This window comes from Poecilia formosa, unplaced genomic scaffold (assembly GCF_000485575.1).
Source record: "Poecilia formosa unplaced genomic scaffold, Poecilia_formosa-5.1.2 Scaffold37, whole genome shotgun sequence".
In the NCBI taxonomy this organism is placed as follows: Eukaryota; Metazoa; Chordata; class Actinopteri; order Cyprinodontiformes; family Poeciliidae; genus Poecilia; species Poecilia formosa.
This window is the reverse complement of record NW_006799976.1, coordinates 1,598,773-1,670,079: the sequence shown is the minus strand read 5'-3', so window position 1 is coordinate 1,670,079 and position 71,307 is coordinate 1,598,773. Positions and strand designations below refer to the sequence as shown.

The window sequence follows — 71,307 nt, the reverse complement described above, 5'->3', positions numbered from 1 at the left end:
CTCAGAGTGAGAATATTCCAAACAAAACTCTCTGTTTCCTTCTGGTTGGAACAGCACAATACTTCAAGGTCTACTAAATGCACTAGGCAGAGACCCAGGCTTAGACTCTAACCACAGAAAGCATTTTTGCCCTTATTTAAGGGTGTAAGGCTGGGTTTGCCCTGGACATGTCGCCAGTCTGTCACAGGGCAACTCAGAGACAAACAACCGCATTGACACGTCAGGGCAATTTAGAAAGAGCAATTAATTTAAAAGTGGCTGTGTTTCCATTACAAATGTGCAAAAATCTTTGCCTATATTCTGATAATGTCAAAAAAATTTTTTTTCCTATTGCGGTATTTCCATTAAATAAGATTCTGGTGTGAATTTGTTTTTTCACACGATAAGTCCTTAAAAATCATGGCAGTGACTGATGTAAACATGATGTTATGTTCGTAACTCAGACGTAGCGTTAGCTTTCTTCATCTATCAGCCAATCAGAGGAGACGTCGGCGTATTATTCAGGTGTTTGAGCGTCAAGCCCCTTGTGGCTGGAAGCGACTTCGTATGCAGCGCTTTGGGGAAATTGCAGCCTGTGATTTTACACAAGAGCTATGGATTCAACACGTTTGAATGACAGAGAACTTTTTCTGAACTGAGCGGTGCTGCGAAAGCTCTGGTGGAGCCAGCTGCACATTGTTAAAAAAAACAAACAACAAATCACAAATTAGACTACTTCCTGCTGTCATTTCTGTTGTTTGTGTCAGTAGTAACACCCAACTGTTGATCACGTGATCATGTGATGCGAGAAACGTGTTCCTATTGCAGTTTTGCGAAATACATCTATCATACTAACCCAACTACCTTTTATAGAAAAACCTGAGTTTTTTCAATATTTCCATTAAGCAAATAATTATTATTTTTTTTTCCCAATTTGCACAATTTTATGGTGAGTGGAAATGCAGCTGGTCATGTTTCTGGTCTTTGGGAGAAACCCAGAGCGCCCAATGTGAACCCAGGTGCAAGTCGCCCTCTTTGCATTGACGTTAAATAAAAATGTAATCCTGACAGAAATGCGCAAAAATCAACTTTCCCTGTAACAGAAATCACTCCCTGGAGAAGGAGCATCGACTTATTTTAAAGGTTATATATAAGATTGATTGACCTATGAATATTAAAACAGCTGAATGCAGCTGAACTCTAACACACTTACTATGCGAAGGTCTCTGCAGTACAGTTTGGTGAACCAGGTGTTATATGCCATGGATGCAACAATCACCGCCAAATCCCTGGAAAAGACGAAAACGGCGTAAACGGAGCGTCGTACTTTTAGAGTCTAAAGCTCTCGGTCATCTTTTGTCACCGACCTGCTCTCCAAGTGGCTGAAGTCCAGCAGGTTAAACTCTCGGCTGTCCTGGGAGTGATAGATAGTGTCCACATCCTAGGAGCAATTTTACCCGTGAGCCTCTTTTTCTGCAATGTATGACCACTCATTTTGCGCTCGGCGCCATACAGTATGTAATACTAAAAGCACTCACAGTGGCACCGACACAGTCCCACAGCTCTTACCCACTGCACTTCCTCCTTGCAGCTGATGCCATTATAGTCGCACAGAGCAGCGTAGGTCTCTGAGAAGCCTCCTGAGGGAGGCAGGCGGGAGGAAAACAAACAAGAGAGAGCAGCAAAAGAAAAAAGAATGAGGAATGATGTGAACAGCTGCTTCTTTCAGCCATAAAGGAGAAAATGCACACGCAAACATTCGTCCCAATTATCAATCTTTCATTTAGGCAGCGGCTTTAAAGAGAACATCTGGGAGAGCGTTGCTGAAGCATGCGTCTGCCAGCTTCCTCTCGAGCCTGCCAAACACGTGCTCGCGTCGCCGTGTGTGCGGCTCCACGGGTTTTTTTGCCTGTGTGCAAATTCTGCCGCTTGATGATAATGTCTCTATTTACCACAGGCCCTCTGGGTTTCCACTGAAGTCTCCGAGCTGGGCGAATACTTCCTGCTGCCCTCCGAAAGGTCGCTGTCTGAGTGACAGATGGACGGGCTGCCGGCACACAAAGAAACACAGATACTGTATGGGCTCGTCTATCTTTTTGATAATTGTGCAAATAAAGGTCATGCGTCTTCAGTGCTCTGATATATCAAACGATGCGCAGACGTGTGGTGACTAGGCATGGGCTGGTATTGAGACATACTCCGGTTTTGAAAAGTCACAGTTTCAAAACTGCCAATATCTCCCAGCCCCAACGATTAGAGATGCACCAATTCAGGTGTATATACATTTTTGTTCTTTAATCTGAGCGGTTATTCTCTGATTTGTGTTATTATTTTTCCTTGATTAGTCTATGGGTCACACATATTTTGGGTAGAAGTATCAGTGACCACAGTTTCTCATTCTGTGGGAGTCTCTGTCCAACCCACGTCTGGTGACGACTAGCTCAGATTTTCTCTTTCAGGACGGGAGCACTTACGCAAAGATGGAGTTGTTGAATATTCGGGACAGGGCGAAATTAATATGGCTGACCACATGATTGAGGTGTTCGCGGGACTCGAACCTCAGGGTGTAACCGGTCTTGTCTGTGTCTATAATAACCTGCACAAAAAAAAAGAAAAAAAAAATGCGGGAAAAACAGAAATGCAGTGAACATAATTAAAAAGAACAGTTTTTTTTAATTAAATTTTTTGGTTTCAGGTCTGGATTTGTTTCAGGTTTTTTTTTTTTTTTTTTTCCAACAATCCCAAATCTCGAGCCACGTCCAGCTGTGAGAATCCGTGTACGATTTGTAAGCTCTTCCTTGTCTTTCACTCAGCACCGACAAACCAGAACATTTTCATTACTTATTCTTTAGCAAGTTACAATGGAAATATTATAAACATTTTAACACTTTTCACACGACACTGCACACTGCGCTGCTTGCTGCCTGTCAAAACAGCTCTTTCACTCTTCGCCCCACCATCCCTCCTGAGTGGAGTCTAAAAATCAACCATCAAGCACTCAGCCTCAGGAATGAGCTGAGACTTTATGGAACGAGACGTTCCACTTTACATCATAAAAAACCCCGCAAAAAAATCACTAAATTTGGAAGCAAATGAAGAAATAATAATAAAAAAACCCCGTTTAATCACATTCCTCAGCAAAAAATACAAAGAAGTCTCTCCTTTCCAGGTAACTGACGTAGTTCTGCCTTGAAGGCCAGCGTGATGTAAGAGTGTGAACACAGACACAAACAGCAGTGGCAGTAATGTGAGGAGAGAGAGAGAGAAAAAAAGCAGAGAATGGTTCACTCACCTGGTGATCAGGGTGAGAATTCAAAGCTCGAATCTCCAAGAAGTTGAAAGTGGTTTCTACCTGTTGTCAGATACATTTCAGAAAGTAATGACTCCGGTTGGAAATGGAGCTAAAAAAAAAAAAAAAAAAAAAAAAGACCTCCCACTGAACATTTATTTGAGAAAACAGTAAGAAGCACCTTAGCTGGAATCTTTGGAGCCAGGAAATAGAGACGCCATGTTGCGAGGACCTTACAAAAACAAAAAACAAAAGAAGAAATATAGCAAATCAGATTGAATGAAGATTGTGGAAAGGTTCGCTGCACATTCACGCTCCCCACAGGGAGGAAACGGTCCGAGGAGTTTCCATGGTAATGATGGGAAGCATATGCTCTTGTATCGATCCAGCTAAAAGCCCTGCAATGTCAGTGACACTTGAACGTCTTGTGTTGCAGGCTGAGAAACGGCGAAGCCTTACAGTATTTTAGTTTTTACACACTGCTGCAAAGACCGGATGTGATTCTTTAAACTTTACGTTGATTTTGCTGCAGGCAACCAAAAAGTGGCACGTGAGTTTATTTTGAGAAAAGCCACCCCTGGTGGGAACAGTGACCAAATTTGATTTGTGTTTTTCTCCCCAGGGAAGAACTAAGAAAAAAAAAAATAAAAAATCAGAACTGAAAAAAACCCCCGTCTTCCTCCAACCGTCAAGTCAATGCATTTGTGCTAAAAATAGTAAATCTGATTATGCAGTGTCAGGATGCCAGATTACTGTTTTTAGATCAATGCAAATTTATAGAGTGTGTACGTGGAAGAACACAACTTGCTCCTCCATCTGTATGAATGACCGAAGCTCCTCTGTGCCTTGCAGAGGCATTCATGAGCTTCAGGATATACACTACATCGCCAAGCGTATTGTGCTGCTTGCCAATAAACAAACATATGAACTTTAATGACGGCTCATTCTTATTACAAAGACTTTAATTGGGTGTCTGGCTCACTGCTTGCTGCAGTAACAGCTGCAACTCCTCTTGGAAGACCTATAACCAGGTTTCGATACTAATCGATGTTAGATGAGACGGCTCGCAGTTTCCACTCCAATTCACCCCAAAAACGCCGGATCGGGTCGAGGTCAGGACTGCTGACCAGTCAGGTTCTTCACTGCAAACTCACTCATCCATGCCTTACTGGACCTTGGTTTGCGGACTGGTGCACAATCAGGCTGTCACCATCTTCTAACTATTTCCAAAGCATAAAGTGGTATAAGATGCCTTGGTTTGCTGAAGCATTAAGACGTCTTTTCACTGGAACCAAGAGTCCAAGAAACAGGATTATCCCTCCTGAACCAAACCTTTCACCTTGAGACAAGCAAGTCAGGCAAGAGTCGTTTTCACAGATTCAGACCCATCCCTTAGATTGCCAGACAGAGAGGCGTGATTGGTTATTTGTCCAGAGAACACATCTCCACTGCTCTGGAGTCCAGTGGCAGCAGGTTTACATCACCGCATCTGACGGTGACTGAAGCTGCTTGGCCATGGAAATAATGAGGCTTGGAGGTCTGCAGCTATTGACGGAAGACTTCTGCGAAACACATTTGCGTAATGAACCCTCCGGGCCAAATGCGATCAAGCCTCTGAGAGACGGAGCTTCTATATTTGCAAACACACCTTTCCAAAAGAATAAAGTCAGTGTGTCTCGCTTCATCAAGGCAAACAAAGGGGAGTGATTCTTTGGCATTTTGCTGCTCTCCGCCAGCCCCTGAGTCCTGCCCTCTGCTACGTCTCTTCTCCTCTTCTGCTCCGTCGCTCCCAATCATTTACTCTATTCTCTCGGATGGTCCCCCGCTTAAAACACCCTATCTACCCCCCCACTGGAGGACAAAGCATGCCGACCCACACCCAAATCGACCCCACGTTGTCTATCCCCGGCGAAGAGCGGTAATTAAGTTTAGTGTTCTCCTGCTCTGCTCTCTTGTTTTTTCGTTGAGAGGAGCTTGACACGGGTCTGTCTGAAGCGTGCACTGACAGCCCTTTTACACCCACACAGCAAAATGTGCCTGTGAGATGGAGAGAAGGAGCGCTGAGTGGGGTGAGGCTGGAGCGGCGGGAGGCGGGAGGGGAGGAATCTGCGGCTCGCTTCAAAGGCTGTCTGAAGGAGTTGATTAGAAAGACCAGATTGGATCACATTACGGTGATGAGTCTGGGTTACAGCGCGCTGTTAAGAGAGTGCGTACGAGTAAATAGAGGTAAATCATGCTGAGGCAGCAGGCGAGAGAGACTCTTATCTGAGCGTTTTGCATCAAAAGAGAGAGCGTACGTTCGTCATGCTTATGACGTTGTAAAACTCTGCTGCCGGACTGATATTCTAATCTTCTTCTTTTTTGGTCTGAATGTTCAGAGGAAGCTTGTGTCAGAAATGAATTAACGTGACTTGTGGTGATGGAGGGGAACCACTGATCCCATCCTGAAACACGCACCCACTCCACAAGCTGGCTAGTTGGCGTCCTACCTTCCTTAAAACTCCCTATCTTAATGAAATATAAACACATTTATCCTTCCTTTTCCTGTGCCAAATGCCAGGTCAGTGCATTTGATCAACCTCCAGTCTCTCTTTTTGTTTTTTCTTCTGTCTTCTGTGTGCGCCCAGCAGGAGTGAGAACTCTTCGCCTTCCAGTTTAGCTTTTGAGAGGAAACAGTAAATGAGACAGGGATTGGAAAGAGATTACGGGGAAAGATGTTTTTTTTTGTGTGTTTTTTTTTTGGCAGATACACAAATCAAAGAGTCTGAATATCAAAGGCTATGCACGCCAAAACTCTCCCAACTGCCCATTCTCGCCACACGATGATTCATTAAAGCGTCCGTTGAGTGAAGCTTTGAGCTGCCAAGACGAAGAAGCTCATTTGCTCAAGGAAGGATTGAAGAAGCAACATGAGTCCCCGATAAACAGGAGGGAAGCAGCTCTGATTGTGCCGCAGTAAAACGCCTCTGTGTGCCGTGTGTGTCTGCGCTATGCCCGCGGACGTCCTTCCACCTCGCCCTGCAAGGCGGAGGAGGAGGACCGCATCTCGCAAAAAAGGCGGCATTCATCCTCGGTCCGGTCCGAGTTCTGGTTCCGCGGTGTGAGAGGATAGCTGCCCCAGATTTTATTTGGATAGCTGGCTCAGCTTCCCCTCGCTCCAGCAGAGATTTCCTTCTCTGCCCCATATTCTCTGATGAAAGGACCCCAGAATCAAAGGCTGCTAAGCACCCCCACTGCTTCCACTTTGTGCCTCACAGACACAGAGGGGATCCATAGGCGCTTCCACAGACGCTGCAGATCCAATATTTATCCTGCCAGGCTGCCAACAGCGCCCGCTGATGTGGGACACCGGCCCTAATGCAGTTAGCATCTGACCGGAGAAGCAAGGCGCTTGCTCTGGCTGGTAAACTGCGAGGAGCTGCTATAATGCCGGCGTGGCTATCAGCACTTTGACAGAGACCCAGCAGGACCGGACTTCAAAGACGCAGAACATGCATGGTATATATGTGGTGGGGTAATGCTGCTCGGCTTCAGACAACAAGAGTTAAAAGAAAAGGCCCATTAAGTCGGTGCAGATGGGAGAAGAAAGGCAGCTTACCAGAATCCTGTCCTCTGTTTTGCCGTTTTTGGTGTCAAGCTTAATGCTACAAATGAACTTAATGGATGATTTGTCGATAATCTTCCGGATACTCTCTGTCAGTAAAACAAAGAAACAAACAAATATATTGTTAAAATTTTGACTCATTAGACAATTAGTGTGAGATAAACTCCATATTTGGTACATTTATACAGTTGCAATGACATTTTTTAAAGTATTTTAGCAGATGTCGGCCAACACGTACCTGTGGGGTGTGGTTGTTAAGTGTGGCATGCACTTTGTATTCAGCCCCTTTTAATCTGACTCCCCTAAATCAAATCAATGGTAACCAATTGGCTTTAGAAGTCACTAAATATGAGATCACAAGACTAAAATGGAATAAAACCAACACTCCACAGAGTCAGGAAAGCTGAGTTGGTTGGTGATAAATAAAGAGCAGTCCTGGAAGAAAAGCTGTTAGAGGCTGCAAAAGATTTGTGACTGGGGATAGACGTTCACCTTCCACCAATACAACACACACAGCTACATTTACAGTAGAAAGAGTTCAGACCAGAGCATCGCTGTGGATTAGAATGGCCCAGTCAAAGTCCAGACCTGTAAGGAGTTTACAATTTTTAGCAAAATTTGAAAATGACTGTTCACATATGATCTCCTTCCAGTCTGGTTGACTCACAGGCACTGGATACCAATGCATGCAAGACTTTCCAGATTTTAATTTGTAAAAAATTAAAACTATGCATAATGCCTCGCTATACATCGCCATTATACTTACTTTGTATTGGCCTATCAAATAAAACTCCATAACAACATACGGACGATTGTGGCCGAAACGTGACAAAATGTCTAAAACAGTTAAACCATGCGATCTTTCAATCTTTCCGATGCATACACAAATTATGTCTGCATTTATATTTGCTAAATCACCTCAGTGTCTAGTACTAACGCAGCGTCTACACTGTAAAGACACTTGCGTTTCCAACAGCAGCAGTATTATTTCTGATGAGCAGAAAATGAGACATAACGTTTACTGTGCAGGATTATTTGAAGACTCTGCTTTCTTCACTCGCTGGTTTTAATTCAGCCGGATTGCCCACAGGAATACTTGGCTAAAAACATTTAGAAAACTAAAAGCTTACACACTTAAGGCTAAAACATCTGGGCCAAATACAAATAAAGGGACAATGTGATGGTACAAGATGAAATTCAGAGTCGTTGTATATGTGACATTCTGTCTGGTGTTTTATGTTTGCGCGTAATATAGAGGACGTTTAAAATGGCCAACAATTCAAAATCTAGTCCATTCCCAGACAGAAAAAGCTTGAAAGATGCAGCACATAATAGACCTTCACACTAATAGATTTAGCTGAAATGTACTACATTCCTGTAATGTAATGTAATCTCTTCCTCCAAATGCATTTTCCTTTCTTGTAGCTTCTTACATCTCTGAGCCAGTCTTCTTCTCTCAGTAACAGCATCTACGCCGAAGAGTGTTTCTGTAACCTTGAACTAGCAGCCCCTAATGTGGTGCATTCACAGACTGGAGAAAGGTCGGATTTTGAGTTTACGACTTGGTCACAGTGAATGAGCCAGTTGTAGCTTCGCTAATATTTGGGTGGTCATTGACAAGCAAATCTGGATCAGAGTTCTGTGAAACTGTTGAACATTCACATCTCTACCATGACATATATATTGTTATTAATTTATTGTCCAGCCTAAGAGACAGCCAGCTGTTCTGGTGGCCCCAAGAATTGGCTTAGTTTGTTTATGCCTTGGACCGGCTCTGGCTTTTCTGCAAAACACAAAGTAGCTGCAAATTTTTGGGTAAAGATTAAATTTTCAAGATTCATGTCTGACTAAATAATAAGCATAATGCCACAGACATGGCGAAGGCCTAAGAGGATAGTGAGTTTCTTTTTTCTTTTTTTAAAAAAGAAAAACTTTCTGGATATGCATTAAATTTGTTTTCTCGGTCAAAGGGCAAACATGACACCTCAAGAAAGTCACCATTCATGATTCACAGGGAACCGATTCCGTCAGCCAGCGGCGCCACGGTCTGGATCGTACATACTCAGCTCACATGACCTGCCGCTCCAAGCCCGGCGTCTTTACTCACCGGGAGGGCGGGAGCGCACACAGCAGCCGCACGCTTTCACAGAAGCACACTTTCGCTGGAAGGAATTACATGATTCAGAGTCTCAATTACAGTAGCTGCTCAGCATCCCGACTGACGAGTTTATGAGGAAATCGATAGCAAAGCTGGAGGCTCTGGGATTTGGCTCTGAAGTCCATGCAGTCTGAGAAACAGCCAAGTCTTTCAGGCGCATAATGAGTCTTTGGGAAGAAAAGCATTGTTGATGTTTTGCATCAAGAACTTTATCCCATTTCCTGCAGAGTATACTGCACTCTGCGTTTTCCTACTCTGCTTTGTCATCTGCTTTATGTACGTATACACACTGATGCGGATGAATCTGTTGGCGTCCCTAGGAAAGATAACATAAATCTTAAGATGAGTACATCTTTTATTGCAGTAGAATAATCTTACCGGAAAAAATGCATACTTTAACTTGGGGTGATTTATTCAGTGGGTAAAAATGTCCCACCGCAAGAGGAACAATTGTTGCTACTGCGAACGATCTAATTGAAATAAATGTAGCTGAACCGACTATATATTGACTTCTAATTAGTAATTTACGAATTTCCCTGGAGGATAAATATGATATAACTCAGAGGCTCGTCTTTCAGCAACAGGCCACTGCGTTGGGTCAGGACATATCTTGCCATCACACAAAGTGAGCAGGATGCAAAATAAAATAAATAAATAAATAAATAAAAAACCTCACAGTGAGAAATCTGCAGCAAAGAGTGGCATCTTAGGGTCACTAAGTCTCCATGACAACCAGTAGATACACTCTACATTGGTCGTCTGGAAGGCATGTCAGAAAAATATGCTAAGTTTGCTAACCTCTGCAGGAGGTTGTAACAAAGATCAAACTTTGAGGCAACAAACACTCCTGAGAGGTTTGGTGTAAAATCAAGAAATAATGTGTGGGGAAAGTTTCCCATGCATGTCCAGTAAAAGTTTCTTTTTCAATGTCACTGAAAACCTCGTGAGAGTGCATGGCGCGGCAACCTTTTTTGAAATACCAGCCAAGTTTTTAAAATTCTCCTTGTTTCTTCCACTGGATCTTTCAGCAGGATTACGATCTGAAACATGTGGCCAAATCAATTTACAAATGGTTGATTTGGGTTATAAAATTGATCATTACAGCTGCTAAAGACGAAAACCTTGTGAGATAAGTGGAAGAGAACGAGCATGAGACAGGATCCAACATCCCTCTGTCTATGTACAGCAACTTTATACTCCATCCATCCATCCATCCATCCATCCATCCATCCATCCATCCATCCATCCATCCATCCNCATCCATCCATCCATCCATCCATCCATCCATCCATCCATCCATCCATCCATCCATCCATCCAATTCAGGACAGAGAAATATAAATTACACACTTACCTTTACTCTATAGAACTATTTAGAGATCAATCAAAGCGTCAGTGTAAAAAAAGTTGTTTTTAACATATTAGTTAAAATTGCCATAATAACGTGACAGAAAATCTGTGAAAAAAGATCAAGCTCCTCTGAGATCCTACTGCTATCTACAGAAATACACCACTCAGTCAGAAACAACCAATCAGAGCCAGGAGGAAGGCCTTAGAGCTATGAACCATCCTCATGTATGTGTTGCTCACACCCTCCCCCTTGCTACATGATTTGCTACAATCCGCCACAAATGCTCAGCTAATTTCAACTTGTGTAAACCATATAACTTCCCCTGATAAAAATAAATAAATAAATAAATAAATAAATAAATAAAGACATATCAATACAAGAATAATAAAAAACAACAACAAAAACATATTTTTATAACAATTACATACTGCAGCTCTTCAGGGTTCTTCATTTAAAACTAGTTCACTCAGTGTAAGACAATGTATTTAGATATATTCAGTTGAGGTACAATTAAAACTTTTAGTGAAAGCAATATTTAAACTGTTACTTTAAAGCATGTACACATAGAGTACAAAAAAAAAAAAGATCTCCCGTAATACACGCATTACTCTCTGTTCACGGCACCTCGGTACAAAGAGTCCATCCATATTTGTAACTTTAGCTGCTTCCCGGTGACCTTGTGCGGGTCCGCAGGCCACCAGGTGCCTCTCCTGACAGAGAGCGCAGGCGGGGCTGCAGGGGGCGGTGCAGCCCGGCAGGTGACTGAACGCGGGAGCGGGGATTCAACCGGATTAATCATCACAGAGCGCCTAATAGAGCCATTACGAGTAATTAACTCAGCAGCAGAGTCCCTGCCACCCGGAGCATGTGTGCAGGCTGCGCGCGCGAGAGTGCGCGTGTGCGCAATAGCACTGAAATCCGAGCGGAGCTGTGACTTTGACATATGTAAGCTGTTGCTGTTTGACGAGGACAGAAATAAATATTTGTGCATCCTGTGTGCCCCCGCTTGGTTTGTCCAGGGTATGCATTTTTATTTTTAAATATCCCTTTCTTCTTCTTCTTCTTGGTGAGGTACGGTGAACATCTGCTCTGTCAGGACCCTCTTTTCTGCACTTTGCGTGCAAGAAACAAACATAAACGAGTCGCAAAAATAGAAATAACGCCCATTACTACAGAGACATGCGGCTACAATGGAAAATCGCACTGGAAAAAATGCATCAGTAAAAACGTGCAGGGGAACAACATCCAGGAGTGCAAACCGTAATTTCCACAACGCCCCTTTTTTCCCCCCTCTCTGGCCTAAGGCTTGTTGTTTTATTATTATTATAATTTTTTTTCCTACTGCCTCATCCTGTAAGAAGGGCTCACTTAAAGAAAAGCATCATCTGTCTTATACGCTGTGAACGATTCGCCGTCACATCAATTATTACTTCCCCATGCCCTGATAATGAAACAGCCAGCCCCGGAAAGCTTCGGGACAAAACATGAAGGTGTAGCTCATGACGAGCATCCGATGCGTCGGCTCGGTTTCAGCCTCCGACAGCCGCGCGGAGGGGAGGAAAAAAGCATCCCGAGAACTGACAGCACGCGCGCCCCGGCCGCACGCGGGCATCATTTCAGGAGCTAAACAACGGAGAGGACCCACCTGTCATATCCTTGGTCACACTGACGAAACCAAAGGCTGAGATCTCTTTAGAAGCCATGTCTGCTCCTCTCTCCTACCGCCACCCCGCTTCCTCTCTCCTCCACCTCTTCCCCGCTGGACCTCTCTCTCTCTTTCTCTCCTGCCCTCCCTCCCTCCCTCTCTCTCTCTCTCTCTCTCTCTCTCTCTTTCAGCGGACAGTGAGGATGCTCTCTCTCCCAGGCATTCCAGCAGAGCATCCGACTGGCCGCTTCCTGGAAGAGAACCTGGGGAGACTGGGATGTAAGAGAAAGGGGAGGTGGTGGAGGGATGAATAATGGTGATGATGATGGTGGTGGTGGTGAGGAGGAGGAAGAGGAGGAGGCGGGGATCACTGAGCCATGAGGAAGCTGCTGTGGATACCTGTGAGAACAGACACTGGCCTGAAGTTGGGAATTTAATTGGAAAGGAGAAGGAATGAGAACAGGAAGAGGCAATTAAAAACAAAAAAAATATCTACATATGCATAAATTCACATTTTTGGTGGGGCGCCTCCATGAAGTTTTGGGAAGAAGTCACCAGAATTTTATATATAAAATCCACCTGCCAATTGTAACATTAAAAATGTTTAATTGTAACATTTTTAATTGTTAACAAAAATGTTACAATTAAAAACCTCTCAGGACAGACAAGACAAATAGGTTCCAGTGATATGTAATTAAATAGAGTCCATTTTCATCCAATGAAATCAATACCAGCTGCGAAAGCACCACCATTAACTCTATCCACAAAGGAAAAAAAAAAACAAAAAAAAACTTCTAAATATAGCAACAGGGGTACTTTCTATGGCAGAGCAAAAATTAAGATGATTGCAAATAGCGGAGAACAGGAGGAGACATCAGCAAGATGAACAATTTAAAATTTTGTCCTGATTTAGATGTATTTATTTCATTTAAACCTCTTGTTTCCTGTGCTAAACGTGTTAATTATCGTCTAGCAGAGCAAAATCTACTAATCTAAAGAAAATCCTTCACCTCTGAACTATTTGGGAAGCAGCTAACAGTGGGCCAGAGTTGACATCAGCTAGACTATGAATAACTTGTCTTATCTTTTTATTTTCGTCTCTGATCATGGTGGCTGTGTTATTTATAGCGTTAATTGAAGTAAAAGAGAAATAAAACACACCCAGTAACTAAGGCCAAAGCATCTGGAACCTACTGTTAGCTGCTAATATGCTAACGCTGACAGAAGACATTAATCAGACTGGGATGATGGTAGTTTAGGCGCTCCTCTTGTTTTCCTCGGCATGCTAACCCGATAAGTCTGCTACTAAATGTGCATCTCTTGCATGCAGCAGGTTAAAGGACGTGCTTCTGACATAAGACACGTCACACTGATGGCTTTATCTGTTGACGTAAAGGTTCTTAAATGCATGACTTATGGCGTCTCAGACATAGGTCAATTTTATGCTTCATTCGGACGTACCCGTGACGTTGATGGAGAGAGGCCCCAGTGTGTTCGCAGTAAATATTTGTCATTTGCTCGAGACCGAGTGGTACATCAAGAGATTTATAATCCAAATGCTTCAACATGGCACATTGCCATAAGAACCTGTGTTAAGGTTGAGATACAGACTAAATATTATGTTAAATAAACCTGCGGTGGAATAGAAGAAAATATAAAGCAAATACATTATTTGCTGCGGGCGGGAGGCATGATTTATAGTTCAGTGGTTGCTGTAATGTAATGGTGTGATGGGAAATCTTAATCCTGTCATGCACATGGATCTTACTTTGCCAGCTAAGCGTTTCTTTTCCTAAAAACGGTGCAAAGCGAATACCAGTGAGCTCCCTGTAGATTTTAGACACAAAGTTATCAAACGAATGCATGTAGCCAAGGTTGATTTTAACTTAAGACACTGAAACGTCCGTTTTTCAAAGAGTACAGCTTAAAAAGGGACCTCAAGAGGCATTTTTAACAAATGTTTTAAAATACCGTAGATCACAGAACCTGTTGGAAAGGACCTACAATTAAATAATGCACTTAAATAATGTAAAAAAAAGACAAAGCTTTTCAAGAATTTTACACACACCAAACACAGAAATGCTCTTGCAGGTGTGGCCTATGTGGTTCTGGTGGCTTTTGTTGGTGTGGCAATGAATGACAAGGAGCTGCTCAAGTTGGCATCCGTTGTTTCTTTAATTCTCCATCTGCATTTCACACAACGGGCATGGAGGTAAGGTCAGTCTCTGGCATAAAACAAGCTCCTCGTCGGTGATCCTCATGGCTCTGAAGATTACCCATAATACCCCGCTATTTCTAGGGTGAATGCAATACAACATTTTACCAGCAGATGGTGCATTTTAGCAGGATTTAACCTGAACCATTTTAACTATGTTACACACGCATACTAGTTGATACTAGCATGGTGTGCTACTAGCATACGATAAATCATAAACAATAGCAGCTTGTGGTTATAAACCATACTGGTTTATTGTTTGAAAGTTGCCAGTTTGTTTCTGTAAATGTGTATGTTAACATTTGATGGACTCATCAAAAATTATAATGAATATTTTCACCTTGAGTGTTGACATGGTCAGTACTCCAGTAAACCAGTACAGCTAGCTTGTGCCATGCACCTGTTCATAGACCCACTGAGCTGAGAAGTACAAGAAAGGATGTTTAAAATTTAGCAAAAAGCATCTGGGGAGAAATGCTCAACAAGAGGAAGATATTGGATTTGAAGGAAAATAAATCAAATAATATATGGTGCAGGATACATGTGTGAGGGGAAATAATGCTGTATCTAATGCAGCCCTATTGAAGTTCAAATCTTCGAGCTTTTCCTAGAGGAATAGGAAAAATCCTTTTGGCCTCGATCTCCAAAATAAAAGTGTCGGCCCTGATGAATGGCGTTGATGTTGTATCAATAAAATAACACTGCAATAAAGGTAAACATTCAGTCGTTTTTCTAATGCAACAAAGCAGACGGTTTCATACCGAAGTTATTGCAACAAGCAGACTTCTTGTCAGCTTCGGAAAATTGTTGCCTTTCATTTCACCTAGGTTTATTGTTCACTCAATGCCTTTTTCATGTGCATGAAAAAGGCATTGATGTCTGCTAACATTTTCAGCAGACATCTGTTTTATGGAAGGATCCAAAAGAAACAAAACAACAATTGACATCACAGGAACGGAGGCTTATTTTTATCTGAATACAATAACTCACAATGGTTTTTTATTTTTAATCATTTTGTCACATCATTGAATCTTAGTGGGATTTTATTTGGTATATAAATTTTTTTAAAATGACTGCTTTCAATTTATTGTGAAGTTTAATTCTCAAGTCATGTTATAGATTCTCATTTGGATTCACCTGTGGGCTCTTTCTGAGACACGAGTAAGCTCCGATTTAAACCGTTACATCGTAGCGCCGGCTGTATGTTTTGGGTCATTATCCAGTTAGATGGTGCACTTCTGCTTACTCCTCAGTCTTTTGCAGCCTCCAACAGCTTTTCCTCCAGAATCGCTCTCTAATTAACTCCACCTGTCTGCCCTATCAACTGGCCAATTTTAATTGTCCTTACTGAAGAAACACATCCCCAATATAACCAAACAGTCCACTAGTTCTTCGTATTATTATTCATCCAAGGTTAGCAGAGTTTTTGTTTCATTGTACTGACATTGTACTGGTTCCACTTCTTGAGTTGCAGCAGCAAGGCCGTATTCCCAACAGAGTCTGTCAATGTGCGACAATCGACTGGACCTGAGATGGTTCGTCGATCCATCTCCTGTCTGTATGTCAACTCGTCACCTTACCAGATCAGACTAATGACAGCGGTGTGTCATCTGCAAAATTCAAGAGTTTCACAGACAGGTCAGCTGAGACGCAATCATTTGTGTCCAGAGGGGAAAAAGAGTGGGATGAAAACACACCCCTGGGGAGCGCCGGTGCTGGGAGAAGACACACCCAGTGCACAATGTGTACGGTTATGTTCTTTTCGTGCAGATGTCTTACCTCATTCCTTCATTTGCAGCATTTCCAGGCTATAGATAAGCCAGCGAAAACAGTGAAAATGTCAAATTGCTGGATAATTGATGGCTGCTTGTGTTATGGCTCGAAATCTGAGCTCCCTGCCCCGTGGCTGTGCATGGTTCTCCTGTCACACGGCTGCGTTGCTAACTAGTTGACAGAGGAAGGAAACGTCTCCACCAAGATGACCATCTCAATCTGCGGTCTGCTGTGACAGTCCCTCCTCCACACAGATACAGTCAGGGTCTGTCTCACAGCTTCACGAATCGGGCAGGTTTACAGAACCCCCCCACCCCAAAAAAAAACAAACATAACGGCTGCTGGAAATTACTGCTCATTTCATATTTGTTATGTTTAGGTTTGTTCAACAAGGAAATGAGGCGCAAATCAAAGGTTGGAGATTTTAAGCTTGGTGGCAGAAACACCGTGGTGGATATCTTGCTGCTGGGTGAGTATCAAAAATGACCTTTCTTATCAATGCACACCTTTTAAAAAAAACTCTGCTGTGCAGAAATCTCCTTATGCTAGTCATTAAAAAAAAAGTTCTTGTGGATTCAGCTCTCTTTCTGTATGGCATGCAAATAGCAGTAGTCCGGTATTTAGGGTTATAAATTTAGCTAGGCTATTACCCCTGATGCACGGACTTTCGGGCAGTGCTAAATTAAAATGATGTGCCCCGGCCAGAATCTGGATGGGGCAAATGGAAACGATGTGGACGCGGCTGCCAAATCGTTGTGTCTGAACCTTGGCTACTGTGTGTCAAAACTTTGTGATCGCCCCAGCACTGTGCTACACTGCTGTACGACATGGGCGTCTTTAGCAGGAAAATACAGCAAATATGTGTACATTCCTTGTGCTCCCACGGGGAGGATAACAGTCTAAACAGCCTCATTAAGGAATGGGAAGCTGGGCTCGCCGACATGCCTGTGTAGTAGCGCTGTGACTCTGAGAGGAAGGTAAAAATGCAGCCTCCGTGGTCTTCAAAGTGCTGTCTTGGCAGAGCGAGGGATTGTTATGCTTTACAAATGAAGGCATCTTCCTCTTAGATCTGTTCGCCTCACCTTTAATTAAGAACTTTTAAAACGTTGCTTTTTGTTACGTAGCTCAAAATCAACCTTGTGAATCTGCTCTGGCTTTGACTGTGTGAAGGATCCGAGCTGCTGACTGTGATCTCGTGGAAAAAAAACCTGTTGTAGATTATGAAGAGATGCGTTTGTGTGAAACAGTTTCTGTATGTGTTTTAGGTGTCTCCGCGTTCTTCATTCTCCATGTTGCTGCACTTGAAGGTAAGAAATTCAGGTGAAGTATTGGCTGCACCCATCTGTCATGCACAAGCAAAAAAAAAAAAAAAAAGAGACCACAGCGATGTTTTTCTGTCCCTTAAGAAGAGCCCAGCGTGTGCCTGTGGCCGAACGGCTCAGAAATCAAAGTGGAGCAGAAAGGCAGCAACATCAGCATGGAGGGGTGTGTCACGCTCAACGGGTCAGGTGAGCAGCTAGCAGGTTAGCCATCATGTTTCTTCTTACCACACAACAACCGAAGGGATGTGGGAAAACTAGAGGCAAACATGTAGAAAAATGAGTTGTATGAGGTTCAGTCAGGTCAGCTGTTTGCCTTTTTTCTGTTGTTCAGTTTTTCATTAATGTATTTAGTCAATACTGATAAATAATGGCTTGTTTTTTTTAGATCTTCCAGGCAACTTTACATCAAAAGATGGGACAGAAGCCTCGACAAATGGTAACATCTTATGAAATATTGGCGTTATACCTGTCAACTGATAAGAAAACAAAATAAAACACAGGAGTTTGATGTATATAGAATGCGAAGTATTAAAAAGTGTTGAAGGCATTTGTTAGGTCAGATTCATTGTAGTTGCTGAAGTGAAAACTGTTTAAATGTCACAAGTGCAACATTTAAAAAAAAACATAAACCTGAGTTGTTCATTCATATAACTTAAGCTGCTAGATGTGTTTACTTTAAATTTAATATGCACTAAGAAGTACATAGTGCACTCAAAAAGATGTATGGTTAATGATTTCACATGAAAACATCTTATAAAAAAAAAATATATGAATGTTACCTGAATTAATGAGAAAAATAAAACCAGCTGCCCTGATGTTGGATCCTCTTCAAGCAATCGTCATGTTGGGGTGAGCAACTTTTCACCAGCACAGACAGAGCTTCTGCACTGTGCAGCATAAAATTAAGTAATGTTATTATTGAGTGACCTAAGCAGCACTTGTATAAATTTTGTCACAAAGGCATTGATCAGTGATATCCTGACTTAACTTGTGAACAGGTTATATTACATTTGTAAGCAGCCAATATTGGAGCATTACTTACCTGAAGCCTTTGTGTGCCACTGAAACAGGGCCGATCATATGGTGACAGTTGTATTATTACAGTATTGAACTGACTGACCTTGGTTTTCAGTCGAGTCTAGTCAAAGTCTAATAGTGTTTTTTTTTTCTAAAGCAACCATCCTGTAGAGTAGTTACAGTCCCAAAAGGCTACATCAGATTGATTTTTATTTTTTATTTTATAATATTTTGCAAGTAAAGTACAATTTACTTTATACAGTGTTTTCTAACAAAAGTAAAATTCCTGCTCTGTATCAGGTGCGTGGATATGGATTGTTGTGTCGTGCTGTGTTGTTCTTCTGCTCCTGATTCCTCTAATTTGGTTCATTCAACGCAACAGGTACAGTAACGTACTCCTCTGCCAACCCTACCTCCTGCAGCCTGTTGGTCGAATTCTTTTCTTTCTTCTTTTTCTCAAAGACGCCGGATGTTTTCCACTCGGAGCTGCTGGCCACTTTCTAAAGACAGCCTCCCAGCAGTGCCGCCGCCTGTGACCAAACAGGATGCGACGGAGGTGCAGTGGGACTTGTCCTGGATGGAGATGTCCAATCTGTTAGATAAGCAGCTTTATCCTGGCACATAGAAGGTCACCCAGAGGTCATGGACTGCTAGTTCATTTTGTGGGTCAATCAGTCGGAGCATCCACTCACTGACAAAAAAAAAATAATAATAATTGCACAGAAGAAATGGTTTAGTTAGTGGCAGATAGTACTCGTAAGTTGTTCAGCAGTTACTGGAGCACCTGACAGTAAGTCAGAATAATGGAGGAAGGTCTCTAGACACAAACAGCACATCATAAGTTATACGGACTTGACCTTGACTAATGTGGTTGAAACTGTGGGCTTTGAATGAGGCTGAGCGATCACATTGTACCTTTACATTATTCATAACCTCTAAATATGTGGGTTTAAAGTAATCTTCAGCGTCAAATTTAAAAGATTATTTTAATTTAACCAGCATGTGTCTTCAGAGTTGAAGTTGTTTCAGCTTGGCTCACACAAAGTCATGTTTGAATTTTGTTGAGGGTCTTTGGAGGGAGTTAAAGATTAAGGTGATGGCAAAGAGACCTTTCAACCTTAAAGGGTTGAAGCTCTTTGCCAAAGATAAATCCTCAAAATACCAGTGGAAAAACAGTAAAAAAAAAAGAAAAAAAGCTGGTCAGCAGTCATGACAGGGGTTTGGTTGTTTTAATACCATTAAATATGTTTCCACTGACAATTGAGAGGGGTATGAATAGTTTTCGAGACCTACTATATATTTTTTTAAATGTAAACAAATTCACTAAAATTCTGAATTGGTCTTCATTTTACGTTGAGAAGCATCTCTTGAGTGACGCCTGCCTTATTTCCTATTAGAAAATAAAACTTTCTTGGTTATATGAAAACAATTTTACATTGAAATCAACTAGCAGTTTTGAGCATAACTGTAGATACTTTAGGTAAAAGTCTCAGTGGTCAGATGTCGGACTGAGTGACCTCCTGTGGATATCCACAGACATCGTGAAGATTCAAGCGACGTCAAACAGACCTCGCCAAAGGGAGAACGCCATTCCATCGGCGCCTGCCATCTTACTGTGCACAATATATGACACTTTCTGGAGACTGATGTAAACCATCAGGCCTGGATTGATGAAGATCGACTTCCTATTGTTGGGTATTTCCACAGGGATCAGCCCTGACAGTGTTGCACCAAGACACGCTGACCTTATGCTCAGCATCTATGGCTTGAGGTCCCCTCTGACCCCTCTTACGGCTTTGCAGAGGTGTAATCAGAATAATCATGTCTTCAAGTTAACAGAAAGAAAAGTAAAAAGTCTTCAGGCAATTTCATAAATATTCAGTCTGACTACTTTGCATATTCAGTAACTTTCCAAGGAAAAAAAAAAAAAGAATAGCCCTCGGGTTTTAGGCAACTGAAAGTGTTCTGAACTGCTTTCTGAATATCTGATGTCCAAGATAAGCTGTGAGGAGGAAATTGGAATGATAAAGTCACAGTTGCATTGATAAGCTGACGGGAATACACAAGTGAGGGATCGTTGTCACTGCAGCGCTTCACGCTGCCACGTTAAACGAGAAAGAAAATATGCCTGAATATTTTTCACAAATGTCGGGTTGGGGATTTGAGGGATACTGATAGCGCCGTGACCAGACAGCTGCACGACGAATCCACTGCCTCGTTTCCAAATGTAATGCCCAGCCGTACGCGGCATAATGCGAGACGTTACCGTGGATATGAACTCTGACACCGTGGCGTACTGCCGGACCACCATCACTGTGCTTGCTTTACCAACTCTACTTCTTAACCGACCTGATTTTGTAGCCGTTGCATAAACGTGATAAGACCTTGAACACATCTGATTTTATTTCGTTAACTTTTTTTCTGTCAGTGAGTGAATTCTGCATATTTACAGACTTAAAAGCAGAGAGTGCTGCAGAACTTCAAGGGCATTATAGTCTTGTATTTTTTTTTAAAAAGTATTATATTATTATTCCTCTTATTTAATACAGTTCATTAAATGATGGACAGAAAAAAATATGTTTAATTAAAAGCAAACATGCATACATTGAGGTTTTAAAAAAAGGTTATTTTGAAACATGTTTATTTTTGCTTTAGCTTTCTTTTTCCTTTTCTTTTTGTGCTTGAAATGGACTAAGTTGTTTTAGACACATGATCAGTGTCAGCTCCCAAACCTCCTCTTGCGCCAGATTGATAAAAATATTGTTGAAATGTCCCTTTTTTTCAGGAACTTTATTACTACAGATAAACTACACACAGATGAATGTTTGAAAGCCAGTATTAATTTGATTATGATGATTCTCCACTTACAGCTGATGAAAACATGACATTGGAAACTGGATTATTATATCAGATCAGTAAAAACTATTTCTAAACCAGAGATGTGGGCTTAATGACGGGTATGTCTATAACCTGCTCAAAGGTTGTTATTTTCAAAATGTACTTTTAATCTGCCAAACGAGACTCATCGGGACAGATACTTTCATTTATTCAATATACACCAAGAGCCATTCAGCTCAGAACCATGAAAACTAAAATGAAGAATGAGCACAAACGGATTCGAATTTAACTTTTCAATATTTAAAATTTAATCCTCCATTCAAATTGCGATTGAACCGATTCTTAGGTTTGAACCTGTTTATTTTATTTGTAATATTCTTCAAAAATAGACCATGTAATAATTCCAGTACAAATGTGCCATAAATGAGTAATGTTGCAAATTCAGGCTAAAAACAATGCATGTCCTGATTTTTGAACTGCTGTCTGGATAAAAGAAAAACATTTGTTACTTTTCCTTAAGCATAAACTTGTTTATGTGCAAAGAATAAATGTTTGTCTGTTGGACATTTTGTTGTGTATTTTGACAATGTTTCAAGATTTGGCATTTGGTTAAGGTTTATGCTGGTGTCCTCTGATATAACAAGGTGAATAAATGGATGCTAATCTTTGAAAGAAAAAAACAAAACAAAAGAAGAAAACATCCAAAATGATAAAGAAAGTGACCTTTTTGTCATATAGATTTGATCTGGTGGCCTGAACTCATGTCTGATGTCACTTCACCGTGATATCAGACACGACTACCAGGAACATCTGTCCTTTCGCCACCAGTAGGTGTTTTTTTTTTTAAAGTTTGAACATATAATGACTGCAGTTGAAACCTGTTCAACTGCATTCATTTGTGCTCCCTACATTAGAGGTACTTTTGTTTTTGTTTTCTCATTGCATACAGAGACTGCACAGGTCTGACAGCAAAATATCCCCAGATACATTTTACTATTTCTAGCTCTTTAATATTTCTACTGTGACCAGTGCAGTGTAGACCAAAGGACACGATTCAAAAAGAGAAGGCCAGATGGAAGAAAAGATGGGAAGCCATCCTGGTAAGTTAATCAGGACCTGCTGTAGAAAGAAAAAAAAGTCTTTAACTTGTTTGAGCATGCCATAAATCTGCAACCAAAGACGTTCTATGCTGTACAAATGCCGAACTTGGTAGATTTTGAAAATTTTAAGAAATGTACACAAAACCTAAGAGCAGACATTAGCAGGGAAAAGAAAGTATGAAGGTAAACAATCTCAGTGTGTCTCATTCTCACATTCCTTGTTTAGTATCTCCTTCAGTCACCAGTCCTGCAGCTGCTGCCTGCAGAACAAAATACAGAATTCAGTATTTAATAAAAATGTGTCAGTAATGAGTCCCTGTTTTTCAGTGAAATAAAAAAAAGATTGTGAAATGTTCTCAGGTTCAAAAGCTAAGATTATACATTTGATAATAAGCTGAATTATTACATCAAGTTCATCTTGTACTTGGTCCTGTACAAGATGTACAGGAACATTTGGCTTGCAGCAGAAGGAAACAAAAGTTAGATGCCATCTGCAGGTACAGTAAACTACATAGCGACAAACTAGTTAGGCTGCATATTTTCTACTTAGAGGACAAAGCCTCAGTTCCCGTAAAGTTACAAAAGAAAACTGTGGGAACTGAATGTCAAGAGACAGAAAAACAAACACACCTTCAGACTGCTGTGCAGATAATGCAGATCCCTTCACTTTTATCATTCTGAGTAACTATTAACTAAAGTAGGAATAAGTAAAAGTTTGAGTTTTTTAGGGATGTAGTTACTGACAAAGATTGCTTGAACTTAGAAAATATTTAATATCTTTATAAATCTATCATTTTATTTTTCCAGGACGTTGTACCAAAAGTTACCTCAAACCTGTCACCATCACTGCGCGATGTTTTTCATAATTTCATCATTTATGTACTACAAACAGTTTTTAAAAATGTATTTTATTATTTTATACATTGGACCAATTTTTTTAAGTGCACAGTTAGCTATTTTGTGTTTGAATCAAATTCAGTCTGTTTCCTGTCAAAAGCAGAAATTCTCACAGCATGATGCTGCCATCACCATACTTCACTATGGAGGTATATTTTTGGCTAAATGAGCTTGCGACATAAACATTGTGTTCAGTTTTAGTAACGTTATTCACGGCTGCTTGAAAGATTTTGTTTACTTATAACTTGTTGGTGTTATAAAGAGTATGGACTTATGTAACTCAGGTATCTATTATTTGATAACTTCTACAAAATAAGACAAGATGTACAGGAGCTGCTTTCTTTGAGTAATTCTGGGAAGATTTGGTTAAGATTTTTATTTTCTCTGTTGCTTGATTTCTCGCTATAGTTCAGGGTTCAGTCTAAAAATGAAACTCCTGCTTCAGTTTCATCACATCTTACTGATTCTCATTAGAACGCGCGTCTGATGAGTGAAAAATAGCTTTCCCCAGAGCGTTACCTTAGTGTCAGTCTTTTAAAAACATCAAAGTCAGGTTTAGCGACGACTGCATTTTCAAACCGAAAAGCCTCTCAGCTCGAGGAATATTCAGCCTTTTCTAGGAGGGTCCTTTGTGAATTTGGTCACAAGTAAACACATTACCTTGTAGGTGTCAAACAGGGAATTAAAATAGGACACATCTAATAATGAGCATTATAATGCTAAGTATAAGGTCATTATTTTTTTTAAGACTTCCTGTTCAGAAGACATTTTTAAAAATCCATTCATGATCTTAATCAGAAGCTTCTGAAGATCTCTCGCTATTTGTCTTTGTTTTTTATTTTATTTTTATTTTTTTTAAATGTTCAGTTCAAACCATCCTCAGAGGGATGTTTTCTGATTTGATAAGCTGCTTAGCTGTGACCTGTAAATCATTCAGGCATAAAATAGGCTGCTAAACCCAAGGGATGAATCAGTGATGTGTTGACACACACAGAGACAGTTTTAAGGCGGATCTTTTAGCATCATAACCGGCAGTGGCACTAATTTTCTCCCATTTATTCAGTCGATTCTGTGAAAAGTAGCAAAGATGATACGTTTCAACAGAGGTATAACAGTATTTTAGCAGGAGAAACGTGATGAGTGGACAGGTTTTAGCTGTAAACTTGGCATTCAGTAAAAAAAAAAAAATCAGTAGGTTGGTGTATTTGACAGGTTCTTAAGTTAAGATTAATTTTTTCTTAAAGATTAGACTGTCAGGTACTCGTCAATACAGCATCTACTGTTTTATTAGGTCTTTGTTTTTAATTTGTTGTCTTATATTTGAAGCACAGAATCAGATATAACATTAGATAAAACTACACTTCTAAGGTCAAAAGAAAGACCTCAAAAACCTTCAGAAAACCTGAAGGACTACGGATCAAGAACATCTTGAAAGGATAGAATAAAGTTGGAGGCAAAGTAAAAATTAGAGGTGTTCAGAAACTTTCCACATCAGAGTTAATTGAGCAATAATGTTAGATTTTCTTCCATTTTCCAAAGAGGGGGCAGGGAACTCAACCCTTTCAGAGAAGAGAATCATCCTGATCGGCGGCCGATGGGGAGGCAAGAGCTGGTCTGGTAACACCATCCTGAGGGGGGAAAGGTTCGAATGTGGACGAGCCAGAACGATGAAGGTGGAAGTGAGGCATTGGGAGGTGGATGGCAGCAGGCTGATCATGGTCGACACCCCTGGGTGGAGGAGCTCTCTTTCCCTCACCGACATCCCAGAGGGGGAAAAGCAAAGTTTTAAACTCTATCCATCCAAGTGTCCGCCTGGTCCGCACTTCTTCCTCCTGGTTGTACCTATAGACACAGCTTTCACCCGGGAGCAGAGGACCACGCTGGAGGAGCACATGAAGCTGTTGGGAGAGCGGGTCTGGCGATTCATCATGGTGCTGTTCACCTGTGGGGATTACCTTGGAGAGAAGACGATAGAGCAGCACATCGAGAGCGAGGGAGATTCGCTCAAGTGGCTGGTGGGGAAGTGTGGGAACAGGTACCATGTGTTCAATAACAAGGACAAGCATGATTTGTGTCAGGTCTCAGGGCTGCTGGAGAAGATGGACGAGATGATGGATAACAACCGTGGGGCTTTTTACAAAATAGACGAGCAAACTCTTCTGGTCATCACCAGAAAGCAAGAAGATGTCGCCAGGAGGGCGAAAGAGAGATGGATAAAGGCTCAGGAGCAAAGACAGCAGAGGATGAAACTGATTCCAGGTAACAGTGACTATAGCTGCACTCAGACACATACAGATATAGGCACAATATGATGAAATCTAACTACTTACCAAAACATAACAGCATCACAGTTTTAGTTTTAAATGAAACAGTTTAGTTTTATCTAAACTGAAGGGATTTAGATGAAATGCCACCTACATTTAATCTAAACTGAAAAAAACATTAAGGAATTATAATTGCCTCATAGAAACAAACTGTCCTTCTGCATGTTGGGGGTAGGGTTACTTCAGATAATTAAAATGTTCAAAAATTTTAGTCTCTGGGGAGGAAATGCAGTTTGATTGACTTCACTGATTCAAATACTTTTTAAGAAACATAACCATGGGGTTTCTCCCAGAAAACTTGCTAAGCCCTAGTGTTCGGGGGACTAGGGCACACATCAGCCGGTCGCCATGTTTTTGAGTTAAAAACTGTTTAAAGTTGACAGAAAATTTGAAATACAACTTGATAGTTATGCGTTATTGGAAGGCTGGAAGATTAATACCTAAACATCAACTATAAAGTCTTAAAAAAGGTAATGACTAAAGAAAACTCAAATAAATAAACAATGCTAAGCCTGGTGGAGTCACAAGTAAAGCCTGGTTGCCTGCCAGGCTTATAATAAACTGTGGGAAACCCTGCATTCCTTAGATTAAAAAAAGGCAGCTTACACTTAAAAATTATACTTTTTTACATGCCTAAATGTCTAACCCACCCAACAGCATTATATATCTTCTAAGAGATGTTCCAGTTCCAGATTAGTTACAGTTTAACACATTAAAACAATGATATATTTGTTAAATAAATGTTTTTGTATTCGTCTGATAACAGAGGAGAAGAAGTCGATCCCAAAACTCCAAATGATTCTCTTGGGTAGCCGAAATGCTGGGAAGACTTCAGTGGGGAACACTCTCTTCGGTTTGAAAGAACAGGAAGCCGGGAAGCGAACAGCAAAGTCATTGGTTCGCAAAGGGTTTGTAGACGAAACCGATGTCACACTCGTTGACACGCCGGGTTGGTGGAAAGGCTTCCATGCCCGTGACACTCCAGAAGCCGTCAAAGAAGAAATAATCAACAGCACGTTTCTGTGCGCCCCTGGACCACAAATCTTCCTGTTAGTGATAGATGCTGATGCGTCCTTCCACAACAAGAACTTGAAAGCAGCAACATCCCACCTGGAGCTTCTCGGAGATGGAGTCGTGTGGAAACACACGGTGATAGTTTTTAGTAGGGGAGACTGGCTGGGGGCAAAATCCATAGAAGAGTACATTGAAGGAGAGGGGGAGGCCCTGCAGTCTTTAGTGGACCTATGTGAGAACAGATATCATGTCATTAACAACAAGAATGCAAACGATCGCAGACAGATCACAGAACTGATGGAGAAAATCACTGGAACTTTGGCAGAAAACAATTGGAAGTATTTTGCTTCAGATCAGCAACTGCGTGTTGACATTGAAGAAAGACGCAAACGCGTGGAGGAGGCAGCAATGCTGAGGCAAAAACATGTCAAAGCTATGAGGAGTTCAGCAGGTACGTGTCAGTCGTTTAAACCTTTCACTTATATTCGAAAGCCACATTCTGTTGATGAATACTGTGTCTGTATCAGCTGATCGATTGGCCCGGTTGTTTTCTCCTCAGGCTCCAGGAAAAGGTTGGACATGTTGAGGATTCTTCTGCTTGGGCAGAAAAGTTCTGGGAAGAGTGCAACAGGAAACACAATCCTGGGTAAAGAAGTGTTTGTGACGTGCCAGAACAAAGAGTGCAAGGTAGAGAATGGGACGGCAGACGGTCGACAGGTCACCGTGATTGATACCCCGGGTTGGTGGAGAGACTCGTCCAGCTGGACTGAAGAGACAGACAAAGAAATGGTTCGAGGTGTGTCTCCGTCCGGTGTCCACGCAGTTCTGCTGGTGGTTCCTTTAAACCCGACATTCAGAGATCCAGACCGATTTGCTGTGGAAGAACACATGAAGCTTTTTGACGTCAGGATCTGGAAACACACAATCGTTGTGTTCACGCATGGAGACCAACTAGCAGACAGGTCCATCGAGGAGCACATTGAGAGGGAGCCTGAGGCTCTGCGCTGGTTGGTGGACAAGTGTGAGAATCGGTACCACTCCATAAATAATATGAAGAAAAGGGATCAGACTCAGGTCGCAGAGTTGTTTGAGAAGATCGAGGAAATCGTGGCAGGAAACGGAGGCCAGCTCTTCTGCCCTGACATGGAAGAGACAAACCAGAGGATCTCTGAGAAAGCCAACAGGAAGCAGCTGAAAAATGTGCTTAAGCGACGCCTGGCAAGCGAGTACCGAAGGAGAGAGCTGGAGCTCTTGCGAGGTTTTAAGGGAACCCTTCTGGAGCTCCAAGCAGTCCTCCGAGCGTCTATGGGGGCGACTAAATCCAAATCACCCAGTGAGTATACTGCAATGAAGACAAAGTTATGTGGTTTACCCCACTGTACGTGACCTGTGTGATTTTTTTTTTTTTTTTTTATGATAGTTGCTGATATGACCAACTTAACAGCCATGTTTACTGGTCAATGGTTGACAGACCAAAAGGAAAAGCAGAAAGAATTAGACAGCAAAATCAACCAGGAAATTGAAAGGCTTGATAAGGAACTACTGAAATCCTCAACTGTTCTTCAGAGCAGCATGGACGTCTTGCTTCCTGACTGTAAGAAAAAAAAAAAATTTAACTTATCAATTGCTGCAGCCACAATAATACACTTGCTGATAAATGTGCTATTGCTTCCTTTTCAGTTGCAGACCAAAGTCCGACACAATCCATTGTTTGTTCTTCGTCAGAGCCGAAAGTATCCAGCAGCAACTTTGACAAAGTTCTGGGTTGGCTCTCCAACCTTCACGTCACCAAAAATCTGGACAACCAGCTGACCGTCAACTTCTCTGACACATCAGGATACAGATCTGTGCTATCTATGGACTATGACAATGACTCCATCGTAAATGAATAGAGTCATAATAGACTTGTGTTAATGTGGCAAGTGGACAATAAGAATATTGGTTCTTAGGTACGATGCACCCAAAGAACAAAACAGCTGAACGGTGACTTTTATACCTGGAGCTAGTGTATTTCTATCTGCTTTTATTTTGAAAGATGCACAACAGATATTTTACTCAGCTAAATGTATAATTTTTACAGTAATTATACAGTTGTATTTTATTTCATGTTTTATGTAATTTTATAAAACTGCTGATAAACTTTAAAGCTAACTTATCGAGTCAAAGTTATGACATTTTCTTCAAACATAAGAACTATGCTCTATTATGTTCTGCTCTTCCTACTTAATATTAGCTGAATATCTATGTCAAGAAAAATTTACCAAAATAAACTGAATTGATTCAAACATCATGAAGACAAATGTAATCAAATGAAAATATAGAGGGCAAAAAAAGCACTTCTGAGTTGCTTATCTATTTACAAACAAGCAGATCTTTAATATTGAACGCCACAGCTTTTCTTTTTCTCCCTTTCACCTCTGAATTAAAAAGAAGTCACTTTCCACAACACTTCAAACACAGAAGTCTCTTCCCTGTCCCAGTGTCGAGGGAGATAAGGTGCCCACTACTCGTCTTTAACGCTGCGTGGGTCAGGACAGGATGACTGGGTCAGCTTTTTATGCTGTACAGATGTGTTAATCTCTGCGGAGACACGGTCTGCATTTGGAGCCGGCAGTGAAGAAGACAAGGTCACAAACGACACCGGTAGATGGAGCACAAACGTCCCCAGGACACACAGAGTCTCTCCGTGCAGTACAGTCAACCTCAGTTGATAATGAAGTGTGTCAATGATTATGACCCACCATGTAATCTTCTTGACACGTTATTATAATTAGCACAAAACTTATTCTGACTGTTAAAACATTGCCTTAACAGTCAGGCACTGGAACTAGTGCATTGACTTTCTACAGCACAATCAAGTAACTATGTTGCCTTCAGTTGTTATAAAAATACTGTACGGATCAATTCTGACTACAAAGTCAAAAGAAATTTTAATTGCAATTCAACGCCTTGAAATTGGGCCTCTGTCTCTTTAAGAAACTCTTGCTCTTTCCAACTCTAAACCGTCAGGAAGTCACATTGCTCAACTATTAGCCCTTTAGCAACGTTTTTACCAATGCTGAACTGAGAAATGTAATGAGCTCAGCTCCACCAGGTGTTCTTCACTAATTGCTGCTGGCTAGTTTGAAGGAGCTAAGTGGGGAGTTGCGGGGGATGACTACTCTGTGATGCTTAAGCTCAGAAGCTTGGAAGATGCAACTTTGAGGAGGAGCTTCATCTTGAAAGCGGCGCTGGGTCTGACCAGGTGGTTTGCACAACTGAATGGTTGCCATGGAAAATTCAGACATGGATGAAAGAATCAAAGCAACACCAGGTACGTTTTTGATGCGGGAATAACATTATAACCTGATGTAAAGCTCAGAAAAAGTCAATTTTACATAATACTACCCCTTTAATTAAACAAATGTGCAAAGTGTTTTGAAACTCGAACCTAAGCTTAATAACATTGATCTCTATGGCAACCTCATCAATCTAAAGCTCAAATATCAAACCAGAGTAGGTCAGGTTGGTGAACTCCAGTCACAGATGTTTCTCTGCTCCTTCAGAGCTCACGGCATCCTTCAGATTCAGAAATCCACCTCACAGTTTGTCCTTTTGCAGAGCCAAACTCCTCTTGTTGTTGGAGCTGGTTTGGGTGTGAAAAAAAAAAACACACACACACACTCACACTGCTCCAATCTCTGACCCCGGACACCTGGTCTTTGGTGACAGCCACTGTCATGGCAGTAGCAACAGAGGATACATGCGGCTACCAGAGCAAAGCAGAGCAGAGGTGCTTCAGGTCACACTGAATGTGTAAGCTGAGTAGCAGCAGATATCATACCTGCAGTGTGGCATCGGGTATCTCCTACTATCACGACACAGAAAAACTGCATAGTACTAGCCTCCCCTCTGTGACTTTCCTCTATCATGACCCTGCTGGCTCCCAGAAGTAGGACAACGTTCCGGAGAGAGCATTTCACTTTCCAATCCATCTTACTATCTCCTCTTGTGTGAATTTTGAGTATTTTCACATTTCTCTGGTGAGTCAAAAACGGTTGTGCCACTGACCACTAGGTGGTGCTGCTGTTGCATATGAGAATGAGGGTTTGTGAAGGAGCTGAGGGACAGAGGAGTTTGGCTAATATTAGCAACTATGTTAAAGGGTCTGGGACAAATGTGAATACTTAGTGGAACTGTGTTTTGGAATGAGAACTAACAGGAAAACACTGCAATGTGATAACAGAATATCTCACTGTCTTCAAACGTGTATTTCAAGAACAAATGCAAGATCCAATTTCTTCTCCAATGTAATACGGTCCTCATACATAAAGGACAAAAAGATTATACAACAGCATCATGCCTCTAACATCATGCAGACAAGAAACCCAGTTTTTGTTTTAGTATTTCTGCAAAACTGAGTTGAAGACCATCCTGATTGAATCTACAGAAATTACCAAAAAATCATTAAACCTAACAAGCTAACAATTACTTGCACTTAATTCACGTATTATACTGAGCAAATAAAACATAGCTTGCTCAGCTTACCTAATGTTTTTAAAATCTGTGACTTCAAGGCTTTTAAACCCTGGTTCTCTAACTTCTTACTCTATATAATACACTTCACAAAAGCTGTTGATGTATTTTTTTCCCCTCCAACTATTGAAATCTTTGTTTACACACACTTCTACTCATTTGGCAGAGGTTTCAGATGTAACAGTATATGTAGACAACACAGAGTTGCTGCTGCAGAACATATGTTATTTCTGAATGTTAGCTAATGAATTAAACACACATGATTCACTACACAGGTCACATGATTGCTAATGAGCACACAGTGAGGAGCCATGTGTTCCTCTCCGTGATTCATACAATGATTCATTCTTTCTTTTTTTTCAATATTCTGAATTGTATCATGTTGTTCCCTGCAGAAAGAAGAGCTGCCAGAGATCTTATTATTTTGTTAATTAGAACATCTGCAGTAGTAAAACAATTCCAGCAAAAAAAGCATAATATGATAGTAGTTGGGAGTTTTACTTTGAACATTCATAAGTTAAACAAGAATGCAAATAAATAATCAATTTATTGCGTAAATCTGTCAAATTTAAATTCAGAAATTGTTTAAAACTATTTTTGCAATTTCACTTAATTTGATTTTACATGCTAGTGAGTTTTTCATTCAAGTAGTTAGCTGTACAAGTTCAGATTTCTTGTTGCGGAACTTCTGAAATTGCGTTGTAAAGACGCACAAATCCCATCTTCAAGTTAACATAGCCTATATCCTTGACAGAACACACCCTTAATTAGAAAATTTTAGTGGGAAAGTTGGAACTCGTCGACCAACCTCGACTTCAGTATCCATATTGCTACGTGCAGAAACAATGCAGTGGTTGCTAATATAAATGATAAGCTCTTTTGCTACCTTGTTATGGCGTCGAATTAAGGCCAAAACTCTCCACGCCGGATCAAAATTGTGAACTGTGAAATTGTGGCTAGCCTTAATTTAATCTTAATACTTTTACACAAAACCAAATATCAAACTCCTGCTATTTGCTGTTTATAGTTTTCTCCACCAGAGGGCAACAAAGCGTCGCTGCTAACATTCCAGAAAGAACCTTTCGCCCCGCCCCCTTCTCGCGTGACGTAATTTTCATGAGCCGGAAGAGAGGAAATTGTAGTTGTTCAGAAACCCTGACATGACAAATCAAATCGCACGGTGATTCAACATCTCATTCGCTTACAAAGCAAGCAGGTGAGTGTTTTGTCGGATTAATACCGCGCTGTTCGTGGTGCGGTGTCGGAACTATATTCTCCTCCGTTTCTTTCTGCTAAAACATGCCGTTTTCATTGAACAGTGAAGGAGCCCTGCCCCGTGGCGTTCACTGACATCTGGGCTCATTTACAACACAGCTTCAGGCTGCTCTGCTCATAGACAGGATGTTTACAGATCTAATCAATCATACTGAAACTTTATAGTATGCTTGTTCGTTACTTCCGTGTTAGCTCGTTATACTCTCTGTTGTTCTTCTTCTTTTGGTCATTGCTCAGGCCTTATCCTGTTTTTCTCTTCACATGTAAACAGATTTCTGAAGGAGCTTCTCCCTACACATCAGCAGCAATGGTAGGATACATTTTCGCTCTTTGCTTATTTCAAACTCTATAAATGCACACATTTGAGTGCATAAACTCATTTGAGATCTTTAGGTTTTATTGTATCAGAGGATTTGACTAGATATTTTGAGTCTGTTATCACTGTCTGCTTGGCTAAATGCCATCCATCTATTTCTACTGTCCTGTAACTGATAAGTTGGTAAATGTGTTGTGATCCTGTGTGCAAGTTGTATTGAAACAGATATGAATGTCATGTTATGAAAATTAATAACAAGTGGCTGAATTAGGCTTGTCACAATAAACAGTTAATCAGTTAATCACATGATAAATTAAAAGAAACTCAATAATTTTCATTTGCTTGGTTTATCGTTTTTCTTTTTTTTTCTTTTTTTTTCCCAAAACTTGATTGTTAAAGTTGTTCGTTTTGTTTTTTTGTTTTCACTTTTCCTTTTTTTTAAGATAATTTTGGATATTTCAAATGTCTTCCAGTTAAAGTGTTTAAATGTTATTATAATTTAAAGGTTATTGATCCTTGAGAATATGTTCTTGCATTATTATGCCTTTATTACTATTATATTACTTGAAAATGGTCTCAAAACAACAATATTATTGTTTATAGCAATAAGTTCTGGGACAATTTATCGTCCAGCAAAATTTGTTATCTTGACAGGCCCAGTCTGAATTATTGCAAATAAAGTGAAATAAATTCAGCTACTCAATTCAATTTTACCATCAACAATGTGGAATGGTTGGTCCTCAAAATTAAACATCCTGAGAAAAGAGGATATTCTTAGATTCAGGTAAATTTATTCATATAGCAGAATTTACGACAAATTCCATCCTAAAGCACTTTAACAGATAAATCACATGTGATTACAGAGAACCAGAATAGGTGGAGTTAAGCAACGCTATGAGCCGGTTCTTGTTCTAGATGACCTGCTCACGTCCAGATGTAGATATATATTCAACCATATGGATGTTATAAATTAACAGGGTCGCTTTTACGCTTAAATCACTAATGTAATGTATGTGAAGAGTTCAGAGATTAATAAACCACTTTGGTAGTTTATTTTTTGTTATTGCAGGAATAAAAGCATTGAATGAGCTGAGCAGAGATGTACTTTGAGGCGCTTCTGAACATGTTTTAGCTACTAAAGCAGCCTGGCCTCATAAGGTAAATTTCATTGTCCTGCTTTAGCACGGCCGTGTGAAGGTTAAAACCACAGCCCAGCAGGAGGAGGAGAAAAGGAAGGAGCGGGAGAAGAAGCTGAAGGTCTACGTGGCTGCTCGCGACGCCTGCTTTTCCAAGGTGATTTCAGCAACACCGTTTTAAAACTTTTGTAAAATCATGCGTTTTTGCAGCTTCATCACTCCGTAATAATTTGAAAAATTGGTGATGTACTAACTGGAAAAATATGAGTTTTGTTTTTTTTTTTTTTTAACTTTAACCATCTCCGTTGAGGCAACGTTTGGCTAAATCAAAACTTATTGAATGTGGGATATTATAATGGTTTGTAAACGTATTTAAGCTTCTTAAAATTGTCCTACGGTGCACTATTTTTAGGTGAAAAGGGGATGCATAGTCAGATTTTTGTTTCTTTTCCATCAACAAAAATCTGAAAAGTGTGGCCTGTGTTTGTATTAATCTGGTAGAATAAAAGTGAGAGCAACCAGTTGCTCTCTGAAGTCTTCTAGTTTTTAATCAATCAGTGGTTTTATTAATTTCTGTGCAGGTAAAGCTTTTAAGTGAAGGCCACAAATGTTTGTCAGAGAACATTAGTGAACAAACCGCACTAGCGGTGAGCAATGTGGACTTTTATCGCAATATTCCAATATTGCTTCTCTTTTAGGTAATGGATGGGATCTAGAACCACAAAACACAAATATCCTTCTTGAAAAACGTTCCAACCTAAAATAAACTTCTTCAGGACGCCACATATTTAAAGAAGTGTGAATCATTTCATTACACTGTAAATTTTTCAAATGTACTGATATTTATTGATGGTCTTGTGAAAACGGCAGAGAAAATAGCAAAAACAACATTTTTGATCAAACTGCTGGTTATTTATCGGTAACTGCAATTTATCATGGCAACAATAAATCAAAAGTCTTATCATGATGATAAACGATATGATAAATGCCAATTCGAGGAACACAGCTGGAAGGTTAAGCTTTTTGGTCTGTTTTCAAAACTTTTCCTGTGACTGTAAACTAACACTGCACTTTAGCCTGAACTCACCATCATCATAAAGAAACATGGTGATGGCAGCAGCATGATGTGGGACAACAGGTCCCGTTTCTTCAGACGATGTTTTCAGCTCAATGTAGGGAGATGTTTGAGTAGAAACGTGTTAGACGGCGCTGCAGGGCGGTTCTCCTTCCAGCAGGACAACAACCCTGAACATCCAGTCACAGCTACAAGGGATGGTTTGAAGATTGATGTATCCAGATGTTTTCCATTTATTTGCAGTGTAATCCATGTTTGTATTCTTGTTTCTCCTCCTTCCCTGTCTCCGCTGTGTCAGAGGAAGGATGGTGTTTTTGATGACGAAGCCCTGCAGCTGACTCAGCAGCTCCTCTCTGCAAACCCTGACTTTGCAACCCTCTGGAACTACCGACGAGAGATCCTGACGCACCTGGAAACTGTCAAGTTAGCAATTTTGTTTGTTTTGTTTTTTTTTCTCTTCCTGTTGTTGTGTCTGAAGCCAGCAGGAGAGACGCTGGAGCTAGAATGATGACTCTGTTTCTCCATGTCCACCTCAGAGACGAGGATGAAGCGCAGAAGATTTACGAGGCTGAGTTGTCGTTTCTGGAGTCTTGCCTGAAAGTGAATCCAAAGTCCTACGGCAGCTGGCACCACAGAGGGTGGGTCTCAGCCCGTCTGCCTCGACCCGACTGGGCCAGAGAGCTGAGGCTGTGTGATCGCTGCTTAAGCCTCGACGACCGCAACTGTGAGTCACGAGTGGAAGTTGAATGTTTTTCTGGTTTTCACATAAATATTTTTTCCTTTTCAAATGGAAAATTGTAAAATTAGGGCAGTAATTAGGGCTGAAACGATTAATCGGATTAAAGCGATTAATCGGATAAAGATGATTAATCAGTTTTAAATGATTAATTGGATTAAAATGATTAATCATATTAAAATGGTTAAAACTCTGATTAATCATTATAAATTAATTATTGAAATAATTGTCAACTAATTTAGTAATTGACTAATTGTTAACTGGACTACACAAACGAAAAAAAGAGACATTTTCTGAAAGAACCACACCCTCATAGCAGCAATTAAGCCAAAAAATATATATATTTTACATTCAAGTAAAAAAACAAACAAACATTATTTTCTCCTATTAAACACCTTTTAATATGAGCTTATTGATCTGGCAATCCATAAATAATCACCAGATCATCTCTACACAGCTCTAAGTCAAGCAGAAAGGCCTCAGCTTTTCACATGCTGATGTTAGAAGTGTCTGTGTGGCTGCAGATGCACCCTTTTTTTGTAAATGATCAAAGGAAAGCTGTGTTGTTGCACTTTAGGCAATAAAATGTTTATTTTCTTACTGTAAAAATAAATTGAGTTATTTGTTTGCATCTTTGTGTGTATTTCAAATACCGCATAAAAAAACATCTTCAGTGAAAAATCTGCACAATGTGCTGATCTTTTTATCGGATTAATCGTCAGATAGATTAATCGATAACTAAAATAATCACTAGTTGCAGGCCTAAACGTAGCTCATGTCTAAGTTACACCGGCGCTGCACCGTTCCTGTTTCCCTGACTTCATTTTCTCGCATCCCTCCCAGTCCACTGCTGGGATTACCGCCGGATGGTGGTGAAAATGTCCAGCGTGCCGGTGAAGCAGGAGCTGGAGTTCACTGACCGCCTCATCGGCTCCAACTTCTCCAACTACTCCAGCTGGCACTACCGCAGCACCCTGCTGCCACTGCTCCACCCGGGCTCCCCCGAGCCGCCGCCCTCGCGCTGCGACGGTGACCCGCCTCACTCCTGTTCGCCGCCCTCCCCTCAGACCCACTTCCACCGAGTGTGTGAAGAGCAGCTGCTCAAAGGTGAGACCGCAGCCGGCGATGCAGCGCGGCAGCAGACAGGGGGCAGTCTCGTCCTGATTTAAGCTGCTCTTTGCGTTTCAGAGTATGAGCTGGTTCAGAACGCTTTCTTCACCGACCCAAACGACCAGAGTGCCTGGTTCTATTACCGCTGGCTGCTGGGCAGAGGTATGAGTCTGCACCTTTAAATGGGGTTGAAAAGTAAAGGTGTTGGATTTCCTCACTATTACTGCTGCTGATGAGGCAAAGATTTAACTATGTAACAAATAAGAAACTTTTCTTTTAAGTTTAGAAACTTTCTTTACACAATAATAAAAAAAAAAGATTCTTTCTGTATTTTCTGCATGTACAAAATTCACATTCCAGTGTATTTTATCAGGATTTTACGCCCTAAACCAAGAGAAATTTAGAGCATAGTTATAAAGTGAAAAGAAAACGATGCATGGTTAAAAAAATAGTTTAATCAATAACAGTAAAATAGTTTTATTTGTGCATTAAGTCCTTTGAAAGCTGTTTTCTTCTTACAGTTTTCTTCTGTGTTCTCACGTTTAGATGTTTCAGATCATCAAACACAGCTGAGTAAATACAAATATCAGTTTACAAACGAGGAATCATCTGAAGGAAACAAAAATCTATGCAAATCAACCATAACCACTAAATGAACTGATGAATCAGATTTTTCATTAACCAGGCCTGATTAGAATCAAATATGAATTATGCTGAAAGACCGTCAGGTCAAAACCAGCAAACGTACATTTAGCAACATGGGTGTTGACAGGTTCAAGGAAATTTCCCGTTGCACATATATATAAAAATGTAAGCACACATAAGTATGTAGAGGACAGTTTTTTGTTTCCTTGACCTAAAAATCGATAAACTTCCTAGAAAACGGTTGCAAAGAGCTTGACTACACAAGCCCACCGAAACAAGATGTAAAAGATGTGAAGTGTCTCTAAAACATGTTTTTTTTTTTTGTGCTACTGATTTTTAACCAGTCTTGTTCTTCTTGTTTTATTTTTACCTTTTAAAATGATCAAAGGCTGAAAAACGGTTAAATATTTAACCGTTCAGCTTTTGAAACTGCTCTTTGTCTCGTTTGGCCCAGGGTAGAATTCAGTCCTGATGAGAATTTTAAGACATGACGAATCTTCATGTTTTGTGACGGGGGATCATAACCAGGTTGCAGGTAGAATTTTGAAATGGAAATAAATAAATAAATAAATAATGATAATAAATGAAAATTCCTCCAAAGGCTGCGTCTCCTTCCACAACTCCTTTTGAACTTTGCAAGGGAATCCCACTGAAAATGTTTAATAAGTAAGGTTTACACTAAAAAGCAGACTAATTTTTTTCCCAGTCATTTGTTGATTTAAATTTTTTGTTGGCTGATGAGTTTTATCTTTTTACCAACTAATTAACGGCTTATTTGAGTTTCAATGCAGTTTTCATTAACTTGCCCTCTCTGCATGGTTCTCTTGCCTTTGTTTCTTTGTTTTGTATTTTGGAGCTCAACTTAAAGGGGTAATTTTATGTAAAATCAACTTTTTTGAGATTTGCATAATGTTATAATGTTAATCCCTCATCAAACACACACCTGGAGTGTTGCTTTGATTCTTTCATGCGTGTTCAATAAAGCCTTTAGTCTCCCGTGGCAACCGTTCAGCTGTGCACAACGGCTGGGTGGACCTAGCTCCGCCTTCGGATGCAGTTTCCAAGCCTCTGGGCTTCAGCCTCACAGAGCAGCGCTCCTCTGCAACTCCCCCTCTCCACTCCTTCAGACTAGCCAGCATCAATTAGCAAACATCTGCCAGAATTGCACATATGCTGAGCTCATAACGAGCTACTTCTCAGTGCAACACCAGTAAAAAGGTTAAAGGGTTAATATAGGAGCGATGTTATGATGACTTCCTGCAGGCGGAGTTTCAGACAGAGCAGGAGTTTCTTAAAGAGACAGGAGCCCAGTTTCAAAGTTAAATTTCTTTTAAGTCATATTTGACATACAGAGCATTTTTATAACAACTGAAGGTAACAGTTACTTGATTGTGCTACAAAATGGAACAACACATAATACTGCCCCTTTAACATGGCGTCCTGATTTAGGAATACTTGGAATTGTTGTGATCTTTAGATTTTGATCAGGAGTGGATGGACTTTTGACTCCATCTTGCATGCCTGTGTACATTCCGGTTTGTCTGTGCACGCAAGCAATGCTCGTTGCCGTTTTATGAGTTTGACTCCTGTGTTTATTTATTATCATTTCTTTTGTCTTCCTCCCAGCGGAGCGTGAGGAGATGATAAGCTGTGCGTACGTCAGTCGGGAGCAGGAGAGAGTCGCCGTCGCCTTCTCCAGGCCTGTCAATGTCAGTTTCTCCTTCACTGTTTCTGTGTTTTTGTCGTTTACTGCACTTGTGCTGCGTGTCTCTGTTCTCAAACAAGTCTTGCTTTTTCGTCACAATCCTTAGTTCAAAGATTTATATTTTTATTTATTTATTTATTTTTTTCCCCAGAATCTGGGGATGATTTGTCTTCGTTAAAAAATACTTCATGTTTGTTTGGAAACGGCTGTCTTGAGGTTTTTGAGAGCCTGCTGTGAGATTTGATGAGAGGCGGCTACGTTTTAGGAGTCTGTCTGATAAAGAATAAGTACAGTCCGAAGGGAAATCAGACCAAATGTCTCTTGTTTTTAGGTGACCAAAATGATGTCTGGTTGCTAAATGCCTCAATAAGGAGAAATTACTTCAATTATGCCAGAGATTTATTTATTAATGTCTTCAGAATCAGAAATCTAAACCCATTTCCTCAGTGTTTGGTCGGTGTTGCCTTTGAACTGGGTCAAACCTGTTGGGTTTTGTCCTTCAAGTTTCTAACAATAGTTTGTTGGACTTCTGACCCGTTCCTCCTGATAGAACCGGTAGAACGGAGTCAAGTTCGTAGCTCGCTTTGCTCACAGGAGAGCTTTTTGATGACCACACTTTGTGTTGTTCTTCGTCCTCTTTATAATGACTTTGGCTGCATTCTTATGGTTATTATTCATTTAAAAGACTCGAGCTTTTACTTCCTGGCTCATTTCTTTAGATGTTGCTTCATTAATTCCGATATGTTCTGTCCTCATGATGCCTTCTAGATTATAAAGTGCGCCAGTTTCTCCTGCAGCAAAACGGCCCCACAGCATGATGCTGCCACCACCATGTGTGGCAGTTGGGATGCCATTTCCAGGCTTACAAGCCTCCCCGTTTTCTCTCCAAACGTCACGATGATCGTTATGGAGAAACGGTTCCACTTTGTTTTCATCAGGCCACACGACTCGTCTACAAAAACGAAGATCTTTGCATCTGGCTTTTTTATGTTTCTTTTGAAGTAAAGGCTTCTTCCTTGCCGAGTTGCTTTTTAGTCCATGTCTGTACAGGAAATGTTTCACACTGCCTTACCATTTTACCAAAGTTTCTGGCTTTTAATTCTGGGTTTGATTTACACATTTTGGACCCAAACACGTTCATCTCTGGGACACAGAACCCGTTTCCTTCCTGAGCGGTTTGATGGTGGGACATCTGCATCATGTCCGCACTCGCATATAATTGTTTGAACAGACGAACGCGGCATCTTCGAGCTCCGGTAAATCATTCCCGAGGATCAGCCGGACTTCTGTCTCTCTCCGTATCTCCCTTCCTGATTGGCTGATTTCTTTTGACCTTCCCGTCGTGTCAAACAATAAAGCGGCGTGTTCCAGGTGTGGGTGTGAACACACACCCGCACAGACATGTTAAAGTTAACTTAAAGGTGACCGATAACCTGTCATCATCATCATCATAGTCATCATCCAGGCTTTTCTCATTGTTTAAAGAAACGGTAAACATTCTGTGTGTAAACTTCTGAAACAAGAATGAAACGATTGTGTAATTCTAGCTGACGTAGAAGAAGAAACGGTTGGTTTGATTTAGCTTCAGACAGTGAGGATTATTTTTCTTTCTTTTTTTTAATCTGGTGAATATGAGCTTCAGGTTTCAGCTGTTTGTGTGCTACGCCTTCATTTTGCACCCAGGGTTTATTGGCCTTCTCCTCACCATGCAGGCGCAGTCGGGCAGCCTGCTGCTGGTCCTCGACGGTCAGCCTCAGAGAGTGGAGTGGCGGAGCGTCCACCCACACTTCAAACACAGTCCAGTCTGGGTATCCTTTAACTTACAAACACTTCACTTTAGACGCTGCTAGAACGTAAAAAAAAAACAACAAAAAACACTTTTCACATTCCTCTTCTTCTCTGGCACAATATTCAGATGCTGCACGTCTGTGCAGAAGAAGGGAAATGTCTAACATTTGTTGGCTGTCTTAACTCTACACTACAAAGACTCACTGCTTGTTTTATCCTTTTACAATTTTTTATTTGAACAAAGCAGAAAATTGTCTTATGGTGATTTATTTAAATCAGGAAGTTTTAAAAAAAAAAACCCAATTCCTTTCGCTGTTTGGCCGACCTGCACCCTGCCGCCAAAATGAGACTTTTAAATCTTAAAAAATGGGCTGAGAAAAACCTCACTGGACGATTTTTTTATTATTTTATTTTTGTCTCGATTTATTCATGGGAAATTGTGCTGGCTCTGAGGTTAAATATGCAGCCCATCCTCTCCGGATCCCTTTTTCAATTCTCTCAATAATGATTTTTTTTTTTTTTTTTTACATTTTTCCTCAGACTACAATAAGACTGTAAGGCTCTCCCATTTCCACTCATTCATTGCAGGGATTACTTCTGTTGCATCGCAGCGCTCCGTCTCCATCCGCTTCAGCAGATTGCAAGTCCCGAAACCGAACTCGGTACAAGGGGGTTTTAGAAGCACCTTAAGGAGCTGCATGAGAATGAATACTAATGCTCAAATTGGATTTAATGTTTTATTGAATATGGTAATCAGAGCATTATTTGTGTGTAAAAATAACCGAAAAAGACTCAAAAGAATCCCCCTGAGCCGTGCAGTTCATCGACACCGATGAGGGGGGAAAACATCCAAAATAACATTTTCAACAAATTCATATTTTGTTGCTTTTTCACACTGGGGGAGGGGACAAAAAGCAGAAAAATCCAAACCTTAAATTTTGAATAGTTGCGGGGGGGACAAAACGGGAATAAAGTTTTAAAGTAAATGTGTAACTAAGGCATTTTTTTTCTTTTAAATGTTTTCAGGAACTCCTAATTTGTAATCTTAACTTTTTGTTTTATTGGGGTGTAAATATTGCTGTAACTCCGTTTTCTTCTTCCAAAAGTCTGGGTAAAGACTCAGATTTATCTCGCCGCCACATGCAGAGAGGAGAGCGGTGAAGGAGGTCATAAAAAATTACAATAAAATCGCTAAAGCTCGCTGTTGGAGACCAGCAGCAAAGAGCGATATCTTGGCGGGGTTGCCACGTCTCCATGACAACCTTTAAGACGCCACGATTGTTTAGGGGTGGTGCAACAAAAAAAAACAACATCAATAAAGGACATTTCTGTCCAGCTCCTCTGATTTTCACAACTGGACTTTGTGTGTTTTGCTCATAAAAGAACAAAGATGGAGCTTCTACTGCAGCAACACGCTACGGGTTCAGAAGACTGAAGAGGAATACGTGAAAGGATCTGTGATGCTGTGGGCCTTTTTGTTTTCCAATGACCATGTTGGAGTTCCTGGCCTCACGAACGACCTGAACCGACAGGATCCTTAAAATAAACAAAATAACTAACGGTAGGATTCACCAGAAAACTGAAAAAGCAGCAGGTTATTGATCCAAATTATCACAGAAATGTAGAAGCTCCTAACTCCTATAGAAAGATGGTGGGATGAGCTGAAGAAAGCAGAGCCTTTTCTCCCTCCATGACCCAAACAATGTGAAATGTTGCGGAAAACTAAGCATTGTTCCACTAGCAAAACGTGGTTAAATGAGGTGTTGACAGCGGGGCGCCAGTAAATGTTGCATGAGGGACTCGGGTAAAACAATGGCTTCTTAGAATTCAATTAAATTCAGAAATGTGTTATTGTTCCCAAAGGGAATTTTAAATGTAGCTCATATTAATTCAAGGTTCTTCAAGAGTTTCTGTAGAGGCTGGTGGAGGATGCAGGACGGATCTCCTGTAGCAGTGTGTGTTACAGTGAGTTGGAAGAAGCCTCTGACTGTGTTTCCATTACAAATATACATAAAACTTTGCCGATATTCGTCGAAAAAACACAATTTGGAATTGAGGTGTTTCCATTAAATAAGAAAATGCAGTTAAAATCACCCGTGAAGAAGTTTGGTGGCGCAGTCACGTGCAGCGTCATCATCCTCCTACCACTTCCTGTCGTCGTCTTCATCTTTTTCGCCAGTACCAGTAGTAACTTCCGGTCATTGATCACATACAAAAAAAGCGCTTCCATGGCAGTTTTGCAAAACATCACAGTTTCGATTCAGCCAAAAAATCCCATCATCCTAATGCAAAAACTCCTTTTTTTTTAAACATAAAACAAAAAAGCAAATATATTGTAATTCCAGCTCCAGTCTCATGAACAGTTTGTCCATAGTTTTCTTGATTTATTATTATTTATTTTTGTAAAATCCCTCTTTGCAGCATCATCTCCAGAGGATCCAGTCACCCCCAGAACAGAACCAGCCTTCTTTATTGGGTTGTTTAGTGTTTTTAATGCTCAAAATCCAATTATTTCCCCCATGGTTTTCCAGTCATCACAAACATCATACTACTGCAACAACAAATGGATTACTTTGAGGCTTTTAGCAAATCAAGAGTACCACCAGTTGCATTTTTTTTTCTTACATATTTTTGGCTCTGGGCCCTGCTCCTGCTTTTCACCTCTGGAAACGCGCCATAAGTTGATTATGCTCTCTCACATTCTGCTCTCTCACATTCTGTTTCTAGACAGCTCAGAAATGACACATTTTCATCCAAATCAAATACAGTTTTTTCTTTTCTTTTTTCTTTTTTTTGTTCCCTTTGTGAATTGAATAATTCATGCTTTGACCATACGTGACCTTAGCGCCTGCTCAGATCTGCGACCTTCCTCCAGGAACGATAAGCGACATCGCCAACGAACACAACCTCACTGTGCACTGGACTGAAAAACACACCCACCGGGACTGCGCCCTCTACACAGGTGACGCATATCCCACACTCTGGACTTTTTCCAAATCGTATGTTTATGTACATTTACCATCGTTTCACCGTGAACTTTGTTTATTTTTTAACCTCCAAAGGCCGGAGCGAGAGCTGGTGTCGGGACACGGCTACAGACCTGGAACTGTTCAGGTACGGCTTTTGCATATTTGCAGCAGTAAGATTCAGGCGCGTTTTTGCAAGATGAAAGAACAGATGGCGGTGTCTTGCTCTGTAGGAGTGAACTCTCTGTGGAGAAGACCTCGGTGTTGCAGTCGGAGCTGCAGTCCGTCAACCAGCTACAAGAACTGGAGCCTCTGAATAAATGTAGGTGGAGACGGCAAATTTATACCACAGAGAGCCGGTTCCAACTTGAAAATCAAGTTTATTTTGGGCTTTTGGTGATGTGTTTAAAAAGTTTTTTTCTCCCTGGGTTTAGCTGTGATGTAACGTGCAACTTTAAGTTAATTTTAAAAACTTAGAATTAGCTGCATGATTTTAAATTTGATGCGTATTTTCTCAAATCCACACAGGTTTTGAAGCTCAAATGTCTACACGCGCCTGTACTTTGTCCTATTACAGTTATTGTTGTCTGTAATTAGGAAGTTACAGGTAAATAAAAATGATGTAGTCATAATCAATGTCTTAGCATTTTCAGCTAGAAATTTAGCTACTTATTTGTGTTTAACTTCAAATGTTTTCCCATTAAACGGCGTTAAAATCACACGTGAATAATTGTGTTCACATGAAAAGTCATTTAAAAACATGCCGCCATGATTCTCCAACTACTTCCTGTCGTCTTCTTCGTTGTGGTTTACGGCAGTGGCAACGTCCGCTTGTTGATCATGTGACTCGTGTGATGCGATGATGATGCGAAGAGTTTCTCCTTTGCAGTTTTATATAAAAAAACAAAAAACAAAAAAAGAAAAGGAAAAACAACAACAAAAAAAACAATTTCGACCGCCTCATCATTGTGCCAGAACGATTTATCAAAAAAAAAAAATAGCTGTTTTCAAAATTTGCATGTTTCCATGAAGCAAATTTATTTTTGAAATGTCAAATTGCACAATTTACACGGTCATTGGAAACGTAACTAGTGATAGTGGAACAGCGCAGGATAGTAGGAAGCTCAACTAAAGCAGAGAAGCAGCTGTGTTAGCATAAATGCTAACTCTGCTGTTAGCGGTTATGCTTTTCTTCAAGGTGTCAAAAGGTACAAAAAGTAGTGAAATATATATATATACAGTATTGCTTATAACTTCTTTATTAACATTGTACTTCAATGTAGGCTCAAATTTTCATATCAGTTTATCCCCACAGAAAGCCAACCAGTTCAAATCAACAAATTGTTTGTCGTCTCTTCAACATGCTAAAGGAGATTCATCTACATTTTAGAGGCAGTATTTGAGCCAGTGTGTATATTTTTAAGTAGGTGCGTATTTCATTTCAAACTTGTGTACCCTGAAAATAAAAAAAGAACATTTCAAGTGCATCACTTAGAGACTGCAGCATTCCTCCCAGTAATAAACTCTGACTGAGCTGTTAAAGTTTTCTGCTGCTCGCTTAGCGACCCTCATAGTAACCAGCTAACTAACCTTCCTGCCTCTGAAGGGTGCTTGCTGACCATTATCCTCCTGATGAGGGCACTAGACCCTCTTGGGTATGAGAAGGAGACCCTCGCTCACTTCCAGACACTCAAAGTGAGTACCACACACACACACACACACACGCCGTACGTTCACTAAGTGTATTTGCTCAGATGACTGACTGAGCACGCTCCCCGTCTCTCCTCCAGGAAGTGGACTCCATGCGCTCTGCATATTACAGCGACCTGTGCAGCAAGTTCATGATTGAAAACACCATCCTGAAAATGGAGTACGCCGAAGTGCGAGTCTTCAGTATCTCTGACAGGGTCCGTCCTGAATTCCTGATGAGCAACATCAGAAAAAACAAAAACAAACACTTTCTGCCAAAAAGAGATGCTGAAAAGCAATTTGTGTGTCTTCCAGAACCTGACCACATTATGCCACCTGGACCAGCTGTTATTAGTGACTCACATCAATCTGTCGTCCAATCAGCTGCGGCGGCTGCCTCCTCAGTTTGCGATGTTGCAGTGCTTGGAGGTGAGAACGCCACCAATTCCACTCTTAATTGCCTCCTCCTGCAGTGTCACTGTTTTTTGTTTTTGTTTTTTTTTTCCCTGACTCGCTCCTAGCAGACTGGAGCGGGCGAGGGAGGGGGTGGTGGGGACGCATATCGCCTGTTTACTGCAATCAAACCTCTTGGTCTCAACTCGCAGGTTGTGGAGGCTGATAACAACTCTATAGAGAACCTGGAGGGAGTTTATCACCTTCCCAAACTGGAGGAGGTCTCCTTGAAGAACAACAGTATCCTTAAGCCTGCGGATTAATATTCGGCGCCGCGCCCGCCGGAGACGCGATCCGGCCGCCAATCTTTGTCTGCAGCCGAGCCGCGGGGATCAGATTTGTTCGTCTTCCTCCCATCCGAGCGGTTGTGGCAACTCAAGAATCAGCTCTGAGTGGCCTCAGTGCTACAAAGAAAAAAAAATAAAAAAAATGTGGTCAAGAGAGCGCGAGCTGCTGATGCAGGGTGACGCAGAAGGAGGAGTTCTTCTCGCAGCGGCTGGTGCTGACAGTGTTTGCCAAAAAAAAAAAAAAAATCGCTCTTGTGATTATTCTGTTCAGCCCGACGCATGCATAATTTATCTCACGTGAAACTTCGAGTAATTAAATCCTGCGCGGTGTGTGTGTGTGTGTGTGTGTGTGTGAGATGTGGTGAAAAGGGGGCAGACTGCTTGACATTAGGAAGAGAAGAGACACTTAGCGACACATTACTGCCACAAGGCCCATCCTCTCTCCGTGCTTCGCTTCCTTTTACACACAAGAGAGGAATTAATGAGGTTTGCAGGTCATGACACCCAGGCTGTTTTCTTTTAATTTATTATTATTATTATTATTATTATTATTATTATTCCTTGCAGTGACAGCTCAGCTTTGGAGGGGAAAAGTTTATCCAACACCACGGTGTTGCATTTGACATGCAGATCTTGCTTTTACACCAGTGTTGTCACATCTCTTCTCACTCAACATTACTCAACACCGCAGGGCGAACGGGGCTCCCTTCTGCTTTTTCTTTTATTTTTTTTCTGTGAGGTGTTTTTTTTTTTTTTTTTTTCCCATTTTTCATTAACCCAAAACTCACAGAGATCTCCACGCTGGCAGACCTTCAGCCTCTGGCCTCCTGCCCCAAGCTGAGGCGCCTCGATCTCCGCGGCAACCCCGTCACTCAGACGGCCAACGTGGAGTCGGAGTTGGCCGAGCTGCTGCCCTCCGTCGCGGACCTCCTGCTCTGATCGCCGGCGTCCCGTCGTTCACTCGTCTGTCCATCTTCAGCTATGTTTTGGTAGCAGGCAACCTGCATCTTGTCTCTCTCTCTCTCTCTCTTTCTCTCTCTCTCTTTCTCTCTCTCTCTCTCTGTCCTTCTCTCCCGTCTCTGATTATTTTATTTTGAAGTGTGTCGTGCCTCTTGTTTGTAGGCGGACTGCCAGTCACAGCCAACCCTGAAGCTCTGGCAGCCTGATGGTTCAGAGCGTACATCACACACCTGTCCACCACTTGAACACAAAGTCTACATTTAAATGTTTAAAATGTTTGTGTGTGTGTATGTGTGCGAGGAGGGGTGAATGCACGATAAAACACGTCGCATTTCTCTGTTTGTGTGCTTGTGTGGATGGATGTCCGCTCCCCCTAATGCATGCAGAAACACGGAAGAAAAAATAAGGTGTAAAGTGGCTATGGATTGGCGTGCAGCAGGGGTGTCAAACTCCAGTCCTCCAGGGCCGCTGTCCTACAGTTTTTAGATGTGCCACAGGTACAAAACACTGGAATGAAATGGCTTAATTACTTCCTTCTTGTGTAGATCAGTTCTCCAATGACCTAATAATGACCTGATTATTCTATTCAGGTGTGGTGCAGCAGAGGCACATCTAAAAGTTGCAGGACAGCGGCCCTCCTGTACTGGAGTTTGACACCTGTGGCGTGCAGCAATGCTGGTTTATTGCTTCCCTGAGCTTTGTGCTCAAACAGGTCGACTGCAGCATCTTGTAGTAATCATTATTTTTAAAAAGGTTATCTAAAGACATTAAATGACAATATACTGTTGCACAGTAGATTCAATAAAAACAGCACACATTGTGTCACTGCCTTCCAGCAAGCCTTTGTGTCCTTTCTATATTTGAATTATTTCTTTCTCTTTTTTCTGGCCCAAAGATTAACAATATTTCTAAGAAACAGAATGTTTTTGGGAAATATTTACACTTCTTGACCGTTTTTTATATTATTTCTCACTAAAAAATAAAAAATGTTATTGTGTTTTGCTGGGATTTTGCATGATAGGCCAAGACAAATAGGTGTGCAACTGAAGACATTAGAGGTGTGTGGTACCTCGTATTTTGGTGTCCACCCGATACTAAGCAAGTACCAGGCTGGTATGATTGATACCAATACTGATACCAATATTTTTTATTTAAGTTTGCTGTATCATCAAACCCCCTGCGACTCGGGTGTTTCTGAACTTTTTCCTTAGTTCAAACTTAGGAAAAAATTTGGACAAGGTTTCATTTGTCGATGCTTTAATGACACATTTGCATTTCCTTAAAAAAATTTACAAAAACGTCATTTGAGAGCAAATTGGGTTAAACAATGCAAAAATGAAACAATATTTCAAGAAGTAATCTGAAACTTTAGCCCAGCTGATGGACCAACCGATGCTCGGGGAGATTCTTTAGGATCTGCTGTTTAATAAAAACCGTCTGAGCTCTTAAAGAACAGTCAGATTTATGCCGAGACCAGTTTACACGCAGGTGGACTCAGTCTAGCCGTTTGATTGGTGATATCCTAAAATATCTGCTGGAATTGGTGAGTCTGTTGTCTGAATAATAGTGATAATAATTCAATCTCACTCTTTTCTGATTTTTTTTTTGTTAAAAAAAAGTCAACCCTATATGTTCCTTCCACACTGTCAAACTGTTTCCAGTTTACTCCGAAGATGCTTTTGCAATAACTTCAAGCAGATTGTGTAATATTGGAAAAGGAACTTGAATGCATTCGCCATCAGATAAACAGGTGTGCCTGAAGTGGGGTGTCGAGCGGTGTGTCATATAATCCATCAATAATGTCAGAAATCCGTCATTGTTCCTCTGTTTACCTTTTCACTGGCAGAGATTCAACATTGCAACACATCGAATCTTTTTTCTTTTCTTTTTTTTTTTACAGTCATGTCATAGCATTTTTTTGGCAGTGGGAGCTTTAGAGAAAAAACTCCTGTTTTGGGAGTGTCCTATTCAAAACAACACGGCACACCTTTTGACTCAACGTAAAAGTACATCGTTTTCTGACTGCAGATGGTGGAACAGGTTGGAAAATATTGCATCAACTTAAGGTTAAACAAAGATCATTAGCTTTTTATGTCGCTACTCATCTTTCGGATGCTTTGATACGATTTCCAGGGATTGGGTTGGTCTTGCATTTCTTCCGTTTATCCACATAAGTACGCTGAAACAGGGTTGGGGATGTTTTTTTTAATGTATTCTTCTGTGATGCGGTTTTCTGTGAAAACGTGAATGTCTTCTTATGATTAAATCATCCCACAAGTCACAAACTAACCCCATTTCTAAGGCTTTGGGACTCAAACAAACTGCAGCGAGAGCCACAGAAACCTCGGAGCCGTTACCAATGGCTGACCTAACACGATTACTCCAAGACGGGTTCAACGGGTCGTCCAGAAGACACAAAAAACTCAAGAAAAGGGTTTAGTAAAATATTCTGTGGACCAACGAGACAAAGTTGGGACTTCTTGGTAAAACCTAACAGCAGATTCCTTCCTGAGAATCACGCTGCCAATCAAACATGGCGATGGTAGTTCTGCAATAACAGGACGACTTGCAAAAATTCTGCTGCCAAATGCAAAGTTTTGGTGGAGAACGTCTGGCCATCATTGTTCTTTGGGCTGTGCAGAAAGACGGTGATACAAAGCACAACAACAACAAAAAATAAACTGATTTTAAAGACTTATCACCAGTCACTGCTTGATGGGAGTTGTCAATAAGGGTTGGAACAACCAGGCTTAGGTAAAACCATAAGTAATCCGTAAGGGTGGTGATTTTTGTTCAGGCTTCTGTGATTGATGCCTCAGAACCTCTACAGAGATGAGAAATCCTATACAAGAGGCAAGAAGCTATTTATCATCCATAGCTTTCAGATATTTACTTTCCTACTTCTTCTTTTTCAATTTCCAACTGTTTAGCACCACACAGTTGGCTTTTAATTTGTTGTAGAGTGATTAAGAAACTCCTGGAAATCTTTCAAGTGTCTTCTGAGGCTAAGCGGCGACATCGGGCAAAACTCCAAACATCGAATGTTTGTAAAGAACTAAACCGCACAGAGTCTTTGATGGTGTGCTTCTTTTTTTAATTTTATGTAGCTCACATAGGGTGTACGTATTCAGTAGCAATGCGAATAACCTTAACTTTTCACTCACTACAGCACCAGGTTTAAAATCCAGACTGGTAAATTGAGACATGAACTCATAATGACCTCCTGTCTCCTGAGTTTCTTCGGTACATCTTGACCTGCCTTTTCTTCCAGAGTTAGCTAGGCAAGCATGTTGTGTTTTCCCCAGAGAAATACATAAACTTATAGGTTTTCATATGACCAATACATTTCTCTTTATTTAACTCATAGTTTTAAATTACAGACCTATTAGCAGCAATTTGCAAACGATGACTTTTAGGTCAAGGCTAACATAGAAGCTAGCATGCTGCTACTGGAGCTCCAAGCTAAAACCTACAATCAAACTGGAGCACCAATAAGTCTTTTAGTAATATGTAAATGTGAGTTTTTTCAACAAAAAATGAAACACTAAAAGTATGCTGTGTGTCTGTGTCATTAGAAAGACAATACAGCACTCTAATTATGACTTCTTAATTAGTAGGTTTTCAAATCGTGACAAAATTATTGCATTGTGTGTGTTAAAAGATGAATCTGCTAAGCCGTGAAGAAAAATGTACTGAATCAGTCACTGTGACATCATCCGAGTATTTCCTATCAAACTGAGAGGAAGACCGCTCCCTGTCACAAAGTGTGATATTTGTATGGTAGTGTGTGACTAATGTGTGGGCTTTTTTCCACAGGTCTGAGTTTGGGTGTCACAGTAGGAGGGCCGTGGTGAGAACAATTACCTTAATGATTTCATTCCATTCAGCAGCTTCATCACTGTCAACTTTAATATTACCTTAGACAAGCAGAGGCCTGTTTATTAAATCCTTTTTTTTTTTTTTTTTAAATAAAAGAACATGTTATTTCCCTCTTGGACGTATTAATAAATGAAAAATTACATTACGTACAATGACAGACGTTTGATTATAATCATTTACAGAATCTGCCGTAATGGTCAGTGCCCAGAAGCGAGGAGATTGGTTTTTCATTGACTCACGAGGAAAAATGACAGCTTCTAGTAGACGTCTTCACAAAAAAATGTAACTACTTTGGGTTTTTACTGGAGTCATTATGTGACATGCGGTTTCGGTTCACTTTAAAAACAGGAAATGAACGTGTTTTATTTATTTACACCTTTGGATGATAGATGAATAAATATACGTCAGCTTGATGTGCAAGTCCTGGACAGATATTGGACTGTTCAGCTTGGCAGGATTGGTGGAGTTAACTTAGTTAACTAGTTAATGTGGTCACTTTCCCTTGTCTAAACATATTTTGGATTGTGGCCTGAAACCTAAACCTTTGACTCATTCTATGATCAAACATTTCTCTTGACTACATTTTTTTCTCGTCAAACTTGATGGAGCGGGGTCTTCTTTCCTGATCGTCACATTCTCAGTCCTTTCTTCACGGTGGACACGTCCTTTCCTTTTCCTACAGATCACAGTTTACACAGAAAGCCTGAGTTTTGTTAGTTCTCAGGTTGTTTTTGAGCAAACTAACTAATGTTCTGACAGCATTTCCGATGCGAATGTTCTGACATTATCCAGCTTATGTTGGAAAAAACACCATTTTTCAATTGTGGTGTCTCCATTAAGAAACGCAATTAAAATCACACATGAGTAAGTTTGCTCACTCAATAAGTCACTAATAAACATCATCCTCCAACTACTTCCTGTCGTCTTCTTCGTGGTTTGCGCCAGTGGTAACATCTGTTTGTTGATCATGTGGCTTTTTTGATGGGGAGAAAAGTGTTTCCATTGCAGTGGACATGGCCAATTCTTTTAATTGGCGGGTTTTCCATTTAGCAAATTTATTCTTGAAATGTCAAATTGTGCAATTATACGGTGGATGGAAATTCAGCAATAGTTCAGACTTGGACAAAGTTGTGTGTTCGCATAGAACAATGATCCCAAACACACATCCAACCTGTCTTTGCAGGCCGTCAGTACCGTCCCTAAGTTGCCTCCCAAAAGGTCTGACCTCAGTCTTCTAGAAAACGTTTGGACTGTGTGAGAAAACCAATGAATCTAAGTTTGCATGTCTGATCATAAAGGCGGTAGAAACATGACAGGATCTATTTGATAGACGGCAAACATGTGACTGACGTATCAACTGATAAAAGTATTCAGACCAAGTATTAGTGGAGTGCTGTGTTTAGACCTGTCCAGGGTGTTCACCTGCTAGACTGGCCTTTGATTAAGACAACTACATTCCTAGCCTTAAACGAGAAGAAGAAAAACGTGTTCACAAAGAACGTGGCTGTGGCTGCAATGACAATGACACTGTCACGACAGAGACAGAGACAGTTAACTTGGATACACTGAAAGTGAAAATATACACAGATATAGTGGAACGCTGCTGTAAAAGAAGAACAGAAAAACATAACTTTATAATGGTGATAATTCAACATAAGTCGCAGGAAAACCTCAGACACTACACTCCATTCTTTAAAACAAGAAACACGTGTGACTAAAGGAAACCTGACTTCTTCAGAAATCTGCACAAGTGAACAAATGTTTTCTGCAATCTGACACAGAATCACACTGATTTTTTCTTTTAATGAAGATACTGACTGACTGACCTCCTGCTCTGTCATCAGAGAAAACTCAGAAAAATCAGGTTTCTTAATAAAAACAACAGCACTGTGTTTCTGTTCATGTGAACTGTGTAAGTGGCTGCTTGTTTCCATTCCTGAGTGATTTCTAATGTTGCTTTTAGAGTAGCACAGAGAAGGGTGTGTACTCGCAGTGCAGCCAAGTATTTAAAGGAGCCAAAGTGTTGGTTCGCTGCAAACAGCTTGTTTCTCCCTCCGGTCCGCATTGTTACGTTTCTGCTCCGAATGAACTGAGTGAGTTTCTCCGTCTTTATTCAGCTCCACTGCTAAACTTTTGTCACGTACTGTATTTGATCAGATGTCTAATCTAGAGTTGGCTCAGATTCACTTAGAGGCACTTATGTGTTTAAAAGTGAATTTCATGGCCAGCATGACTTTATTATTGCCTTTTTTATATGATGATGTATTGCTTTAACTATACATTACTCTGTACATTGGTGTTTGTGCTTTTACGTTGCCGTTTTTGTTTGATTTGATGCGATTTTCTGAAATGAACTCCCATCCTTTATTCACATTTGTGCAAAGCGGCCACAGAGGGTATTTAAAGTGAACTTTGCTTCACAAAGAAAGAAGTCTTAGCAGGCCCTGTCTAAATGCTCTTTATTCAGCGGGGGCCGCTATGTGGTTGGCATATTTGCTCCTCAAGCCAAACGGGTCACGGGTGCACGATGTTTGTGGGAAAATAATCTGACTTTTGTTAACAGCAGCACAACAGGACAACTGCTGATGGTGGTGAGAGAACAAAAAAAGTATTTTTTTTTTATCTCAGGATCAGTTCAAGATGACTTTATTTACTTCATTCATTTACAGTTTAAACATTTTTCTTTGAAAGAAAAGGAATAGAAGGATGGAAAAAAAAACCTAATGTGATCTAACCCTTCTCTTAAAAAGTCAATTTATTGAAACATAAGCAACTAGATATCAATTAACCAAACGTAGATATTTCTGTAAACAATTTAGTGACATATAAGAGGAGCTACATGAGGTAGCTGCTGTCACGTGTTTCATCATGATGGTGATGGGTTCGGGGGAACATGCGGGGCTCAGATGGGTTTATGAACGTCTTGCTGCTCGTTCATAAAAATCAAAAAAGTTATTTTTTGATTCTCAGCCTCTCAGTTTTGGTGGACAGCCTGAACTTTCAAGCTGCCAGGTCTGAGGCTGTATTGGCCTTCCTACTCCATCTGAGAGGTGTTAAAAGTTTGACAGAATTATTGATGATTTATAACCAAACTTTTTTATAACCCACTCTGACCTGCGTGCTGTGTTGGTCTCCAGCAAACCTCCGGTGCCTTCACAGAAACTTTTTTTTAAAGCAAATATAAAAACATTCTTTTGACTTTCATGTCCTGTTTTGTGTGGGTCTGTCAAATAAAATCTCAGTGGGTTAAAGCTTGAGATGTGGCCAAATTCAAATGCTTAAAAAAGAAAGAGTGGGTGAATGATTTTGCAAGGCAACTCTGTAAACATTTATTTCTACAGTGGCATCTGTGTAGCCTGGTAAAATCCAACACCTTTTTCTACGCTTTGTTTCAGACAGATGGTCTGGACTTTGGCTATTCAGATACGTGAAATTTGTTGAAGTTTTACATTTTTCCCAATCAAAGCGCAGCCAACATCGACTGAACGACTTAATTCTCTTCTCCCGGTGCCATCGCTGAAACTACCAGCAGGATACAAACCTAAAACAGCACAAAAGATCAATGACATCTTCTTGTTCGCTGACTGTTGAAATTCAGTGGCACTGTTTTTAAACTTAAAAACAGTGCCACTGTCCTTGTGCTGCAAGGTCCGCTCACTGGCTGCCTTTGACTAGATTTCAAAGCGTATCACCGCCTCTTATGTCGAAAAATCAGCCAGCTGCTCCGGTACGCTGTCAAACCATCAGTGGAGAGACCAGGGTGGGGTTATGCTGAGCTGTGAGCGCTGCTGCAGTCATGCTGCCCTTCATATGGTTTTGATTAAGGCTTTTTCCTTTAGCTTATGGTCCAGGTTGTATTTTCTAGCTGTCCTTATTAAAATCTAATGCCACCTTATGATTGTGATTTGGCCACACAGACCCACAACTCCGACAGATGCACAAATGATTCATGATAATTCCTGCAAAAGAAAAAAATCTGGTTTCTATAAAGGAAGATGGAGTGAGTGAGAATATGCTCAGGCAACTCATACGCACAATCTTTAACTGATTTAAGCTTCGTGTGGTTCAGTAGAAGCAGGAGGGGAGAAAAAAAAGTTGGAAAGTGTAACTTTTCTTGATTACGTATCTGTTTAATTATTTCTGGATGCTACGAATATCTGTAACAGTAGGGTGTAGGGATAGAAGCTCGGGGGGCTTTTGGAGCACCTTGAAAGGGAATTTATTACGGGAACAAGTGTTTGGAGATTATTTTGTTTTTCTGGCACCAGATGATAGTTGTCTCTTGCGTCACTCTGAGCACCAAAAGCCTGCCGCAGACCGATGTATCACGCTCCATCGATACGTCTGTCGCTCTCTGTTGATCGTCTCCACGCGAGGCATCAGGACCTAATAGACAGGCTGCGCGCTGCAGATAAGGCAGAGGTCGCTGTTATTTGTTGCTCACCCCGATGTCTCCTTTTTGCCTCGCAATATAAGTTAAGCAAATTTAAAATCCACATGGCGACACAAACAACTGAGTGCAGTTTTCATTCACGTCTCAGCTGTCAATAGGCACAAGAGGTAAGGATGGACAGTCAACGAATGCCTTGCTAATGCCAAGTTGATCACCATTTCTCCTTCACAGCCGTCTTTGAGAACATGGATTCAACAAGGTTTAATTAAGATTTTGGTCCATAACACCAAACGGGATCATCTATTGCACTGTATCCCAAATGATCCTCTATTGGATTGACACTGGAGTTGAGTAATATCGTTTCCATGTCCAAGAACCAACCTGAGATCATTTAGACTGGAAGCAGCCGTCAGAGGACGGGTCGACACAACCTCCGGACTGAACGAGATGAATCTACGTTTTCATGTTGGTCACACCAGATTCTGAGCAGCAACATCACATAGTTGTTGAAGCTCAACTATGTGTTTTTCCTCCAATCTGTTTTTGTCAATTCTGATGAGCCTTTAAGAAGTGTGACCTATTTCATGCTCTTAAATAACAACAGTACCACCGGTTCCTCTGCTGCTGTAGCCCGTCTGCTCGCAGCTTTACTCTACTACTGCGTCTCTTTGACAACCTCACGACTGTCATCACGTAGTAACAGCTCCATATCAGAGGAATAGAGATGATTTTCCACTGGATTACATCATCAGTCATTTTACAAGGACTGCTGATCAACCTCATTTGTCCATTAAAAGTGTCAACTTTGCATAAAAGTGTCATTACTTACAAAATAACACAAAGTTGGTGCTTTTAATGGCCTTTTAATGCAACTCTGCATTAAAAGTGTCATTATTTACCGAATGACACTTCATAACAACAGTAATAAACATTCATAAAGACTCCTTCATGTTCATGACAGGTGTTATGTCATGATTATGACAGTGACATGTCAGTCTTATGCACACCCCTTCAAATAAAGGGTTACCAAAAAGCAACTTGTTGCTACAGTTCTGCATCATAACAACTGTTTGAAAGTAAAAAGTGAGCAGAAACTCTTCTAGCTGCATAACATCCCAGACCAGAGGGATTAATAATATTGTCTGTAAGTCCAAAGACAGTTGTGCAAAAGAGATCAGTAGATATATTTAGACCAGCCCTGTCTGGTACCAGCAACAATGCCAAGTTCAAAGTTTCTTCAATCCTCTTACTTCCACATTCTGATCCTCAGTGAGAACGTCAGCTGGTTGTCTTCAGCACGTCTGGATGCGCTGAGTTGCAGCCATGTGGCCGTCTGGTTTGCTGTTTACGTTAACCAGTTGAACAGATGTACCTCATAAAAGAGCGACTGAAACGTACATATGGGATGAATACTGATGAGTTGGTGAACAAACAAAATCAAGAGGGAATTAATATTCTGAAAGGAACGGTAGCATAAAGTTTAACTTCAGTGTTTTATTTAAAAATGTTCATGCTTCAGAAACTAAGTTAAAATTATCCCCTGAATGAAATGATTCAACACTTGTATTTCAGTGTGGATTAATGTGGAGTTGTTTCAGGATTTTCTTTTTTCTACATTTTACAGCCACTGGGTTCCTGTAGCATATTATCTTGGAGTAAAACATATTCGATATTACAGCTCTTAAGTGGTGCAGTAGTTTTACCAACATGACAGGCCGCCAGGTTATTTTGACATGTAATTTGCATTTAAAGCAGAACGAGGTTGAAGTTTTTTTTTTTAAATTATGTTTTCTTTCTGTGTAAGACAGATGAAAGGTGTGAGATTAGGTGACATGAACCCACGCTGTTGTCAATGAAACAGAGCTGAAAAACTGCAGTTCGTTACATAGAGTAGGTTATCTTAGGGAGGGGGTTTTGTGTCCAAAAATGTTTCCACTTCACTTAAAGAACAAAGGTACCAAAGCAGATATATTTAAATTCCTCTCATTCATTGAAGAGTATGTTAACTTCACATTCAGTAAAAATGTGCCTCTAATTTCCTATTGTCAGTAAAGGTACACAACATCATTGTCATAAGAACTGTTTATGTTCCAGTAAAACTGTGTTTAAATAGAAAGGCCACACCCATTCACTGTTAAAAATACCATTGGATTTCAGGCTTATTTCATGCTGGTATGAACATGTTCATAATGACATGTTGAACTCAAGGCTTAATCTGACCGAATCTGGAGATGTGAGCTTGGTTTGTGAAGTTAGAGGCATGAAACTGTGCACAGGTTTGCCTGCTTAACTAATGAAGAAGCGACAAACCAATTCGCCTCGCACGTCAGTGAAGAGAATCTTATAAAACTATTAATCTTTTGCTTTCCACTTGACATCATATTACCATCAAAATAATTCAGTTTAACTGTTCCAACCATTTCAATGATATATAGAAACCAGTGCCAAGGCATTGCCAGTGGTTCTTATGACCAGTTGACCCAGTCATAAAGGTCATGAAGCTTTATGACCCGTTCGTTCATAAACCTTTATGAACGAACGGGTCAATCTCAGGAGCTCAGTGAATTCAGCGACAGGGTGCTGCCTGAGCAATATGTCCAGACATGAAATCCACTCACTGCTAAATATTTCACAGTCAACTGCGAATGGCGTTATAACAAAGTGATGGGTGATAACAGCGAATCAGATACAGGGTGGTATGGCAAAAACGACAGGGTCGGGTGAACGGGCGCCAACTTTCTGCCGTTTCTAAAGAACCTCTAGATTTCATGTGCATTCAGATCACCTCTAGAAGAGCACATAGAGGGATACTGACAGCTAGCCTCATATTTCCAGGTGGTGCAAAGTTTCAGATGCGATGGTGTAAAGCTCAATGCCACTGGACCGTAGAACAGGGGTGACATGTTCTGTGAAGTGAATTATGCTATCTCTGTCAAAGGAAAAAATCTGGGTTTGGCACTTTTCAGAAGAACAGCCCTTGTATGGCTGCTTGGTGTAACAGGGTAAACATTGATGTAGATGGTGTGAGGCTGTTTTCCTAGGGTTGGGCTGCGCCTTTTCATTCCAATGAGCATTAAATGGTCCTGCACACCAAGAGAGTTTGACCAATTAAATGTTTCTAACTTTGGATGACCAGCTTCTGTTTCAACATTACTGTAAAATAGTTCACAAAGCAGGGGCATTGATGAGCTTGACTGATCCACACAGAATCCATATTTCAACCCAGTTAAGTCTCCTTGTGATGCATTACATAACCTTTGTCATGAATTGCTTGACCTTTTGGAAGACTTACTCTGAAAACATGAAGCAGCTGCTGCTGTATGGGGTGAACCAAAGGTGCATTAACCCCGTGATTCTAGTATAGGATGTTACTCGAGGTCACAAGTGTTCGAAAACAGGAGAGCAGATGAATTTGGTGATATAGCACGTCTAAAAGTACGAAACGTCTGACACTGATAGTTCCAGTCCTCTTACCAGAGACAATCTCCATCAGATTTTGAGGGATCCCAATGTGAGTCTATAGTGTCTCCACTGGTTTTTGTGGTCTTATCCCAATGGGACACGCCTGGAAAACCATTCAAAGGGAGGCACCTAGTAGGCATTACATGAAATACTTCTGCTGTAGAGCAGTAGCTTTACTCCAGGCTCACGGTATCTCTCGGGGTTTGGGTTAGCCACGTGTCATGTTCTTATGGTCACCAAAGGTGAAGTTTGGAAAGTAGATGGACGAGTAAAGGGTTTCGTTTTCAGCTCATCGCTCCATCGCTAGGGACGACAGTGGCGAATGTGGTAGGAATTCGTCCTGCAATTGGTGGGTTGCCCAGTTGTTGTGTCCTTGTTCATGTGGACACAACAACAGGGGTGCCAGGGGTGATAGCCTCACCCCTATATATATATATATATATATATATATATATATATGTGTCAACTGCGAATGGCGTTATAACAAAAATAAATTTTTTATTTTTTTATCAGAGTCAATAAATTTGTCATGGTAAGCTGCTCAGCGATACAGTTACAGGCTCATGTGCCGCAGCCCCCTGGGAGCCATAGAAGTGGTGCCCTCTTTAGTTGGCCTGTAACACAGCAGATGACAGACTGATGCGACTCTCATCTCCCGTCACACAGTCCCACTCCTCGCCGCTGTGCGTCCTCTTCATCCTCGTCACACACACAGTTCAGCATTCACTGGGCAGATTATTTGAGGTACAGTTGAGGAGTTTTTTTTTTTTTTTTTGGATGTAAGGTGCCCAGTGAGCAGACTAATCGCAGCCTGTGGATGCAGCTTCATTCCATGCTGAATTTCTCATCAATCTCACACGTCTGGCGCCGAGGCGAGTGCTGCGCAGAGGATCCACCCCGTCGACTTAATTTAACTCTAAAGGCCAGGCGATGTTTAGTCAAACAATTTTCAGCATGGACAGCTCTCCATACGGCCAACACAGTCAACTGATAAGGAAAAATGTTCTAACAAATGCTGCACAGATGGTGGAAAGAAATCATAGGAATAAGTCAACTGTTATCTTTAAAAGCTGTGCTTCAGATCACAGAGGCAGAAAAAAAAAAGCTTTCATTTTACACTTAACCGTTCGGTAAGCTTTCAGAGTCCAACAGAAAGAGATAAACGTTCAATAGGGGATTAATCTTTGCCCCGACGATTTACCGTCTTCTCATAAAAAACAGCCTCTCCTGTAGAACAAAACACAAGAACAGTCGTCGAATCCGCTCTCAGAACGAGCGCACAACTAAAATGAATCCTTCGTCAGATCGAGAGAAGCAGTAATTTATCATTTTGATAAAAGAAAAAAGGGAGATTCCTTATGGTAACAACATGTCATCCAGAAATCTCCACATCAGTGCCGCGGGAATCAGGCAGAGAAATACTAATCACACTTTAAGATAAAAGATTTAGAGCCAGAAAATGAGTCAGATCACGGGATCAAAGAGCCATCAGAGAGGTACGATGATCAAACAATGTCTGGATCCAGAACCGGTAAACAGCAGCTTTAAGAAATCCCTCATGAAAAAAATAAAACAAAAACAAAAGATGTTTCATCAGGATTATAAAGCCCAAAAAAAAGCTTACAAATTGTAGAGCAAAAATAGAGTAAATAATACCAACAATATTAGTAAGACTTAGCTGATAAGTAGATCCAAGATAACTTTCTGGCAAAAAAAAAAAAGAAGGAAGAAAAAATTCCTTGAGTTTTTTATGTATACATGAATATAATTTATGTAATAAATGGCTAAAACATATTTTGTCACATGACGTTATTACAATTATATTGACATTTAACAAAAAACAGGTCATTCTATTCAGAAATGTTAAAATATGTCAACAATTAAGTGCATATTTAAATACGTATAAATATTGTACAGTTATCTCTGCATGTAACCATTTATTTCTGTGTTGTGTACACTAAAACTACTTCAGCTAATCCCATATCTGCATGAAAAATACCCTGACATCTGATTGGTTAACTTGGCCCATCGAGCCAATAAAAGAACAATTGTACTGATTAAATTGATTAAGTGTTAACTGTATTTAGTTTTCAAACTGTGGCACTTTTGGATCCCCATAAAAAAAAAAAAAACGACGACAGAGACAACCAGCACCAAAGAATAAGAAAATGTAAACCCAATTTTAGTTCAGCCACCAGTAACAGATCATCAAACTTCGTCTGTGTTTCCAACATCATTCAGGGAGAAACAGCCCCATCTAGGTTAATTGGACATTTTAACTTAAACTTTTACAAGAATTAGGCTACAGGAAGCCGATCCGTTGGTTAACAGTGCTGTGGATCTTATTTAAATCCATTTTTCTGTCTGGATCAATTCACACTCCACACATGCGCTCACATTACCTAGGCAGAGTATCCGTGCCCCGCTTTCTCCAATGTTATCTGAAAATTTCATAGAACCTTTTGCGGATCAATAAATAATCACTGCACTCTTCCATTCAACTAATCCCAGCCTTTCAGGATTTATAAGTCAGGCCACTGAGACTGTCTTTGAAGGAGGGCTGATTTTTTGATCAGTGAACCCAGACGAGCTTCTATCTCCAGCTTTTACTGTCACAGTTTTCCCTCTTTTAAAGGCATTATGTATTTTCCAGGCTCAGAGTTCCATTTTATAGCACAATCACCTTCAGTTTTTATAAAAATGCTGTATTAAACATGACCTAAAGGAAATTTGAAGTCCTAATTTGATGCCCTGAAATTGGGCATCTGTCTCTTTAAGAAGCTCCTGCTCTTTCAGACACCCCGCCTTTAGCACTGACAGCATAACACTGCTTAGAACTGTTCTTAGGAACGTTGGACTGACGAGAAGTTCATATAATGAGCTCAGCAGATGCAAAGTTCCACCAGGTGTTTGTTGACTCCTGCTGCCGCTAGTCTGGAGGAGCAGAGTGGAGGAGGCACATGGAGAGGCCTCCTCTGTGGAGCGGAGATTAGCCTGGAGTCCAAGGAGCGAGCGTTTCGTCATGCCTGAATGGTTGCCACGGGAGATTCAAGGATTTCTCAAACATTTGTGAAAATTTAAAGCAACACACAAGCGTATTTTTGTTCAAAGAATAACTTTAGAACACCCCTTTAAACTTTTGATTATTGCACTTACTATAGTTGTTTTTTTTTTTTTTGAGGAGTTATATTTTATTGCAGCAATTTCCTGACTTATTTCAATAAGTCTCTTGTCTTGACTAAATTAGCCTCTACTTATACAAATAGATATGTATCTTATTTCTAGTCTTGTGACAGATAGAGTGAAACCTGTGAGCAACTACCAGTCCTACATTTTTACATGTAAACAGCGTCTCACCAACACGTGCAAATGGCCTCAGTTTTTACATCTTCCAACCCGAAACCATCAACTCCGGTGCCGCTCCCGGTCGATAACGTGTTCATTCACCCAGCAGAACAAGCAGGAATAAGGTGGACAGTGTGAGATGAGCCAACTGCAGAAAAAGGAAAAAATTATTTAGAGCTTTTTACACACCTTCACCAGGGGACACAGCATATCTGCAGGGCATTGTGAGTAAACCATGCAGCGCACTAAATCAAATTCAATAGAGCTATTGTTCACAGCAGCTAATACCAGCTTTAAGATGTTGGGGGACAAGATTCACCTTTTAAACATTTTTGCTGCTTCTTCACTGGCGTGTCTGTGTTAAAAACAAACAGCAGCAAAGAGCTTTGCGACTGGGTACCAGATGAGCAAATTGGAGTCTATTTTACATTTTCGGTGTGTAGGATTACTTTTAATTTATGATTCCTGAAGGAAAAAACAACAATGTACTGTAATCAGCAGTGTCAGTTCTGTTTCTTTGGACTGTCTGCTCTCGTCTGTTTCATAAACCGTATGACGTTGTCGGGTTGGAAGATTGCTGTTTTGTCAGGTTCGTTCTCAGCTCGTCTGTCACCAGAACGCCACAATCCTGAGCTGGGAGGGGGACTTCCTCCTCCCGGCTACGGCGCACGCCTGCTGATTCTCCCGCCTGACACAGATTTATTGGTATGTGAATAAGCCGTGAACTCACTGTCACTTCCGTTGCTTCGCCTCAACCTGGTTGGGTGTCACATTCCCAGAGAGGAATGTTCTCATCGTGTGTGGGAAACGGTTTCGGTCGGTTCAAGGATTGGTCACGACACGGGAAGACAAAATGCTTTGGTGCTCGTATAAAGACAGTTTGTGTTTAACTTCCCCTCTGCACGGGTCAGTCACCAGAAAAAAAGCTGAGTCGTAAAAAAAAAAAGGGGTCCTGTTTGACAAAAAAAACAACAAAACAAAGTAATTCACATGTAAAAAGCAAGAAATGCTTTAAGTTTCTTGTGACGTAATGTCTGCTGTGAATCTTGTTGCACCTGCCACAACAGCACCATTACTAGAAAACCAAGCAGCTGTTTGTTTTACTAGTTGAACACGATTTCCGTTTGTCTTTCTCCTTTCTGGGACACGGAAGGTGTTGCATAATGAATGAAAAATATCTGTGACACGCTGATTGACAACGCCGTGCGGTTCGCACAGTTCCCCTTTCTTCCAACACGTCGTGCTGAAGTCACATTGAATGAAGTGAAATATGCTTTCCAATGAGGCTTGGAGACTAAAATTACCTTCATAATTTTAGTCTCCAAAAACTAAAATTATGTTTTAATTTTTGTTCTGCTTCAAGGTTCTGCTTGAAGCAGAACCTTGAAGCTTCAAGGTTCTGCTTCAAGAACCTTGAAGCAGATGAGAGAAATACTTTTAACTAGTCTCACATTCCTGTGTTGAAATCTTTGGTGCCACTTTCCAACAGGGCTTCAGAGATGGCTAATAAGTAGTTTATAAATATGTAATCTATAAACGTTTTATAAATCATTAATAACAGTTTATTATTCATTAAGTAAGGGTGATAAGGAGAATATATGCTAAAAAAAAACTATGCTTACTGTACTTACAAAGTAGTGGAGTGGAAAATCATCATATTTAAATCCATTGAATTCGACTTTATTTTCATTCTTCATTACAAGGCTGCAGAAATTTATTTATTTATTTTTTTGTTGTAAAGTTGTGAAGTGCCTGGCCGTAATGAAGTGAGTCATGGGAACCCTGGAGATCTAAACTTCTTTTCATTTTGTCTTTGTTTTTCCTCATTTACTATTTGAAAATAACAGTTTTTTTATCCTTCAAAAGGAAATTTCTCAGAAATATCCAAGAAACAAGAACAGACCAGTTTGATTTTAAAAGCTGCACTCCTTGATGTTTGAGAAAACCTACTGGAGTTTTTCACACTGACGAAAATTCTCGACCCCGATACGCGCGTGATCCGATCCACGGTTTGATGTTTTGCACCCAGTGATCGTCATGGCGATCTGCATGTGGATCGTGGCACCTTTATCCCAAGAATGACCCAAAGTTTCACGAATCCGTTCTGACATTACGTAACAGCGAGATGAGCTTTGTGCCATTTAGTCAGACTCGGCCGTCTCCTCCGTCTCTCTGCTGCAAACCCGCCTCGAGTTTAAATGACAAACACTGCAGCTGGAAACAGTCAAAATCTCTACGCATGTGAAACTGTTGCACATTCTTTCACCTCCAGCTAAGTTTGGATACCACAGATGCTTTTGCAGCCCGACATGTGGAACGAGTTTGTGACTTGAACCCTTCAACTTCATGCACCGGCTACGATCTTATCGTTTATCCTCTTCAGACAGGATAAAAGTCATGTATTTATTTAATCACATATTCTTCAAGGACTTTTTACTTCCCCACAGAAGAGGAAAATATTAAGGAACAAATGACTGAGTGGAAAAATATGAAATAACATAAATATTATTGGTAGACTCATCTAAAACCAGGGCAACGCCCCTTCTGGACCATAGCTGCTCTTTCAGCTCCACTGCCTTCTTTCTGTTGCAGTGAGATTAGTTCATGAATGTCTCACTGAAGTTTACCCACGATGCATACGCAACATTCTCAGTAAAATAAATCACGTTTTTATGCATCATATCTAAATATCTCCAAAGAGAATGTTAAATATGAACACTTCTACATGTTTATTCTTTTCAATTTATTCTCTAAAGTTATTTATTCAGGCCCTGCTGGTGATCACACAAACTTTCTTGCTTTAAATTAAAAATTGTGGCTTTGTGTGAGCATAGAAACCGTTTCATTTGCATCTCCAATAGCACACTTTCAAAAAACAACTGATTGATTCTGAAGATGTTTTAAAGGTTCAGCCCCCAAAGTTCATGAGGTTTGTAATGTGGCATCAGCGAGAAGTAAATTATATGCAAAGTCTTACTACATCCCTGGATTTACGCGCTGATGTAATAAATTAGTCTTTATAGTTCATTTCCATTTCCGTATTTTGTGTTATCAGTTTCAAGCCCAGTTAATTCATTGTTATCTTGCATTTATTTTTGATATCCAAGCAGAATAAGTTTAGTTTTCTTAATATTTAGAGGTGTTTATCTAACCAAACCAAATACTTAAAATGTTCAGCTCCCTTTCAGCTCCTTGGCATTTTAAATAGTTAAAGATTTGTATCCAATCAATTGTGCAGTGGTTACATTTGTGCAGTCTGTGGAATAGGATTTTATTTAGTTCAATTTAACACTGCACTTGTTTTCAATCTCATAAAATTAACTTAAAAATACCTTAAAGCTGCAGTAGGTGAGTTTTATAAATATATGTATGTCACATATATTTATTTCTTAAAACTTTCTCTATGTCCTGACAGTATAATACAAGACAGATAGTCTCTGAAAACAAAATCAAACTCCTTTTTCTCCTCACTGTGGTCCTACTGCCATCTGCAGAAATACACAGAAACAATCAGTCAGAGTCGGAAGATGGTCTTACCGATGTCACAAGCTGCATTTTCTTTACAAATGTGTGGTAAACTTTTTCGTTAATGTCAGAAAAAACACAGTTTCGCAACTGTGGTGTTTCCACTAAATAGGAAATGAAATTAAAATCACACATGAATGCGTCTGAGCGGGTAAAACGTCATTAAAACTTATGGCGGCGACAGATTTAAACTCACACATTTGTATTTCAGACACTGCGCTAGCGCTCGTCATCAGCCACCAGAGGAAAAGTTGGCGTCTTATTCAGGCGTAGCTGTGGCAAGCCTAGAGCCTTTCTACCTCATTTACAGGCAGGTCTACATGATTTCTGCATGCTCTGGCAGAAACTAAGAAAAGTAGAGCTCTATAACACAACCTTATCTCCCACTATATGCTAAGCTGGTGCTCCATCTGCGCTGATGAAGATTAACTCGCCTCAGCATGCTTATTTCTGAAAGTGGCCCCAACAAGAGGGCAGACTGGGCTATTTTCTGTTTTACACGACTAATTATTTGTTTTATAATTATTTTTACCACTTGGATTAGAGCTTAGACTGTTCATAAATTTTAGTCCCAGAAAATGAAGGTGAGAATTTGGACAAGTGTGGCTCAGTGGGTAGAATAATCATCCTGCAGAGGGGAGAAAACAAAAAAGCTGTTTGTTTTTACACTCTGTATCCCAAATTACACAACATTCAGGACAGGCAGTGATCAGAACCGAGGCTCCAGAGTTGATGGTCCACAAAATGTGCTTCAGTTCTCCACTTTTGGACTTCAGCATTTTTAGACACGCCAAACGTGTGGGAAGGTAAACAAAGATGAAACAAAAAGAGACCGTGTGACAGCAGCTCAGGAAAGAGGTAAAAGTGGAGCACATCTTTCATCCACACAGAGGACGAAAACAAGCTGTGGACAAACAGAGGACAGGAAGTCAATAGATGAATCTGAGGCTTTCTGTGAAAAAGCGATTAGAGAGACAGTCGGGGCTTTACGACGTCCCCTTCCCCACTTTCAAATAAACTGATGCTTCACATGGATAAAAAAAAACAATGTCTGGCCAAGGCACAAAAGGCATAACCAGGCAGAATTCATTTATTTTGTTTATTTGTATTTCACGTTTAGTTTATGTATAGCTACAAAAATGTGTCTGTATGTTTGCTTTGTCATGACCATTTCAGGTGACAGATATTCACACCACCCCCCCCCCCAAAAAAAACACAATTGCATCTAACTATAATTTCTTCGGCTCAGAGAAAACATTTTGCATGGGAGTCTTCTGTAATAAAGCTGTCAGTCCACATCAGAGGATAATGTGTTGATTCAAAGAATTAAAAATGAAGCGAAACTCAGCTGCAGCTCCGAAGGAAAGCCAATTTCCTCTCTGCAGAAATTAATTGGACAATAAATTAGAATAGTTAGCTGCTGTAGTTTAATTAGATGTGATGATTTTTTTCTTCTTTTTGAGCATCAGCTGCGCCTGGAACCACTAAGAGAATTATGCTCAGCAGTATCTATTCAGAGAAACCTAATTGTTCTGAGTTTTTCTTCTTCTTCTTGTTCTTCTTCTCAGGATGCCACCAGTGATTCACTCAGTCAGAGACAGCTCCGCCGTCGGTCGGTTCCCAACTGTCACTTTGCCGTTTGTGGAAGACGTGGAGGTGGAAAAAGAGGAACCGGCAGAGAATGACGTTAACAAGAAGAGCGCCTGTCTGCGGTGGCTGCGTAAGGCGTGTCCGTGCTGTTATAAACGGGCAGATGACGACGACGCCACGGAGACCGTGGTCACCGGGGTGGATGATCCAGATAAAGAGAACGAGGGAAATGGAGAGAAGCCAACCACTGAGGAAGGCAATCTAAATGGTAATATGAGAAAACACGTCTCAAGTTAAAATGAAAAAAAAAAAGTAAAATTTATACACAGCCACAAGTTTAACTTTCAAAGTTTTTTTTTTGTGTGTGTGCTTTTCACAGAACTCCTTCTGAACGTCCGATCGATAGATCTGATGAAAAGCAAGACGGGAGCGAACCTGCTGGAGCATCACACCAACCTCTACCAGAGCGACAAGTTCGTCATCCGCAGAGGGCAGACCTTCCAGATGTGGATAACCTTATCTCGACCTTTTGACCCCAACACAGACAAGCTTCATCTGGAGCTGAAAACAGGTTGGTGGAATAAATCCAAACTCTAAATTCAAAACCACGACACGGATCCCAAAGGGAACTTGGGATTTTTGCAGCGCCTTGTCTAAAGCATTTATGTCACTCAGGGCTTTTTCTAAAATATTTTTTTTGGCGCTACTGGCCCTGATTAAAACGGCCTGAGACCGGGAGTCAAACCAAGGACAACCGTGTCTGACTCTCTGCACCTGGTGCCTGAGCTCCACCGACTGAGCCACTTGGACTTTTTGTTTTGTTTTACGACATTGTAGCAACAGATCTGTAGCACACTGAATTTTATGTGCTAATGTTCAACCCTTCTTTACTCTGATACCTCTAAGTTAAATCTAATACAACCGCTTGCTTCACCTATTTAGTAAATGATGCATAATTTGAAACGTGGAAGAAAAAAGAAAATATGGTTTTGAATTTTCCACCAATGAAAATCTGAGAAGTGTGTCAATCATCTCCTGAGACAGAACTACCCAAAGCTACTTTTCGTGTCTCCACCAACTACAGAATGAAATTATTTCCCTTTTATTTTTTTGACAAAATAGTTTGGTGCTACTAGAAGTTGAACCGTTTTGCTTTCTATGTTCAACCTTGTATATGTGGTTTTTTTATTATTATGTAGATTTCTACTGTCTAGATAGACTCCGTTCTCTGGTTTGGTAACTTGTGAAGGATTTGATTGGACAACATTGGTTCTCTAAAGGGAATGCACCACACACTTTTCAAATATCAATTTGTAAAGAAAACATCGAAAACCGTACATCCTAATATTCTCCACTTCCATTTATTTTAGTCTTTCTGCTTGTCAATCGCACGAAATCCCAAATAAAAAAAGACATTCAAGAAGAAATAACTCAAGGTTCATAAATACATATGTGATCATACCAGCAAAAGGATTTCACAAAAGGAAAACGGTCTAAAAATGACATCGCTGTTAGAAACAACCCCCTCCCCCTGCTTGCTAATTAGCCGCGTTCTCCACCCTTAAACTTGACTCCTCAAAAGCCATATGTGAAACTTGGCTGGTGCTGCACAGCAACACGCGACTGCTGAGGTTTCTGCTGACAGCAGGCAGGGGAGGGTCAGATTAGAAAGAAGTTCAAGTATCATTTTCATATAAAAAAAAGTCAGGCTTTACATAAATGGAAGAATCTCATGACTGCTTAATAATCTGGGTGGCGTTAAAGCAGACCGCAGCACGTTAAAGTGTTTGCACTATTCGAATAAAGAGGATTCTTTAAAACCTTTCATGAGGATGCGTCCTATGGTTTGGACGCAAATTCTCAACGTGGCGACTCCTGGAGCCAGCTGAGCTACATCAGGTTGTATCAGAGGACAACGTAAAGCATGGATGCAAAGCAATTTATATATTAATCAAATGAGATGTTGACAAGAAGAGGTGATTGTGTAAGAAATGCCGTCTCCCCAACAAGAATCGGAAAAAATGTTACTGTCGTCCCAGTACAAAACATGAAAGATGTCCGCCTGATCGGGCTCTCAGCGGCAAGAAGTGAATTAATTTGCGGTGGAGGCGTAAATGAACTTGACTGCTTTGTGTTTTATCTGAGACAAAGAAAACGATGAAACATTAACAGAAAAAAAATATGTTTTTCAACTGAACAGCTCATTACTTTCATGGACATAAAGTTGATTTTTTTTTTATAAATTTTTTGACAAAATGTACACTTACAATTGCTCCGCAGTTAATTCCTCTGTTTTAGAGTCAAAGCAGGAAGTGGTGCAGACACATTTTTCCTCCCCATAATGATTCTTGTGGCTCAGAAATCTGTGATGTGATTTTCTAACCCTGTCAGATTTAAGAGGGTCTTAAATGAGGGAGTCAGAATTGCTTTTGTTTTTTTGCGGTTAATTGCGGGAAATAATAAACAATCCGAGATGCTTTCTGCTAATAGTGAGCAAAACTGTTAATTTAACTTTTTTTCTTTTTTGTTACTTTTGTCACATTAAAACGTCAAACGTCACCGTATTCATCGAATAACGACATTGATCGTTGGGATTTTATGCAACAGAACAACACAAACAAGTGCAAAACAAAGGGAAATGGTTTTCCCATGTTTTTCACAAATACAAATTTAAAAAGTGTTAAAGTGCTTTTATATTCCACCCCGGGAGTCATAATTTTGTAGAACCACCCTCGGCTGTAATTATTGATTTATTGTTTTTCTCATTCTTCTTCCCAAAAACAAGAGTGTGCTTTGATGTAAACCACAACCTCTGGTTGGCTGGACGCTCAATGTCATCAACCGATTAATTAATCTAGTAATTTAGAACAGAATATAAGATAATCATAATTTACTGCGGTGGAGACAGACGCAGAGCCGGCCCAAAGAATAAGTGAACTACAACTAGATCTAGAGATCTAATTTTTTTTTTAGACTTGTTAAATAATATTATCATTTTATTTCACATTTCAGCATGGATGAATTTAAATATTTTAACTTGTTTCTTTTTTTTAATTTAGGAATTTGGCAAATTTACCTTGTAAAAGTTCAAAGAATAATAATCTCCTGATCAATTGGATACAATACGTTTCATATTTTATTTGTATTGGAGCTTGGAAATAGAAACTTTAAAAAAAAGAGAATGAGGCTCCAACTTAAAAAAATAGTGTTAATTAGTCACAAGTAATCAAATAAAGTTTGTCACACTTACTTTATAAGTGTGACAAACATGACAACTTTATTAAGTTGTCATGTCTAACATGACAACTTAAATTTACTTGGATAAATTTAATTTGATTCTTTGTGACAAATTAACACGATATGTTTAAGTTGTATCACTTGTTTGCGTCATTTAAATAAAGTTGGTCTCCTCTCCTAAATCCCATTAAATCTGTATTAAAGTGCAGTTATTGCTCGGGTTGTTCTTTACGCAAAGAGGGGCCCCATAATGAACTTCAGCCCGAGGCCCCCCACACAACCTTGGGCCGGCCATGCCAGATGGATAAACATGTGCATCATGCCACTCTCTGTAAATAAACAATCTTTTTCGGTTTCATGTTAAATATGGAAGCCTGAGTAAGCTGCACTTCATCAAAGGAGTAAGTGAAATTTATGATGGAAAAAATATGCATTTACTCAAAATGGCAATATCAACCCTTCGTTTTTAACTAGATGACTTTGTTTGAGGTCGTCACAAAAAAAAAAAAAGCCGAACCGACGCTCAAAGAAAAAGACTTGCTTACCTTCACGTCTTTAAAGTTTCATAGTTTCATCTCCTTGCTTATTTTACAAAGACAGGCTAATAAACGGGTCGGATGTATCGGCCTTTGCATTCCAGCCACGTTTCAGACTAAGTGTTTAACGTTAATTAGTATCACAGGTACCGTCGAGCT

The 71,307-nt window shown here is 40.5% G+C and overlaps 4 protein-coding genes across 6 annotated transcripts in view; 3 read left to right on the top strand and 1 right to left on the bottom strand.

The window, feature by feature from the left end:
- carmil3 (capping protein regulator and myosin 1 linker 3) overlaps positions 1-12,343 on the bottom strand; it is a 41,605-nt gene extending 29,262 nt beyond the window's left edge. The window contains 9 exon segments of the mRNA XM_007550787.2: positions 1,193-1,268; positions 1,347-1,420; positions 1,549-1,619; positions 1,932-2,026; positions 2,454-2,575; positions 3,272-3,331; positions 3,450-3,500; positions 6,867-6,961; positions 12,026-12,343. Of these exon segments, the coding sequence (XP_007550849.2) occupies positions 1,193-1,268; positions 1,347-1,420; positions 1,549-1,619; positions 1,932-2,026; positions 2,454-2,575; positions 3,272-3,331; positions 3,450-3,500; positions 6,867-6,961; positions 12,026-12,083 (702 nt within the window). The 5' untranslated portion in view covers positions 12,084-12,343.
- Positions 12,344-22,082: 9,739 nt separating this feature from the next.
- Positions 22,083-28,812, top strand: LOC103137096 (GTPase IMAP family member 8-like). The gene is made up of 6 exons (XM_007550647.2): positions 22,083-22,290; positions 24,727-25,446; positions 26,278-26,976; positions 27,085-27,858; positions 27,946-28,119; positions 28,206-28,812. Exons 1-6 carry the CDS (start codon positions 22,263-22,265, stop codon positions 28,415-28,417), a joined length of 2,607 nt encoding a protein of 868 aa, XP_007550709.1. The 5' UTR covers positions 22,083-22,262; the 3' UTR covers positions 28,418-28,812.
- A 3,351-nt stretch (positions 28,813-32,163) lies between these two features.
- rabggta (Rab geranylgeranyltransferase subunit alpha) lies at positions 32,164-48,020 on the top strand. Of its 3 annotated transcripts, none has more exons than XM_007550646.2 (17): positions 32,164-32,256; positions 32,587-32,625; positions 33,814-33,924; positions 35,141-35,265; positions 35,379-35,566; positions 36,422-36,685; positions 36,767-36,850; positions 38,960-39,042; positions 40,751-40,846; positions 43,683-43,788; positions 43,889-43,940; positions 44,026-44,114; positions 45,399-45,487; positions 45,583-45,699; positions 45,797-45,910; positions 46,087-46,174; positions 47,012-48,020. In XM_007550646.2, the coding sequence occupies exons 2-17, from the start codon at positions 32,623-32,625 to the stop codon at positions 47,158-47,160; spliced, it is 1,758 nt and encodes a 585-aa protein (XP_007550708.1). In that variant the 5' UTR covers positions 32,164-32,256; positions 32,587-32,622; the 3' UTR covers positions 47,161-48,020. The 3 variants fall into 3 exon arrangements, 2 of the variants coding, with proteins under 2 accessions (XP_007550708.1, XP_007550706.1); XR_476092.2 differs by lacking the exon at positions 32,164-32,256 and having other exon boundaries at positions 32,345-32,625; positions 47,012-47,210; positions 47,344-48,020; XM_007550644.2 differs by lacking the exon at positions 32,164-32,256 and having other exon boundaries at positions 32,345-32,625.
- Positions 48,021-53,082: 5,062 nt separating this feature from the next.
- Positions 53,083-71,307, top strand: part of LOC103137093 (protein-glutamine gamma-glutamyltransferase K-like) — a 32,194-nt gene continuing 13,969 nt past the window's right edge. Inside the window, exons 1-3 of the mRNA XM_007550643.2 lie at positions 53,083-53,153; positions 67,354-67,643; positions 67,755-67,946. Of these exons, the coding sequence (XP_007550705.1) occupies positions 67,355-67,643; positions 67,755-67,946 (481 nt within the window). The 5' untranslated portion in view covers positions 53,083-53,153; position 67,354. The remainder of the gene's footprint in view (positions 53,154-67,353; positions 67,644-67,754; positions 67,947-71,307) is intronic.

What these genes read in the sequence shown, in the direction of transcription:
- LOC103137096 (XM_007550647.2), top strand. Translation starts at nt 22,263, where the DNA reads ATGGAAGAAAAGATGGGAAGCCATCCTG. An exon ending in AGCTATGAGGAGTTCAGCAG is followed by an intron (nt 26,977 to 27,084) that starts GTACGTGTCAGT and finishes TTTTCTCCTCAG; the next exon opens with GCTCCAGGAAAAGGTTGGAC. An exon ending in GGACGTCTTGCTTCCTGACT is followed by an intron (nt 28,120 to 28,205) that starts GTAAGAAAAAAA and finishes CTTCCTTTTCAG; the next exon opens with TTGCAGACCAAAGTCCGACA.
- rabggta (XM_007550644.2), top strand. Translation starts at nt 32,482, where the DNA reads ATGCTTGTTCGTTACTTCCGTGTTAGCTCGTTATACTCTCTGTTGTTC. An exon ending in ACTGGAGCCTCTGAATAAAT is followed by an intron (nt 44,115 to 45,398) that starts GTAGGTGGAGAC and finishes CTGCCTCTGAAG; the next exon opens with GGTGCTTGCTGACCATTATC. An exon ending in CGATGTTGCAGTGCTTGGAG is followed by an intron (nt 45,911 to 46,086) that starts GTGAGAACGCCA and finishes CTCAACTCGCAG; the next exon opens with GTTGTGGAGGCTGATAACAA.